Source organism: Nicotiana tabacum, chromosome 1 (genome assembly GCF_000715075.1).
Source record: "Nicotiana tabacum cultivar K326 chromosome 1, ASM71507v2, whole genome shotgun sequence".
NCBI classification, from domain to species: domain Eukaryota; kingdom Viridiplantae; phylum Streptophyta; class Magnoliopsida; order Solanales; family Solanaceae; genus Nicotiana; species Nicotiana tabacum.
Window position 1 is genome coordinate 206,078,582 of NC_134080.1, and position 72,089 is coordinate 206,150,670.

At 39.3% G+C, this 72,089-nt stretch overlaps 1 protein-coding gene across 2 annotated transcripts; it reads left to right on the forward strand.

The window, feature by feature from the left end:
* The first annotated feature begins 37,193 nt into the window (after nt 1-37,193).
* Nucleotides 37,194-55,980, forward strand: LOC107806579 (putative DEAD-box ATP-dependent RNA helicase 29). 2 transcript variants are annotated; one of them, XM_016630750.2, is made up of 11 exons: nt 37,194-37,641; nt 39,904-41,065; nt 41,156-41,210; nt 42,404-42,499; nt 43,433-43,478; nt 52,450-52,523; nt 52,674-52,726; nt 53,068-53,149; nt 53,235-53,291; nt 54,699-54,837; nt 55,231-55,980. In XM_016630750.2, exons 1-11 carry the CDS (start codon nt 37,278-37,280, stop codon nt 55,476-55,478), a joined length of 2,376 nt encoding a protein of 791 aa, XP_016486236.1. In that variant the 5' UTR covers nt 37,194-37,277; the 3' UTR covers nt 55,479-55,980. The 2 variants fall into 2 exon arrangements, with proteins under 2 accessions (XP_016486236.1, XP_016486235.1); XM_016630749.2 differs by having other exon boundaries at nt 37,197-37,641; nt 54,690-54,837.
* Nucleotides 55,981-72,089: the final 16,109 nt, after the last annotated feature.

The window sequence follows — 72,089 nt, forward strand, 5'->3', positions numbered from 1 at the left end:
CGCGGAAGGACCAACTTCGCCAGAGGACGCGAACAGCATCAGGGGCCGCCGAAGCCGCCCTCACCAACCCGTACCATACAAATGATCATCGGCGGCGGCGACAACGCTTCTATAAATAGCGTAAAATTCACCACAACCCATAGTCTCAAACGGTCGATCACCCACGAACGGTATGACGAACTCGAAGAAAGTATCATCTTCGATAAGTCAGATACCCACGGTTTGGCTTTCCCTCACTACGATGCTCGTGTTATCATTTTACGAATTTTAGATACATATGTGAGACGCATTATGGTAGACGATGGGAGTGGCGCATGCATCATCCACCCTCGAGTACTTGCTTAAATGGAACTGATAGTGTCGCATTGTATCACACTAACAGGGTTTAACAATGCAGTTGAACGAACATCTGGAGAAATTAAACTCCCCATCCTGGCGCGTTGGAAACCACATTCCATATCATGGACCAGGACATGGCATTCAACATCATAATAGGACGACCATGGATACACACCATGAGGGCCATCCCCTCCAGCTTGTACCAAGTCATCAAATTTCCAACCCTATGAGGAATATTCAGTATATGAGGAGAACAACACACATCTCGAGAATGCTACCGCATCACCCTGGATTCTACAACCACTCAACAAATGAAGAGCAATGCAAAAGAGGCATAGCAATTAACAGGATCGAGGTCGAGCTGCGATGAAAGGGAAGACGTCATCAGAGACCCTGAAATGGTGGAAGCCATAAAAGATCTCGACCCCATCCAATAGATGACAACAACCATAGCAAGAAAGCTTACATCGGCTGCAAGCTTCAAGAAACTGGTAAATTCTATCAATTCTTAACTATTAACGTAGACTTGTTTGCTTTTAGCCATGTAGATATGCTAGGTATCCCAAAAGAAATCGCTACACACAAACTGAACGTCGACCCGTTCTACCTCCGGTGAGGCAGGTTAGGCATAAGTTCAACTCCGCGATAAACGATGCAGTACGTGAAGAAGTCGAAAAGCTATTGGAAAATGGCTCCGCCAGAGAGTCAAAATACCCCCAATGGGTTGCCAATGTGGTGATGGTGAAAAAGAAAAATGGGAAGTGGCGAATGTGCGTAGATTTTACAGATTTAAATAAAGCATGCCTCAAAGATTCATTCCCATTACCTCATATCGATCAACTCATCAACGCAACGGCCAGGCACGAACTGCTGAGTTTTTTGGACGCTTACTCAGGCCACAATCACATCCTCGTGGAAGAGGAAGATCTGGAAAAAACCAATCTCATCACCCATCAAGGAACGTACTGCTATAGAGTTATGCCTTTCGGATTGAAAAACGCAGGGGCAATGTACCAAAGGTTGGTAATAAGAATTTTCAAGGATCAACTCAGCAAGATAATGGAAGTCTACATAGACGACATGCTGGTCAAGTCCAAAAGAAAAGAAGATCACATTGATCACTTGAGAGAAACCTTCGACATACTCAGGCAATATGGAATGAAACTAAACCCCGAAAAGAGTGCATTCGGTGTAGTCTCAGGAAAATTCTTAGGTTTCCTAGTGTCACAGCGAGGCATCGAGGTCAACTCCGACCATATCAAAGCCATTGAAGGGATACCATATCACTTAACCACCAAAAAAATAGGTTCAGAGGTTGACTGGCTGCATCGCCGCCCTTTCAAGGTTCATCTCGCGATCATCTGATAGGTGTCACAAATTCTTCGGCGTACTCAAGAAGGATAATGACCTCCAATGGACCTCCGAGTGCGCCCAAGCCCTGAAGGAGTTAAAGGCCTAGTTGTCATCACCACCACTGCTTTCAAAACCAGAACCTGAGGAGTGCCTCCTCGTGTACCTCGATGTGTCCGAAGTAGTTGTGAGTGCAGTCCTAGTCCGAGAAAATAAAGGTACGCAATCTCCCATCTATTACATTATCAAAACACTAGTCGACTCCAAAACGAGGTATCCCCACCTCGAAAAATTGGCCCTAGCTTGGTCGTAGCTTCGCAAAAGCTTAAACCTTACTTCCAGTGCCTCCCCATCTCGGTAGTCATGACTTTTCCCTTGAGAAGTATTTTGCATAAACCCGAGTTATTGGGCAGGTTAGCCAAATGAGTCATAGAATTAAGCGAGCATGATATCACATATCAATCGCGAATGACGATAAAGTCACAAGTCCTTGCTGACTTCGCTGCCGACTTCAGCGCACAAATAATGCCCGAAGTCAAAAAAGAACCACCCACGCCTCTCCCCAAACACAAGATCTATGGATTTTGTATACTGACGGTGCTTCTACCACATCAGAGTCCGGACTGGGACTCGTACTCGAAGTCCCAATAGGCAAAGTGATTCGCCAGTCCATAAGATACCCGGACATGACTAACAATGAGGCTGAGTATGAGGTCGTGATTGCAGGATTAAGGCTAGCACTCAAGTACGGGGCAAGACGGGTCATACTACGCTGTGACTCTCAACTCGTCGTCAACCAAGTCACAGGGACTTTCTAGATTAAAGAGCAAAGGTTACAAAAATACCAGACCGAGATCTGGAAGCTGTTGCCCGAGTTTGGTGAATGTCAGCTCTACCAGATTCCCCGTGCACAAAACATCGAAGCAGACGGCCTCGCCAAATTAGCAGTGTAACACTCCTCAAATCTATAAAAGTTTCAATGCACGCTAATTATAGAATTTAATTTTTTTAAATCTTGCCTTGAGTGCATAAAAATTATACTTCTATTACGGATTTAAACCCTGGTGATTGACTTTGAGTTACTTCTCTATTTAAAAATAATTGGATATACAATTAGGGAAATATTAATAATTTTAATATTATTAATTATTAAAATTGGGTATCATTAATTATTAGTTAAGTTAAAATAAGAAAAAGGGGGGGTCAAAATAATAAAAAAGGTGGGGGCAGCCTAAAGCCCATAAAAGGGGAAGGCAAAAGGCTTAAAGCCTTAAATAATGGGTTTTTGTCATTCACGCAAAAGGCAGAAGGAAAAAGCCTTATACGAAAAAACAGAACTAGTGTTTTGTTCTCTCACGAAATAGAGAGCTACGAAACACAGGCTGCTTACTCATGCAGGCAACGGAAAGTTTTGGGTTTCTTTACAAATCACTAGTTCTTGAACTCAGGTATATAAAATTTTCTATTCTCAATTATCCTATAGTATAAAGTTTGGATAGTTAATTCCCTTCTTTCTCTATATCAAAAGTAAATTCCATGTTTAGGTGTGAAACTTTAAAATTAATTAAAATACACTGGTTGTTGTAGAATTAATTGACAGGTATAAAATGGACTGGGGCCTATGTATTGGCTCGAGGAGTTTTGAGGTGAGTTGATATAACCCTTTATTAAAGTGGTTTAACTCACAAAAGCATACATACAAAGTGTTTGATGAATTGCTTAAAAAAGTTAATATGTACGTAATTGGAGTGAGTGAATACCTATTAGCTTAGAATTATTCTAGTTAAGTTTAGATGATTTATTCTGATATATGTGCTTAAATTTTCAGATTTTTATGTAATTCTTATATGTCATTTTCATGTTGAAAAATATTCATGAACAAGCAAGAATCTTTAGAAATACTTTTGAATGTTTATTTCATTCTTATGCCATGCTTTACCTTTAAGGATACCAGTATGAGTATGTATAAAAGATTTAGACTTGAAAAGTCACAAGAAGAAGTTTTAGAAAGAAAAGATTTTTGGGAGTATTCTCTATTCTAAGAATGGGTCATCATCCAGGCTGAGGATCCTGACCAAGGCGTTGACTTCCTGAAACTACTTGTGCCAAAGTATGGAGCACACGAGCCGAGGGTCTTGTTGCTGAGAGTTTACTTAGCCAGGCTAAGGCATGATACATGAGCGCTGAGAACCATGAAGTGAGTGGCATCTAGTGAAATGGACCTATTCGATCAGGTTGGGATCGAACTCACACGGTGACTAAGACAGAAATAAGTTAGGATAGTTGGAACTCCCGAAGTATAAAGTGAAGTATTTTTTTTATAAGAAAGAAAAAGAAAAGAATTTCTTTGGAATATTCATAAACTACTAATGCAATTATTTTAGAATTGTTCTTATAAGCTTTATGTTTTTCATGCATTTAGAATCTTTGCTCGTAATGTATATTTTATTAAAGTTTCACCCCTTGTCGTTGAGACTCACTAGGTACAATGGATGGTACTGACGTTCTCTTGGGGAACCTATGTTGGTCTACGGTACAACGTAGGAACTGGTTTTGCAGGCGAGCAGGCTACAGGTTAGGAATTCCCTCTCTTCCAGTGCTACTGGTGAGCTCCGCTTTTGTTCATGGAGTATTCCTTTGAGTAATCTTTAATTAATTATTTCTTTGTTTACTTGGAGAACTAACCAAGCAATCTCATGTCCTGAGTAGTGCGTCAGTTTATCAATAGAGGCTTCATAGACACAGTCGGTGGGTTAAGATTAAGATGTTTTTGATAATAACTTAGCAGTATTTCATTGGTTACTACGAATAAAATTTTGGAGTTGGTTTATTTTAGATATTTAAATTAATTAAAAGTATTTAGTTAAAGTATTGCCTTGTTGAATATAAAGTTTGAAGTTATAATAGATGTGATAAGTGCAGATGGTTCACTCGGTCAAGTTTAGTGATCGAGTGTCGGCCACGACTTGTTTAGAAAATGGGTCGTGACAAGCAACAACCACCAAAAACATAACCGGAGAAAGGAACGTGGTCACCCTCCTCCCTTCATCGATAGATCAAATCGAGGTAAGGGCCATAAACCTAACTTGGGACTGGCGCAACCGTATAATTACATATTTGCAGGATGGCGTATTCCCAGATGATAAAAAAGAAGCAAAAAAATGTTGGATGCAAGCAACCAAGTACAACATCGTTCACAATGACCTATACAAGAGGACATACGGCGCCCCCTAGCGAAATGCTTAGGCCTGAATCAGACGCGGTGCATCCTTGAAGAAGTCCACGATGGCCATTGAGGAACTCATTCCGGCAATCGAGCTCTAGTCAGATGTCTCATACGAGCAGGTTACTATTGGCCCACCATGAAAAAAGAGGCTGCAGATTTTGTGAAAAAATGTGAGCAATGCCAAAAATATGCCCCAATGATCCACTAAGAAGGAGAGCACCTTCACTCCATCACCTTCCCTTGGCCGTTCATCAAGTGGGAATGGACATCGTCGCCCTCCTCCTTGCAGGGCGAGGTAACGTACGATTTCTTTTGGTTTTAACTGACTATTTTTCTAAATTGATAGAAGCAGAAGCATTTGCCCAAATATGCGAACAGGAAGTAATCGCCTTTATATGGAAAAATATCGTATGCCGCTTCGGCCTCCCCCAAAGAGATCAATTGCGACAATGGACCCCAATTTACAAGAAAAAATGTCGCCGAATTTTTTGATAAGTGGCATATCAAAAGAATATTGTCAACATCTATCACCCCGCAGGCAATGGGCAAGCGGAATCCTCTAATAAATCAATGTTGAACATCATGAAGAAAAGGTTTGAGGACGCCAAGGGACTATTGCCGGAGTTACTACCAGAAGTACTTTGGGCATGAACAGCGGCGAAGACGAGCACAGGAGAGACATCCTACTCATTAGTCTATGGGACTGATGCGATAATACCAGTCGAAGTCGAAGAACCCAGTTTGAGATACTCCCACGAGAGCAGGCCGAGGAACGACCAAAGAAGAAGGCAAGAGCTCGACGAAGCCAAAGAACGGAGAGATATGGCCTACATAAGGATGATCGCCCAAAAACAATAGGTAGAACGCTATTACAACAAAAAAGCAAAGGTCAAACCACTCTCAGTCGGGGACTACGTGCTCAAAGCTAAAACATAAGCAAGCAAAGACCCGCGGGAAGGCAAACTAGGAACAAATTGGGAGGTCCATACAAAATCACGGCAACAGCAAACAAAGGGTCATTCCAACTAGAAACAATGGAAGGAAAACTACTACCAAACAACTGGAATGTCACCCCCCTCAAGTACTTCAACTTTTGAGAAAAGCGTTTTCTAAGTCGTATTCTTTTTTCCCTCACTTGAGTTTTGTCCCAATTGGGTTTTCTCAAGGAGGTTTTTAACGAGGCGACAAGGGGAACACTTCAAGTTAAAGTGCGAACAGATGGAGGCACAAGACGGTTAGTTCATTTCCCAACCTCTCAATACTTCTCTAGGTTGACCAATGAAGGGACTAAATAGACTGGGACTGGAATTCCAGCCGACACTAGATAGACTGGAACTGGAATGCCAGCCCAAAAAATATGTAAATTCCTCCAAGTATATGAACAAAGCACAAATGCATGTAGTTCGCCCATATTTTCCCCAAACGCACAGCCAAAGCAACGTCGAATTAACATCTACTCGACCCTTGTCCATAATTAAGTAAAAGTTACATTCGACCTCGTTCGAATTAACTTAGTAAAAGCTACATTCGACCTCGTTCGAATTAACTTAGTAAAAGCTACATTTGACCTCGCTCGAATTAACTAAGTACGGGTTACATTCGACCTTGTACGGGTTACACTGATTCGGCCCCCGACTATTATTAAGTAAAAATTACATTCGGCCTCGTTCGAATTAACTAAGTAAAAGTTACATTCGACCTCGCTTGAATTAACTAAGCACGGGTTACATTCGACCTTGTTCGAATTAACATCTACTCGGCCCCCGGCCATAATTAAGTTAAAGTTAGATTCAACCTCGTTCGAATTAACTAAGTAAAAGTTACATTCGACCTCGCTCGAATTAACTAAGTACAAGTTACATTCGACCCCATTCGAATTAACATCTACTTAACCCCCAGCCATAATTAAGTAAAAGTTACATTCGACATCGTTCGAATTAACTAAGTAAAAGTTACATTCGACCTCGCTCCTAACTAAGTACGGGTTACATTCGACCTCGTTCGAATTAACACCTACTCGGCCCCCGACCACAATTAAGTTAAAGTTACATTCGACCTCGTTCGAATTAACTAAGTAAAAGTTACATTCGACCTCACTCAAATTAACTAAGTATGGGTTACATTCGACCTCGTTCGAATTAACCCCTACTCGATCCCGACCATAATTAAGTAAAAGTTACATTCGACCTCGTTCGAATTAACAAAGTCACATTCGACCTCGCTCTAATTAACTAAGCACAGCTTACATTCGACCCCGTTCGAGTTAACACTTACTCGTCCCCCGGCCGTAAAAAAGTAAAAATTACATTTGACCTCATTCAAATTAATGCATATTCGGCCCTCGGCCATAATTGACTATAGGTTACATTCGATATCGTTCGAATTAACACCTATTGGCCCTCGGCCATGATCAAAGATGAGTTCTATTTCGACCTCGTTCAACACACACGAACCAAGTTCTTATGACTAAAGCGACCAAACGGCAAAACAAAAGAAAGAGGCATACAAATCAGAACAGAAGTAAAAGAATCAGGTACGAGCAATGAAAATGGCATTTCAGACTTAGAATATTTTCTTTACAAAGGCTAGAACATATGCACATAAAAATATGTACAAGTCTACAAATAAAAAGAAAGAAAAACAACTACTCGACGCCTTGCCTAGCAGCGCCATCTACCTTATCGCCCAGGCCATCTCCACCTGTCTCTCTACCATCGCCATCGCCATCGGGATACTCATCCTCATAGTAGGAATCCTGTTCAATTCGATCCACGCCCATGTCCTCTTCGTCATCACCAGCCTCTGGTGTAGCGGGGTAAGAGACACAAGTAACTCGAGCTGTACTTGCCTTAGCACGAGCATCCTCGAAGTCGGCCTCAGAAACTTTCTCCGTCGCCATCAAATCTCTAAATATATCCAGTTGGTCCTCGACATGGATCCACTTCTCATACAGATCCCGCGGAATGTCAGGAAAAGCCAAAGTGCGAGAGGAAGACGGTTGAGCCAATAATTGTGCCTTCTTAGCCTCGAGAACGACAACTAGGTCACCAAGGCTTGAAACATCTTTCTCCAGTTCCCCTACCCGCTCATCAAGACGCTCATCTCTGAGCTTGGTCGTCTCCAAGGCACTCTCTTGCTAAGAACGAAGAATGCGGACCACTATCTCCAAAGCCTCCATTTTCCGTGCAGCCTCCAACGAGGCCAAATCCGCCTTCTCTGAGTCCGCCATCCTCTCGGCGACCTTGCCGCTTAGAGCCTCCACCTTGATTAGGCACTCCTCAAGTTCGGCCTGTAGCGAAACCACTTGGGCCTGAAGATCGGCATATTGGGCCTGAAGATCGGCACATTGGGCCTCGACTCCCTTGCTCGCCTCGAGCTCTTCTTCTTTGTCCCTCAACGCTCTTTCAAGGACGTTGCACTTGCCGATGACTCTCATCAACTCGTCATCTTTCTCTTTCAGCTTATCTCAAAAAGCTAGGAAGTTGCCACTCTCGCCAAACTGCCTGTAGATCTCGCGGTGCTTGTTGTGGTATTCACGGTACTTACGCTCTATCTTCCAAAAATGGTCTTGCGCCTCTCCTCTCAACGGGCACTCTCTATCTCCAGAATAATGGTCCAAAAAATGAGAAAGGAAGAAAACCAAAGTCAAACAAAAAGTAAAAATGAAGCATAAAGCACAAAAATATAAAAGGTCGAAAAGCTTACCGTAAGGGCAAGGTCGGTTATCAATTCCTCGAGAGTTATACCCTCCACATCGGAGAAAAGAGGACCTAAGGAAGGGACCACGTTCTCCGTGTTCACCGGCAAGTCCCGATCCATGAGGATCGCTATGGTCCGAGTAGACCCTTCCAATCTCACCTCAACTCGGGTAAATCTCTCACTCAACATTTGCACCTCGTTAGTGTCAAGATCGGAACCTGGTTCATATATGTCCTCGACAACACCCTTATTTCTCCCATCAGCAAGTGAAGGAATGTCGGCCGACCACGAGGATGACAGCTCATATCGTCGTATAGTGCCCAACGTTTCCACAGATGGCCCCCCAGTTCTGGCCTCAGCGTCATGAAGGGCTACACCTTCTACGGCCTCCATTGATAGCGGAGCCTCAAACGACAGATCCACATTGTCTTCGACCATAACGGTCGCCGGTTCGGGATCACCCCTAGTTGAAATAATGGCTCGAACGGTCCCATCGCCAACATCCACTGATATCCTTTTACGAGAAATCAATCTCTCCTTGCCTAGAGATGACTCCTCTTCTTCATCTATTAAACGACGCAAGGGGGAAGTGATAAATGAGGATTTTGACTATTTATTAGCGCCTTTTAGCTTTCGTTTTAGTCCAAAGGTGTTTAATTGTATTTCCGAAAACTAATGAAATATGCTTAATTGTAGGAGTATTAGAAAATGAGCCTCTAAGATGAAATCCAACTCAAAAAGGAGTGATTTGAACTCAAGGACAAAAATCAGGCACAAAAGCTCAAGTGCGGACCGCAGATTTCCATCTGGGGCCGCAGAATGTGAAGGAAAGTTATCATCGTCCAACTGCAAAGTGCGCACCACACAATTATTGTGCGGCCTCAGAAGCTATGCTAGAGCTAAAGTTCAGAGAGCCTCATTTCAAGCTCAAAAAGAAATGCGGACCGCACAATAATTGTGAGGCCATAGAAATCAGCTACGCAATCGCACTCAGAAATGTGCGGTCCGTAGAAGAGCCCTATGCAGCCATAGAAGAATTGTATGGATCACAGAATATGAGAGATACGGCCACATTCCAAGATTGTGCGGCTGCAAAGTCAACTCCTGTCAAGTCTTAAGAGAAGTGCGGACCGCACATGGAATTGTGCGGACCGCACATGGAATTGTGCGGTCGAAGAGCCTCCGAAAGAGCATTTTTGTCCGAAAATTCCAGCTTTGTATAAATAGACTGGTTTCATGAAATTAGGTTAAGTTTTGAATATTGAAAGTCCTATAGCCGTTTCTCCTTGCTTCTTTAGGCAACTTTAGCTTACTTTGGTGATTTAACATTGGATTTTTATCATTTAATCTTTCAATATGAGTTTTATCATCTTTTCTTCTTTATTTTCTTCTATACCCATTATGAGTAGCTATATTTTTAAATAGGGCTGTGACTCAACCCTAGTGTGTAAACCTAATGGGTGTTTGATTTATGGCTTGTTTATGGTTGGATTTTTATTATTTAGCCTTGTTCTTGCTTTTAATTGTAGAATTAATGGTTGCAAACATTAGTTCATGCATGTTTGACTTAGTCTCTACTTGAGAAAGAGAGACTTAGTCTAGGAAAACTTGGCTAACAAGAATTTGGGATAAAATCAAGAAATTGATAGTCCTAATTAAAGGGTTGAACCTAGAGATAGTAAAATCTGACTTGAGCATTTGATCAACTGTTTTGTTCAATACCCATTTGGACTTGAGAAAGCCAAATTGGGCAAAATCACTCTCTTACCAAGAGGTATTGAGTTGGTACTTGAGTGTTGATAGCTATAATACACCCCGACCAACAAAACAAGCTTTAAAGTTTACAACTCGTTAGGCAAACACCTCGGTGAAGGTCATAGCTCTAGGCCTTTTTATATCTTTGAAAAAATCCAAAAATAATATTCTCTAGTTTTATATCTTTAGAATTGCAATCCTTAGCATAATTTTAGAAGTAAAAACAAAACCATATTTATGGAAGTGCAATCTAGATACATCACGTGCTTAATCAAAATATATACTACTAATTCCCATCTCAACTCCATGTGGATTCGATCCCGACTCCTTGTTGGGTATTATTATTGCAATCGACCATTTCATAACCTCAAATAGAGGTGTGACTTGGACAAGATCAATTTTTGGCGCCGTTGCCGAGGAGCTAAAATGAATTTAGCTATATATTTGGTTTTGTGTGTGAATTATCTTCTTTTCCTTCCGTGTTACTAATCTTTTTTGGGAAACAATTGTAGGTGAAATAATGAATCTCAACAACAATGATCCTCTTGGAAACATGCCTATGGGGGATGTGGACGTGGAAGATGATCAATTTGAAGAGGTTCCTCTTGAACCTCAAGCAAATAGACAAGTCTGACCGCCTCAAGACAATGTTCCCGCTCCACCCCCACCTCCACCAAGAGCGGCTCCACACCGGGTGTTGTCGAATAAAGGGTATGTAAGTGTCATAGTCCTGCCCCGTATTAGGGTGGGAAACTGTCAAATCACAAATGTTATGCTCACATAGTTAGAGCAACGGGGATTCTTCACCGGAGCTCCGACTCAAAATTCATACAAACAATTGAAGGGGTTTGTGGACACTTGTTAGGGGAGTAAACAGACAAATGTCTCCGAGGATACTTTAAGGTTGAGGCTATTTCCCTTCTCTCTATGGGGGAAAGCCTTGGATTGGTTAAAGATATTGCCAAACCATTCTATCCATATATGAGTATGAATTGGCGGAGAAATTTATTTCCAAGTTCTTTTCTCCCGGGTATATGGCTACTCTTAGAGACGAGATTCTAGCATTCAAACAAGAACCCAATGAGCTTTTGCATGAGATATGGGAGAGGTACCGAACTATGGTGAAAGAGTGCCCAAACAATGACATGACGGAGACTATGATTCAACAAACTTTCTATAGGGGAATTAATACTACCAATCAATGTGTGGTCAACCAACTTGCCGGTGGAAATTTCATGACAATACCATATGCGGAAGCTTATGAGATCTTAGATGAAATGGCAGATACTTCATTGGCATGGCAAAGTAGAGAAAATGTTCCCCAAGGTGATCCAAACGTGATTCACCTACATAAAGAACTGCATGATCATGGGCAAGCAATTGCCGAGTTTACCACCATAATGAACCAATTAGCCAAGGCTCAACTTCAACAAGTGCAAGGTCCTAAGAAAGTCAATGCAATTGAGGGAATTAGTATGATGGTAGACAAGAGAAGGCAAAAGGGTCCTCAAGTGCAAAACCGTGTGAAAAATTATGTACAAGATAATAGTGGGTTTGATCAAGATGAATCTTACAATGAACAAGAGGAGGAAGTACAATATGTGAACAACTTCCAAGGGCAAAGAAACAACTCTCAAGGCACGAATCAACAACAATGGAGACCACAAGGTAATCAAGGGAATTGGAATTCTAGCAACCAAGGTAATTGAAGTAGTGGTAACAACCAAGGGAATTGGAACAATCAAAATAATCAAAGAAATTGGAATGGTCAAAATAACTAAGGCAATTGGAGTGGCAATAATCAAGGGTATTGGGGAGGCAACAACCAAGGGGGATAAAACAATAACCAAGGCAATCAGGGGTCGAGCTTTCAAAGGCCCTCGATGTATCAACAACCGAGCAACCCGCCTCCTTATCCTTCCTATAGTCCAAGCTCTTCCAACAATGAGAAGGGACGAATTGAGAATTTGTTCAAACAAATGATGGAGAATAATGCCAAATCTGATGCCCAACTAGCCTCTCATAACACTTCAATTCGCAATTTGGAAGTTCAATTGGGGTAGATCTCCCAAGCTTTAAACACTCGTCGTAAGGGGGCACTATCAAGTGACACGGTGGTGAACCCAAAGGGTGAGAGCAACACGAGACATGCCATGGCCATTACTAAAAGGAGTGGGAAAGGTAGGGATGCACCCACCTCAAGTCAAAGGAAACTTGTGGATGATGAGCAAGTGGTACAAGAAGATGAGATCCCGAACAATGAGGAGCAAGCAAATGAAGAAGTGAGAATTGATATTGATGACAATGCGGAGGAGACTCAAGAGGAAGTGAACCCGTCTAGGGAGCACATTGTTGACATACCGAACCGGTAGTGCCAAAGGCTAAGGCACCAATGCTTAGGACTCCTCCTCCATATCCTCAAAGGCTTGCCAACGAGAATCAATTCAAAAAGTTCATTGGAATGATGAAAAATCTATCTATTAATGTGCCATTGGTTGAGGCTTTGGAGCAAATGCCCGGTTATGCAAAGTTCATGAAGGACTTGGTGACAAATAAGAGGTTGATGAATTGTGAAACTATAAAGATGAATCATCAAGTGAGTGCAATTGTGCATTCAATCGCTCCTAAATTGGAAGATCCTGGCGCTTTCACAATCCATTGTACCATTAGAAGTGCCGACTTTGCTAAAACTTTTTGTGATCTTGGGGCAAGTATCAATTTGATGCCCTATTCAGTTTTCAAGAATTTGGGAATTGGGCAACCAAGACCCATATCTATGAGATTACAAATGGCGGATCGTACCATGAAGAGACCGTTGAGTATAACTGATGATGTGCTGGTTCATGTTGATAAATTCATTCTCCCGGCGTATTTTGTTATTCTTGATTGTGAGGTTGATTATGAGGTGTCGATCATTCTTGGGAGACCTTTCCTTGCTACGGGGACGGCTCTAGTTGATGTTGAAGCCGAAGAACTTACCTTTCGGGTTGGTGATGAAAAAGTGGTTTTCCATGTGTGTAAGTCTATGAGGTAGCCCAATAGCAATGAGGTGTGTTCTTTCGTGGATTTGGTGACCGGCGTGATTATGGATTAAGCAAGTGTCATGATGAATGTTGATGATACATTGGAGGTCGTCTTGATCAATTGTGATGACGAATAAATAGAGGGTTACGTGGAATGTGTGAACTCTTTGCAAGGGATGGGGTCGTACGCTTATGAGCCTCGCAAATTGTCCTTGTATCTTGAGAATAGAACCACTACTCCAACAAAGCCTTCAATTGAGGAGCCTCCCATCTTGGAGTTGAAGACATTGCCTCCACATATTCGGTATGAATTTCTTGCCCCTTCTTCTACTTTATTGGTTATTCTTTCCTCTTGTTTGACTAACGTGCAGGTAGATTCTACATTGGTGGTGCTACAAAAAAGGAAGAAGGCTATTGGATGGACTTGGCGGATATTCGAGGGATAAACCCCGCATTTTGCATGCACAAGATTAATTTGGAGGAAGGGGCCAAACCATCTATTGAACATCAAAGGAGACTCACTGAAGTTATGCAAGAGGTTGTCAAAAAAGAGATCATCAAGTGGTTAGATGTCGGGGTTGTTTACCCCATTTCCTATAGTTCGTGGACTTCTCCAGTTCAATGTGTCCTAAAGAAAAGGGGCATGACGGTGGTCACCAATGACAAGAATGCGTTGATTCCTACAAGAACGGTGACCAGGTGGAGAGTGTGTATGCACTATCGTAAGCTCAACAAAGTCACAAGGAAGGATCATTTCCCACTTCCCTTCCTAGATCAAATGCTTGATAGACTGGTTTGTCGTGCTTTCTATTGTTTCTCTAATGGGTATTTCGGCAACAATCAATTTCTTATTGCTCCAGAGGATCAAGAGAAAATTACTTTCGCATGTCCTTATAGTACTTTCGCATTCTCGCGGATGCCATTTGGGTTGTGCAATGCACCGATAACTTTTCAAAGGTGTATGATAGCTATCTTCACGGATATGGTAGAGAACTACCTTGAAGTCTTCATGGATGACTTTTCTGTAGTCGGGAATTATTTTGATGATTGTTTAGCAAACTTGGACAAAGTGTTGGCAAGATGTGAAGAAATAAACTTGGTAATCAATTGGGAGAAGTGTCATTTCATGGTTGAGGAAAGCATTGTCCTTGGCCATAAGATCTCAAAGAATGGCATTGAAATTGACAAGGCAAAGATTGAGGTGATTTCTAAACTTCCACCTCCAACTTCGGTCAAAGCCGTGCAGAGTTTCTTAGGCCACATGGTATTTTACCGGCGTTTCATCATGGACTTCTCTAAAGCGGTAAACCCGTTGTGCAAGATTTTGGAGAAAGATGCTAAGTTCAATTTCAATGATGATTTCATGAGAGCCTTTGAGTTGCTAAAGCTCAAGTTGACCACTATTCCCATTATCACCGCTCCAAATTTGAATGCTCTTTTTGAGCTCATGTGCGGCAAGTGATATAGCGATATGGGCTATTTTGGGGCAATTCATCAACAAGATCTTTCATCCGGTCTATTATGTAAGCAAGACCATGAATAGTGCCCAAGTCAACTACACCGTTACGAAGAAAGAGCTTCTTGCTATTATGTTTGTTATTGAGAAGTTTCGCTCGTACTTGATGGGTGCAAAAATGATTGTTCATACAGATCATGCGGCACTCCATTATCCCATGAGCAAGAAAGATTCCAAAGCACGTTTGATGAGATGGGTACTTTTGTTGCAAGAGTTTGATATTGATATCCAAGATCGAAAAGGGAGTGAAAACCAAGTGACAGACCACTTGTCTTGTTTGGAGTAGAAGGGGAGGCCGCATGATGGCCTTGAAATCAATGACTCCTTCCCTGATGAGCAACTTTTGGCTATTTCAATGAAATAGGTGCCTTGGTTCGCGGGTCTAGCAAACTATCTTGCGAGTGGTATCATTCCAGTTGAGTACTCTTAAAACCAAAGGTAGAAGCTCAAACGGGATTGTCAAGACTACTATTGGGACAAATCGTACCTTTTCCGGATTTGTACGGATGGTGTGATTAGAAGATGTGTATCGGAGGAGGAACAAAGTGAAATTCTTGGGGCTTGTCACTCTTCGTCGTATGGTGGTCACCATGGTGGAGCAAGAACGGTGGCCAAAGTGTTAAGTTGCATTTCTATTGGCCCACTCTCTTCAAGGATGCAAGTGATCTTGTCAAGCGTTGTGATGAATGTAAAAGGGCCGGTGGAATCTCAAAGAAAAATGAAATGCCCCTCACCATCATATTAGAGATTGATATTTTCGATGTGTGGGATATTGACTTTATGGGTCCTTTTGTGAGTTCTTATAGAGACACCTACATTTTGGTCGCGGTTGATTATGTGTCCAAATGGGTTGAGGCCGTTGTTTTGCCCAACAATGAAGCAAGAAGTGTGGTGGCATTTTTGAAGAAAAATATCTTTACAAGATTTGGTACTCCAAAGGCTATTATAAGTGATGGGAGATCGCATTTTTGCAACAAAGCTTTCGATACCTTACTCTCCAAGTTTGGTGTCACTCATAAAGTCACAACCCACTATCATCCCCAAGCAAGTGCTCAAGTGGAAGTCTCTTACTGGGAGGTAAAGAGTATTTTGTCAAAAATAGTGAATGCTAATCGGACAGATTGGTCAAAGAAACTTGATGATGCTTTGTGGGCTTATAGAAAGGCTTACAAAACACTGATTGGAATGTCTCCATACCAATTGGTATTCAGGAAAGCTTGTCATCTTCCGGTGGAACTTGAGCACAAAGCCATGTGGGCGTTAAAGAAGTTGAATCTTGAGTGGGATGTCGCCGCCAACTTAAGGGTGACACAATTGAATGAGCTGGATGAGTTCCGGTACCATGCATACACAAGTTCGTCCTTATACAAGGAGAAGATGAAGTACCTACATGACATGTACATTCGGAATAAGGAGTTTAAAGAAGGTGATTTTGTGTTGTTGTTCAATTCTCGGTTACAGGTGTTTTTGGGAAAGTTGAAGTCTAAATGGAATGGCCCGTTTGAGGTTGTAAGTGTGACACCTTTTGGTGAATTGGACTTGAACAATAAAAATGATGAGGTGTTTCGAGTCAATGGTCACCGGGTGAAGCATTATCTGGGAAAAGTTGATGATGGCCACGCCTTGGCGGTAATTCATTTCAACTGATGATGGTAATTTGCGTCGTGTCGTGACGTTAAATCAGACGCTTCTTGGGAGGCAACCCATGTTTCTTTTTGTTTTTCTTTTTCTTCTTCTTTAGATAGGTCTTGTTTTGTGCTAACTAGTTTTGAAGTGTGTTGCAGGAATGAGTTTGCTTTGCAGGAATTGTCCTTAGAAAATTTGGCTAAGTGTGGAAAAGTGCATAGCACACACTTATTGTGCGGACTGCACAATTTGGAATGCCACAACAGAAGAGGAACAGCGACTACACAATTCTTGTGCGGACCACACAAATGGAAGTTAAGAATTGCACACTCTCTGAAGTTTTCCTGTTAGAGAAATGGCCAAAGTGCGGTCGCACAAGGAAATGTGCAGTCTGCACCAAAATCTGCAGTCGCACCCAAAAATGTGTGGACCGGAATCATCAAAGGGTAAATGTGTAACAAGTAAAGGAGTGCGGACCGCACATGAAATTGTGTGACCGCACTCATCTCTTAAACTATAGCAAATCACATAAAGTATAAATAGTGCTCTTCATTCTACGATTGAAACTTTACGAACTCTAAGAATTAGAACAAAGACAAAAATAGTGCACTTAACTGATTCAAGCATCTAGCACTCAATTCATCATCTTTGATTCTTCCTTAGCATCACTACATTATTGGTATGTTCAATTCATCTTTAAAATTTTTCAATTTTCCTAATTTTGTTCATAATTAGTTTAGTTATTTTTAGACCTAATGTCAAGTTCATCATCATGTGAGCTAAAATTTGTGTTGGGCAACTTTATATTTGCTATTTGGGGGATGGTTATATTGTTTATCATGTTTAATTGGTATTACCATGCCCAATTCATGCTTAAATTTAGAAACCCTAAGAATCTTCCCGATTTGATTTTGAACTGTGCGGCCGCACAAAGAATTGTGCGGTTCGCAAATCAGTAGGCTAGGGCATTTGGTGTGAAATGATTGTGTGGACCGCACTTGAAATTGTGATGTCCGCAAAAATTGAACCACAGTCACAGAAAGTGTGTGTCGCCGCAGATCGAGCAATTCTCTATCTTCAGGGAGTTGTGACTTTTGGGGATTCATTGTGCGACCACACTCAAAATTGTGCAGACCGCATTTCAATTGTGCGGTCGCACTAAAAATTGTGCGGACCGCAGAATCACCACTGCGGACGCACTCTCAAATTATGTGGTCTGCACAAACCCATCTGCGGCCACACCAAAAATGTACGGACCGCACTTCCCCACCCTGCATACTATTTTGTTTGCAATTGTCTGATACTCTGTACTTGAACTATAACTGATCCCTGTTGCTATGTATTGCAGACAATGGTTAGATCTCGGGGACGAGGTGATACATCCAAGGGGATGGGTGAACCCTCCAGAGGCCGAGCCAGGGTGCCCACTCTCTATGCAAAGAGTTATAGCCAAGAAGGCGACATCCGGGAGAGCTCCAGATCCTGCTGAATCTAGTTCATATGTCCCGTCTAGGGAACCATCGGAGGGCAACTCCGAGCCACGAAAGCTTCAGGGGAGGTTTCAACTCCGAGATGAACCTTCTACCTCAGCAATCACTTCTGAGGTTCCGAAGATGATAGTCAGGGTTCAGAGCCCTCATCTATTCATGCCCCCGACACACCAGTTACAGTTGATGATGATGATGATATTTCGGATGACGGTCGAGGTGGTGATACCAGAGTTGCCGGCCTTGAGAGGTCAAAGAAGAATGAAGTTTGGGAAGACAGATTTGCGAGCCTGACTGCTTTCAACAGGTTCCGAGAGTGGTGGCCTCAGAGATTGCTCACACTTGAGCGTCAGTTTATATTGAAAGACTTGGATAGGTACAATCCAAATGTGGCAAGACAATTTTGAGAGAGAAAAGGGTGGACATGGTTCACTCAGAGTGTGGTGGATGCCAAGGAGCACTTAGTCTGGGAATTCTACGCCAATGTGGCGCATATGAAGAAGGGGACTAAGGTGACTAAAGTGAGAAACTTAAAAGTAAGATTTGATCAGAGCACCCTGAACACCTATTTGGTCTTGAGGATGTGGACTCAGTGTAGTATTTAGAGAAGTTTGCATTGGTGATGCAGCTCGCCCTTGGCTAGCTGAGATATTGGCTGCTCCAGGACCACCACCACCATGGATCACAACAGGGATTCTCATCCAGCGGAACACCCTCAAATTTGAAGCTAAAGGGTGGAAGACATTTGTATGTAGTCGACTAGACCCGTGCCAGAATGAAAACAATCTCCAAATCCCGAGGGCAGTTCTAGTGGCTTCAATCATGGTTGGGTACCTAATCAATGTGGGTGTCATCATGTTGGCCAACATGTCTCTCGTCGGTAGGTAGGGTGACAACTCCTACCCGTATCCAAACACTATCACGGAATATCTCACGGATGTGGGAGTGGAGTCCAAGGGTTTTGATACAAAGGTTTGGGCAAAACAGCCCTTCACATGGTACTCTCTGAAGGACCCAAGGAACCCGAAGAACAAGGGTAAGTCGACTACTACCATGGGCCAGTCTGATGAGCCTTCGGTGGTAGTTACAGATTCAGTTGACATGCCTATCACTGCATCCAGGCCTTCTACCAGTACAACTGTCGTACCTCCACCTCCATCTTCCGGGCCGTCAACATCAGTTCCATCCACTTCTACTCTGAAGATAGTGCTTATGCCAGCTCACCCACTCTCTACGCTGCGAGTCTCCTAGACAATGGCGAGCCTCAACATCTGGATGCAAACAACTACTGCAAAGTTGTTTGACCTATCCAGTGTTATTGCAGCACAGACATCTACCCGGCATCCTAGATTCCTCCGACAGTGGAGGACACTTTGAAGAAGATATTGGAGAACCAGAAGACCATCATGGACACTTTGGTGGTGCATGGGGGAGCAATTGAGGAGCTTGGGAAGAAGGTGAAGAAGATGAGGAAATCCCAAGCTTCAAAGAAATCAATTGATAGGTTGAGACGAGAGGTGACCAAGATAGTAGCCGCTGGAGACCTTCCATTTGACTTACTGATGGAGACAGCTCCAACAGCACCAGCAGAACCATTAGCACCAGTGGCACCAGCTGGCCAGTCTGAGGAGCTAGACCTTGCTGCCCATACTGCTGAGGCGGTACGACAGATGTTCGCCAATCTAGCTACTCCTCGAGTAGAGGATGATGAGATCCAGTTGGAGGATCCTGAGGGCGGTGACGCTTCTATAGACACAGAGGCCACATAGGGAGTCCTCTCTACTCTTTCCCTTCCTTGTTTTTATTCTGTTAAGCATTGGGGACAATGTTTATTCTTATTGGGGGGTGGAGTTTATTTGATTTGATATTTGACATTGGCCTGTAATAATTGATAACATTTTCTTTTTCTCTTTATTTATGTACATATTTTTTCCTCTCTATTGATGTATATATTTTCTTTCTTCCTCTCTCATTTTTGTATGTTCATTTACGCTTTCAGTAGTTTACTTTATTGCTTCTTTATTTTGCTTTCTTAGTAGTCATTGTTTAGTCTAATAGCTTCTTATTTACTTTAATAGCTTTTTTTAATTTAGTAGTTTCTTTTCATGTTTAAGTGATAAATAAGCCGTTGGTTTTCTTAACGCTATGGTTATTTCCAAAAGTGGTTTTTGTGTGAACCGGGTGACTCTTCCCAACGATGAATGGTGTGACAACCTTCTTAAGGGATTGAGTCCGTTTTTTATGTTTAGGTAAGAATAGTAGTTATAATGAATAAGAGGACCTAATTGAGTTAAACTAGAAGAGTCAAGCATGCTTCACTTGGTACCAACACACTTAACTCGTGCTTATGATTAGAAATAAGTTCTTGGAAAGAAATAGCTCTAGTTAGTGACCTTCTGACTCTTGTGTTGACTTAAGTAATCATCGAGTGGTTTAGTTAAACCATTATTGATTTTCAATCTTGAATATGGTTGTTGTGGTCCCTCGACTCTATCCTCTTTAACAATCCAATTGTGTGAGAAGTGATATGTTGTGTTGCAAGTCCAAGCACCTGTGTGAATGGTCTAGAACTTGCTCCGAATGTGTTTCTAGGTGAAATTTTAAGTTTTGTTTGGCTTGAGAAGTGATTGTAGGCTCTCCTTCCATGTCCCACCAATGTTATTATCCCTAGTAAACTCATTTGAGCCTAAAACGTTTTTCATTTGATAACCATGTTACAAGCCTTTACCTATTTTGTAGTGACCCTCTCTTGGCACCCGAGCTTTCCTTAACACTCTTGAGACAATTGGCTAAAATATAAGTTTGGGAGAGAGAAGAGGAAATTTGAAAGTGGTATCAAGGCACAAAAAGAGAAAAGAAATGAAGAAAAGGAAAGGCAAAGAAAAAGAAGAAAAAAAGAACAAAAGAAAAATGCAAAAAGAAAGTGAATAAGTTGAAGAGTTGAAGGGACTCAAAGAAAAGTAACGATGTAAAGCATGGAGAAAACGATGAAGGAGAAAATGAATATCATGACAATAAAGAGTGATGGAGTGATGTTAAGTCTCTCTAGTTCCCCTAAGGGAAAAGACTATGCCTCAAAGAGTCGGCAAAACATGAGCCAAAATGAGAAAATGGAGTGCTTAAGGAAAGATAAACCCGTTCCTCCAACATATCCTACTTTAGTTCAAAAGCCTTCATTACATTCCGAAAAAGCCCTACGTGATTTCAAGCCGAGTGAACTTACATTAGTGGTGATTTACAGGAGGGGCAAACATATGGTACTTAGAGTCGTACTTGTGATATTTTTTGAGAGAGATGATTGAACTTTTCACAAATTTTTGAATTGAGTACTACATTCTTAAGTGAGATATGCTAACGGAGAGTAGATTAGGAGGAGTTTGGGATCCACAATAACCAGCATGAAAGAGTGAGCTCCCTTGATGAATAAAGTCAACCCTTGATGCTCAAGTGTCACATTAGAACTATTTGTGCTTAAAAACTCAAACCATTGTCTTGTTGATAATTCATAAGTGTTGTCAAGAATTGATGGTCCCAATTGATGTGTGTTTGATACACCTTAGATTAGCTGGAATAACTCTTAACTTGTGGAGGTGGGAATTACCTTATTTACTTGAGGACAAGCAAAAGCTTAAGCTTGGGGGAGTTGATAAGTGGGGCTTTTGACTACTTATTAGCGCTTTTTAGTTTTCGTTTTAGTCCAAAAGTATTTAATTGTATTCCCGAAAACTGATGAAATATGCTTAATTGCAGGAGTATTGGAAAATAAACCACTAAGATGAAATCCAACTCAAAAAGGAGTGATCTGAACTCAAGGACAAAAATCAGGCACAAAAGCTCAAGTGCGGACCACAAATTTCCATTTGCGGCTGCAGAATATGAAGGAAAGTTATCAGAGTCCAAGTGCAAAGTGCGGACTGCACAATTATTGTGCGGCCACAGAAGCTATGCAAGAGCTAAAGTTCATAGAGTCTCATTTCAAGCTCAAAAAGAAATGTGGACCGCACAATAATTGTGCGGCCGCAGAAATCAGCTACGCTGCTGTACTCAGAAATGTGCGGTCCACAGAAGATCCCTGTGTAGTCGCACCAAGAATTGTGCGGATCGCATAATATGAGAGATGCGGCCACATTCCAGGATTGTGCGGCTGCAGAGTCAACTCCTGTCAAGACTGAAGAGAAGTGCGGACCGCACATGGAATTATGCGGCCACAAAACCTCCGAAAGGACATTTTTGTCCGAAAATTCCAACTTTGTATAAATAGACTAGTTTCACGAAATTAGGTTAAGTTTTGAATATTGAAAGTCCTGTAGGCGTTTTTTCTTGCTTCTTTAGGCAACTTTAGCTTACTTTGGTGATTTAACATTGGATTTTTATCTCTTAATCATTCAATATGAATTTTATCATCTTTTCTTCTTTATTTTCTTCTATACCCATTATGAGTAGCTAGATTTTTAATTAGGATTATGACCCAACCCTAGTGTGTAAACCTAATGGGTGTTTGATTTATGACTTTTTTTATGGTTGAGTATTTATTGTTTAGCCTTGTTCTTGCTTTTAATTGTTGAATTAATGGTTGCAAACATTAGTTCATGCCTATTTGACTTGGTCTCTACTTGAGAAAGAAAGACTTAGTCTAGGAAAACTTGGCTAACAAGAATTTGGGATAAAATCAAGATATTGATAGTCCTAATAAAAGGTTTGAACCTAGAGATAGTAAAACCCGACTTGAGCATTTGATCAACTGTTTTGTTCAATACCCATTTGGACTTGAGAAAGCCCAATTGGGCAAAATCACTCTCTTACCGAGAGGTATTGAGTGGGTACTTGAGTGTCGATAATTATGATACACCCCGACCAACAAAACAAGCTTTAATGTTTACAACCCGTTAGGCAAACACCTAGCTGAAGGTCATAGCCCTAGGCCTTTTTATATCTTTGAAAAGCATCCAAAAATAATATTTGTTAGTTTTATATCTTTAGAATTGCAATCATTAGCATAATTTTAGAAGTAAAAGCAAAACCATATTTGTGGAAGTGTAATCTATATACTTCACGTGCTCAATCCAAATATATACTACTAATTCCCATCTCAGCTCTCTGTGGATTCGATCCCAACTCCTTGTTGGTATTATTATTGCAATCGATTGTTTTATAACCTCAAATAGAGGTGTTTCTTGGACGAGATCAGGAAGTCAGAAATTTTGTTGCTGATGCAGTCGATGACCGAGTCAACCTGGTCGTAGTAGAAGGAGGAACGGAAGTAGACGACCGGGTAGGCCTGGTCGCGGTCGTAACATGAGCAGACTCCGAAGAGGTAGTTTTCCTCTTACAAAAGGCAGGAGGAGGATCCCTCAGCTTTCTCGAAGGTGCTCGAGCTGAAAAAGTAAAGTTAAAAAATGTACTCCTCACAATGTTGTAACAAGCAAGCGGCCAAAAAGCCAAAACAATTTCAAGTGAAAACATATGAACTCACTGGTCGCGGAAGACGTCAACCCGGATTTCTTGAGAAAGGCCGGCCACTCGTGGATCCCCACCGTATGAGGTAGAAGCTGGCTAACCTAGTCGTGGATATCCTCGACCAAAGGAGGAGGTGCAGTCTCGGCTACACAAAGAGAGAACGAAATGTCAACACAACTGAAACTAGCAAAACCAACACTCAAAAAAAAAGATATACTTACGAGCATAATTCCAAACCTCAGGGAACCCGCTTGCATTGGCCGCCACGTCCTCGGTTTTGACAAAGAAGTAGTTGAGCCAAAACTGACGATTCTCCTTATCGTCCATCTTCACCACTAAATATTTGCTTCCTCGGTGGCGAAGATGCAACATCACCCCCTATGAAAACTAGGGGCGAAGAGATGTATTAAGTGGCAAAGTGACACTCCAACCCCGGCTAATTCCACCATACTTTGTAAGCATGCGGATAAGTTTGTAGATGTACGGAGAAAGTTGGGCCGGGCAGATGCCGTAATAGCGGCGGAATTCCTCAGCCAGTGGGAAAATAGGAAAGGAGTAACTGACATGGTAAGGGTACGCGTAGAAAGCACAATATCCAGAGGGATGCATCTGTACCATATCGCGCCCTGCCGGAATTAGATCGATATGGGCAGGAATTTTGAGCATTGCCCTAAATTCGGCAAGGTCGGTCTCTTTCATCAACGATTTTGAGATCTCAGGGTCGTCCTCAGGCACCTTCGAAAAATTGGATCTGACTTTTTCATTGCGAGGAATTATCTCCTCCACCGTAGGAAGTTCTCATCTTCATCAACGATAGAAACACCACTGTCATGGGGAGGCATACGCACTGCCAAAGGAACAGGATCAGGTACCCCCTCCCCCCAGAACTAGAAGATACGTTGACCATTGTTTAGAGAAGATGGTGCAAGAACGGAAGGGTTAGGAGCAATAGGAGTCACCAGAATCAGGGAAAGCAGACATACGGTAGTAAGGTAAAGATGGCAAGAACTCTGAATGAGTAAGGAAGAAAAAGATGTAAGGATTCAATAGCTGGAGTGCAAAGAGTAAAGAAAATGGTTTCATATTCCTATTTATAAAAATTCAAGCATTAGAATCGAGAAAACAAACCATCATTACCCAGCTCAGGTAGCGAAACGGCAAGGGCACGGGAAACGACGCGAGGCATCGAAAAAACGCGTAATAATAACGCATGATGTCATGAAGTCACTCTAAATCGATGTGACCCCAAAAGTTGCGGCTCACGAAAGGCCACGTTGTCACGTCGTCCGCAACACCGTCACTCGACTTGCTCGTCCAAATTTCCCAACCACGACAAACAATGTCTACTCATGGAGGTCGTTCGAGGTCGACCTTAATAAGCGAAGGGACTAACTGTATAGGCTAAAATCTGTCCCGAGGAAATTAAGTGTAATGTGGCGTCATAGAAGAGATCGTCCGAGGTCGACTAGGAAGAATTAAGGTTCGTGACCGAGGAGTTAACCATGGTCGAGGTCGATTGTTCATTTGCCAATTGTTGTATCGGTCACTATTTGAAATAAGACATTGAAAGGAATATTCCCCGGGATATTCTCTTTATTAGTACTATTAGAGTTGTTAGGGATATGTCTTATATAAATAGAAAAAGAGATAAGGGGATAAGGCATGTAATATTCATTTGATAAGAACACTTTTTGAGAAGAAGATTCTCTCTCTAGCACAAATACAAATTCTATCTTTTCATCAAGATTCTTGCTCACATTATTCCATACTTTTCCATCAGATCCGAGAATAATTTAAATATTCTAGGATTTGCCTATCTTTCATCATTGTCAGAAAGAAGAATCATCCATCTCATTCATTATTGGGTGAATCATTCTCCTTATTTACATAAATACCATTTATTGCTATTTATTGTTTGATATTCTTCCATTATTGCTCACATCTTTTGGACTATTAAATATGCACTATTTCAAGTTCATCATTAACGTTATCCCACATTACTTGTACTGCCAAGTTCTAGATCTAAAGACATTATCACCAACTAGGTTTAATCTTTCGTTACATAAAACTTAATAGTTTAACCGAAAGTATATATTATTCTTTTTTGGTCAAACAAATATAAGTATTAAAATGATTTCAAGCATCTTATTTGGTCCACAGTTGTGATTCTCACTCATACTATAAGATGCAAATGCCTACGGTCAAAATTAGAAAAATGACAGAATAGTTTTGTGTACCTTAATGATGTATAAACATGTAACAATCTTCATAGTAATCTTACCAAATTTAAATATTCAATAGCAAATAGCACTAACAGGTAACAACATATGGCATACGGTAAGAAAATAATATAAATTAAAGGTGCTTGCTCTGGACTAATGCTGCTCGGTGGGCCGGGCCTGAACCGGACCAGACCAGGCCCGCGATCCTAACGGGCCTGGTGGGCCTGGTGGGCCGGTCCTGGGTGGGCCGGTCTTGGTGGGCCTCCTGAGCCCGTCACGGGCTGGTATTCATGGTTGAGCCCACGAGCCCGGGACCGTTTAGCCCGGGACCGGCAGGCGGGCCTGGGCCGGTCCTGGCGGACCCAACGGCTATTTTTTTTTTTTTTTTAAAAAAAAAAATTAAAAATTCTCCAACGGCCATATTTAAAATCTAGCCGTTTGGGCTGAAAATATGACCGTTTTTAAGTTTAAAAAATGGCCGTTTGGCCCCCAAACTTTATTTTAACCCCAAACTTTATATAATTACACTTTTCCCCATTTCTCAACTATAAATACCCCCTCATTCTTTCATTTTTATTCACCAATTCATCAATATCTCTCAATCTCTCTACTACAATTACTTAATTTATTGTTGAAATTTCGTGAAAAATTGTGAAGTTGTTGAATTGAAGTTTTCAAGTGTTCTACGATTTTAATTTTCAAGAAGGTGTTCGGCAATCCGGTAAAATCGTTTCAACTCTTACGTTTTTAGAATATATTTTTGTGTGGTTTAGTTTGCATAATTATAATTAATATGGCATTTACTTTGAAAAAAATGTTTGGTAAAGGAAAAGATAAAACCGGTGAAAGTAGTGGCCAACCAACTACCCTTCCCCCGGCTCCCCGACCTAGAAAAGATAAGCAAGTTGAAAGTAGTCGCCAACCTAGACGTCCTCCTCCTTCCGTAATTCTTGATAGTGATCACCCTTGTTTTCAATTTACCGATAGTGAATTTTATCATAATGTTGCATCAGGTGATAGATTAGATGATGAAATTATGAATGCTCTTTATCCTAATGAAACCATCTTAGAAAATAATGAGGAAAATGAGGATGATGATGAAACCCAAGCACCGGATTTAGATGATACACCTACTAGTCCTCTTAATAACCCAAGTGATGCACCGGTCGACCCACCTGTAGAAACTCCTACTTTTAATAGAGAACCTGCTAAACGCCTAGAAACATCATTAGTTTGGAATTTTTTTACTCAAGTAAGAGAAAAAAATAAGGCTAAGTGTAAAACTTGTGGGAAATTAATGTCGCATAAATATACTGGAGACCGTAGCGGCACAGGTAGTTTGACTAGGCACATAAAAACACACCCTAGAGATAAGGCTAGATTTTTTCAAATGAAAAAGCAGCTAGAGGGGACAAGTGTAGATTCTGCGGTTAACCCTAGTACAGGTTCAAATCTAGTTCAACCAGGAATTAACACTGTCACCGGAGGTATTTTATATTACGATCCAAATAGAGATCGTGAAGAATTAGCAAAGATGATTACTGTTATGTGCTTACCTTATACTTTTGCTTCTAATCCTAATTGGGTTCATTATATTAGAAGAGTGTTTAATCCTACTTATAAAGGTTGGCCTCGCGCAACAGTTAAGAGTGATATTTATAAATTCAAACATGAATATGAACAATATTTGCGGTATTTATTTACTCATATACCTAATCGGATTTCTATTACTACTGATATTGGTAGAAGTGGTAATGATTGTGATTACCTAACTGTTACAAGTCATTGGATAGATGAGGAATGGATAATGCAAAAATGCATAATTGCATATAGAATAATTAATTCGCGTCACACAGGTAAGTTTATAGCTAACATTGTTGCAGATATTTGTAGATATTTTTGCTTTAGCGATAAAATAATGACAATTTCAATGGATAATGCTTCTAGTAACACCAGTGCTATAGGCATGCTTACAACAACACTAAATCCTGCATTTACTAATATTTTCCATGTTAGATGTATTTGTCATATTTATCATTTAATTGTCGGTGATGGTATGCGAATATTAAACATAGAAATTAAAAATGTTAGAATGGCTCTTAATTGGCTTTTTTATTCAAACCGTAGAAGTAGACTTAGAGAGTATTTTAAAAAATATGATGAATATGACCTTAGAGAAAGAAAGGTTCCTAAACCTTGCCCGACTAGATGGAATTGTATGTACGAAAGTTTAGTAGTAGCATATGAATATAGAAACCCAATTAATGCAACGTTTAATTCTCGGGTAGGTGGTGAGGATGATGATGAAATGCTTACCACTCAAGATTGGACTAATGTTAAAATTCTTTTAGATTTTTTAGAACATTTTCAAATTGCTACAAATGCATTTTCTGGGCAATATTATCCTACTATTTCAAACTGTTTAGTTTATATTGCAGCACTATCTGATTTGTTTGTTGAATTTAGTGAGGGTGGGGATATTTATGAACTTGCTATAAATGAAATGAAACAAAAGTTTAAAAAATATTTTTTCCTATCCCTCCTATTTATGGTCTTGCTGCAATGCTAAATCCCACAATGAAATTGGGAGGTCCTCATTTTTGGTATTCAAATATTTATAAGGCTTTAGATCTTTCAAATGAGGAAATTGCGACACTTGCAGATGCAAAAGCTTCAATTAAGATTAACGCTCAAACAGTTTATAATGCTTATCAACTTGCCTTAGAGCATGCTAGGCCAACTATTCCAACTCCTACTTCGTCTAGCTCACAATCCTCTAAAAGAGTTGAGGGCTTAAAAGCTCTTAAATCTTGGACGGAGTTCAGGGGGTCTCAAGGTGAAAATTATGATGAAACTTCACATCTAAATGAGCTTCAAGTTTATTTGTCTCAGGGACTTGAAAAGGAGAATCCAGACGGCTCTTTTGATCTTTTGGAATGGTGGAAGGCAAGGGAAAAACAATTTCCTGTTCTTGGAAGGATGGCTCGGGATATTTTATCAATTCAAGCTTCAACTGTTGCATCAGAGAGCGCTTTCAGTCAAGCAAGACTGCAAATAGGTGATCATAGAGCGTCTATGAAGGATAGCTTGGAAAAATCAGTATTGTTTAGAGATTGGATCCGCTCGGAAAGAAGAAACTTTGGAATTGCAGAAGCACAGCCGGCGATAGATGAAGCTTATGAAGAAATGATAGCGGAACTTGCGGAGGATTCGGCTTCGCCCGGAAGTGGTGATGAACAAGCTTCTTTTCCACCACCACCAACGCAACCTCCTCCGAACCTTGAAGGATTTATGAGATTTGTTAGAGATAATACATAGAATAATATGTAACTTGTATTTTGGCACATCTTCCTTAGTTTTTTTCCTTCTAATGGTGGTATTAGTACCTTGTTGTGCTCATTCCATTGGGGGAAGGATGACTAAGAAAGATATGCCATTTTTTGGTAATAAAATTTATTGCTTCTACCCATGAGCTTCTTTTCGCAATATTAGAAAATATATAAGAGAATATATATACATAAGATACAATATAATATACTACAAGAAAATATATTATGCTACAATATATACATAATATACAATATATATACTACAAGAAAATATATTATGCGAACATATATACATAAGATACAATATATATACTACAAGAAAATATATTATGCGAATATATATACATAAGATACAATATATATACTACAAGAAAATATATAAGAGAATATATATACATAAGATACAATATAATATACTACAAGAAAATATATTATGCTACAATATATACATAATATACAATATATATACTACAAGAAAATATATTATGCGAATATATATACATAAGATACAATATATATACTACAAGAAAATATATTATGCTACAATATATACATAAGATACAATATATATACTACAAGAAAATATATTATGCGAATATATATACATAAGATACAATATATATATACTACAAGAAAATATATAAGAGAATATATATACATAAGATACAATATAATATACTACAAGAAAATATATTATGCGAAAATATATACATAATATACAATATATATACTACAAGAAAATATATTATGCGAACATATATACATAAGATACAATATATATACTACAAGAAAATATATTATGCGAATATATATACATAAGATACAATACATATACTAAAAGAAAATATATAAGAGAATATATATACATAAGATACAATATAATATACTACAAGAAAATATATTATGCATGACAATTTAGTGTTTTACTATTGTTTTGTTATTTTCTTTTTCGTCAAGCACTTTAATAATTAGATATACATATATACTACATATATATTTTTAATATAGCCATGATACTACAAGAAATTGTCTTAAAAAAAAAAAAAAACCCGTTAGGCCCGCGAAGCCCACGAGCCCGGCACGTTAAGCACAGGATCATGTGGGCTTAGGCCCGTCACGGGCCAGTTCCACCCATTGAGCCCACAAAGCCCGGGACCGCGAGGCCCGGCCCGTTAGGCCCACTAAGGCCCGGGCCCGGGACAAAACACAGCATTACTCTGGACTCTAGAGGCTATTGTTCGCGTAAATCACCCAACTCTTATTCAAAGCTCATCTATACGCTTCAGTTTTTTTTTTAGCTATTCAAGCATGCGTTGAATAAGAACTTAAAGGATCTTAGTCATGCTACAATTCACGGCAAATAAAAGTGTACATATGTATATATATGTGAAAATAAAATTGACAAAGAGTAAGTACTTGTATTAGCTTCCTCCCAAAGTATTTTTCAAGTTTAGTTACTAAACAACTCAAGAAAGTGTACGTTGAGTCATGGAGCATATCATATTCAAGATAAATGCAAGCAACTTGGTCTTTTCTTTCTTTAATCTATAACTTATGCTTGCAATAAATGATAAAACTTAATAAATATGATAAAAATTAGCTAGCGCTTGGATATAGATTTGCTTAAAACTTGAAAAAAAAATTAAAGCTGTATTAAAAAATTATTTTTGAAAGTTGAAAGTGTGTTTGGACAGGTATTTTATTTGAAAAAAAGTTAAAATTTGTGAGTAGAAGAATTTCTTTTACTCAAAACTGCTATAAACTAGATTTTGGGAACTTGAAAAAGAATTTAATTTTGTTTTGAAAACTGATCATATCCCATGAACAAATATTATTTAAAAAAAAATTAGCCAAAACGGGAGCTTAGTAACTTACAATCTAAACTTTATAGTCTCAAGTGTATACCATCAATGCGATATTTGGCTCTTTGTCTTCTTCAATTAAGAATATTCGTAATCCATTATCACTTAAGTACATTAATCAAGTTACTAAATAAATGAAGTATTAGTTAGTAGAGGTGGGTATAGTTATGCAAAGTTGAAATTCGAATATTTTGAATTATGGTTTCGAATTTCGAATTTCTTTGGAAAAATTTAAATTTCGAGTTGAATTTTAAATTTGGAATCTGAAAATTCAAAAAATGTGTACCTTATATTTAACTCTGCCTATTAGGCATTAACCCAAATGCCTAATACTAAGTCCAATGCCCTATTAATGCCTCTGTTGCTAGGAATTTCCTCATAATGGTTGCATGAGCAGTTAGTAAGCCTAGTGCTTATAAGCAAATATTTTTTTATGTGGATGATTTGACTTGAATATTTGACTTGCATGATTTTAGTGAAAATGAGAAATTATTAAGGCAATTTGATATAAATATTTTATTTGAGTGTTCATTTTTTATAAATAGGTTAAATCGTACTCTGCCAAAAATTTGATTGCATCAAATGGAGGGAGGCACAGTGAGGCGAGAGGATCAATTTGGGCTAAACAATAGGGTCCTACTCAAATTTTATTTTTATTTATTTATTTGTTATTTTGTAATTTATTTAGTTACGAAATCAGTTATGACTATGGGTACGTTTGGTACGAAGAAAAATGTTTTTATGGAAAATGAGTGGTTTTATTACTTATTTTTCCTTGTTTAGTTGGTGAGTAAAAAACTTTTTTCGGAAAATATTTTCTAGTGTTTGGTTAGAGAGTATAAAATATTTTTAGGAAAATATTTTTTTATGTTACTCTCCTCAACTCACCTTCCCAAAAATTCTCATGTTTCCTGTACTCCCCCACCCCTCCCCCTTCGGGACTCTATTTTCTTCAGGAATTTAATTATTTATTTCAAAAATCTATACAAACCCAGATGAGCTAATGTGCTACTTTACTTTTTTCACACAAGAACAACGTTGAAATTGGAGCTCAATAACTAAAAAGAAAATCCTTTTTTTTTGTTGAAAAACAAAGTATCCTTCCTACAACATGAAAAGAAATTACTCATTTTGTTGAATGAAAAAAATACTTTTTTGTTGAAATGAAAGAAAATACTTTTTTGATATCATGAAAAAAAGGACTCGTTTTGTTGAAAAGAAAGAAAATACTTTTCTACATCATGAAAAGAAAGTATTCAATTTGTCGAAAAATATACTTTTTCTATTTTAGGAAAAGAAAATACTCAGTTTATTGAAATGAAAGAAAATACTTTTTTCTACATCATGAAAAGAAAATACTTGTTTTGATAAAATGAAAGAAAATACTTTATCTACATCATGAAAAAATGACTCATTTTGTTGAAATAAAAGAAAATACTTTTTCTATATCATGAAAAGAATATACTCATTTTGTTGAAATAAAATAAATTACTCTATTTACAATATGAAAAGAACATAATCTTAATACTCCATCCGGTCCACAAGAAGTTTGCCTTGGGCACACCCATTAAGAAAATAATAAATTTTAGACAAAAATAGTTAGTGTGACTAAACTACCCTTAATTAAATATTGTAGCATAATTTAATGTGAAGAGTAAAAGACTTTTTAGGGATATGTACATAAGGGTAATTTTGAAAAAAATAAATTGAATTTTCCTTGATTATATAAATGGACATTTATTTTGCATCAAAATAAAAAGTTAAATTGATCACTTATTGTGGACCGAAGGGAGTAATATTTCTATTTAGGGTGGTTGGTTGGTGAGGTTTGAGGTGGGTGGGGTATGGTGAGGGGATAGGGGTGGGTGGGTGGGTAGGGGTGGTTTGGGGGGTGGGATGGTCGGGCGTGGTTAGGGATTGGTGGGGATGTGGAATATGGTGAAGAATGTTGAAAAGAGTTTTGAAAAATATTTTTCTATTTTTGATAGGTTTTTCCAATTAAAGGAAAAAAGTTCATGAGAAAAATATATTTCACAATATTTAAGCCAACCAAACATAAAAAAAATTAAAAGATATTTCCGAAAAAATATTTTTTTTCATACAAAACACACCCTATATGTAACTAATCAACCCAAAATGTTTATTTTGGATGTTCTCGTTTCTTATGAGTCAATTTGGCTATATATGTATATTGCTCTAAATTGTTCCAAGCTTTTAAATGGGTTAACTTGGACTGCAATCAAACTGGCCAGCAAATAAATATATGACCAGCTCAATTCATCCAAATTTAGACAGACTAGTATTAGAGTACGCGCATTGCGCGTGTACCCAATACTAATAAATTTAAAATTCTAAAGAATTACCGAAAAGTAATGTGCTTAAATTATAAAAATAAAAGTTCATGAATGATGATTATTGCTATTAGTCTTAATCTCTTATTTTGCATTTATGCCATCCTGTTGATCAAAGGTATTGATTATTCACTCTAAATCATAATGTCAGGTTTATAATACATATATAACCAAAATTAAATCCATTTAAAGTTTAGAAACTAAATTTAAAAGAAAATTAGATCATGGAATACATTTTAAGAATGACCTCATGCACTTCTTCATGTTATATATATTGTTGCCTTTTACAAATGAAAATAGTATTTTTATTTGCAAATATATGTTTTGAATAGGTAGTTATTCAAATTCGCATACTCGTGTTGGCTGAAAGGATGAATGTATTAATATCATTCGCCTTTATTTATCGCTTAAAAATAGAGTTCACCGTTTAAAAACAAACTTCTTATATTGTAGTTCAAATAATGAAAGATTTAGAAAGTAAAATTTTAATTGATTTTAAAGTATTTAATATATTCAAAAATAATTAAATAATAATTTTATTAAATATAGAATATATTTTTTTGGAGAAAAAGGTTGATAGAAAATTTGATAAACAACAATAAAATAGACAACTTAAAAGTATACTTTTAAAGACAAAATTTATGGGGAAAAAAAGATATTTTCGTGGCAAAAAATATCGCTAAAATATTGATCTAAGCCTTTTACAAAACAAAAAATAACGTAACTTTGAAGTGTTGGTTTTCAAGAACCAAAAAATGTCAGTAAGCAAGAAGAAGAAAGAGGCACATACAAATAATATACATAAATTAAGTTGATATAAAATTGTCATCCAACTATTTAGATCGAAACTCTTTAAGCAAAAATAAAAATATCGAACGTAACTGAAGTTCAATTCAAATACGAACACAGCCTGCCATAGCAAATCTAAGCAAATCTAATAAAATAAAATTTTGAAATACATCGATTATATAGGTACTGTATTTGAGTATTTTCAAAGAAATATTACTCAAATAATTTCATATGCTAATACTAAAATTCAAAAGTCTTTTTTACCCTTTTAAAATTGTGTGCATGATCACACTAAAATACTTAAAATAAAATAAAAATAAAGGAAATAATTGATAAACAATGCAATATAAGAAAAAGATTCATTCATCTACCACCAGCATCACAAACCTTTCCACCTCAGTGTGATAATTTAACATCAATCAGACAAATTTAATTATTAGAATCGTAACGTATTGAAATTTTGAGATTTCAATGTGTTTGAAACAGACTGAAAGGCGACAATAAAAAAGGCATTTGGTAAGGATATCTGATGTTTAAACAGTAGTAATTTGCCAATGATATACTAATATAAATCAAATATAAGAGTGAATTTCTTACCTCTCCATGGCTCCATATGCTTGCTTTTTAAAGATTGACATGCATATATTAAATCTGCAAGAGAAGGCAAAGTGACATCTATGAGATTTTTGCCATATGAAACATGTACAACTAATTGTAATTCTAATTATTCAAATATGTTGTAACCATGTTATTGGAATATAGCATGAAGATTTAATTAAATTCAAAGCTATGTACACTAACTACTATATAGAACTGCAAACATAATTGAGACAAATTGAAGGCACTTCAGACTAATCACTTTAGATATAATCAATAAAAAATCGTGTAAGAGAAATTTTTGACTTGCAAACTATGTACATGCAATATATACAATAGATTTATAAAGTTAAATCAAAATTCATTCAATCATCAACAAGTACAGAACAATCAATTCATGTTGTTCTTTCCAAAAATTCAAAAAGAAGACTTAATTTAGCTTGGCTTCTACTAATGACTAATGAGACCCACGATAGACCTAACTCTCTTTTATTTTGAAAAGGATATCTATAAAATTTTATTCCTTCTGAAATAATACCAATCTCACATCATTCTTGTTGGAAACAAATTGTAACCGAAAGATCCTTACCCTTACACTAAAATTCTGTTTGTTTATTTAGGTAAGGAAATATAACAAAGTCAAAGTTGGGTAAATACATAGTGTACTTCTAAGGGAAGAATATTTATGAATAAAAAAATTTACTCTATCTTAAATTCCTAAGGAAAGAAGTTATATTAATTTACACAATTAAAATAAAAACAGATTTACGTAACCTAATTATTAAGAGTTTATTCAAAGTTCAAATAAGCAAAAGTTAATAATCAAAATTAGGAAATTAACTTAAATTACATTATTGTCCAATATAAAATTTATTTTTAAAGGGTAAAAAAGTCGAACGACATTTCGCTAAGGGCCTTCGTGCTTTTAATATAGTATAGATTGAATGACTTTCATGGGCTAAAGTTGACATACCAAGTCACTTAACGGTAGTAATAGCAGGGGGCATTTGCATCTATAACTGCTTTTTGGGTCACGTTTTAACTTGCGCTCTCTTTGCAAAAAAAAATTGCAAGCGTGCCCATTTTTTCGCGTAATTTCATCATACGGGGCTGAAGTAGCAAAGACAATCACGCAAAACTTTAGCATTCTAGTATACGGGACTGAAGTAGCAAGTGTGTTGAACCAAGTGTGCTGAAGTTTTTGTTTGTAATTGCTCCTTAAGCATAGTAGCTGAAGTTTTGTTCTCTATTTGCTGAAGTTTTTGTTTATAATTGCTGAAGTTTTTGTTTTGTAAGAGCTGAAATTTTTATTTGTAACTGGCGAACTTCAGCTCTTTGTTTGTAACTGACAAGTTTTTGTGCGATAATACTTTTATTAATTAGTGAAAAATACTACCGTTGCTTGTTCAAGAAAATGAAAGTTTCTCTCACCAAAATTACTTCAGCATTCTTTGAATTGGGAACACTTTTGTACTCGCCTAAGGTTGTTTTAGCATCTTTTGATTCTACACCCTCTAAAGATTTAGAAATCTCTTCTCCAAATCCTGCAATTTTCATTAAAATGTATATAAAGTTATTAAAATCTAAAGAGGGTTCTAAATTTGAGGAGGGGAAGGAGGAGGAAAAAGGAGGTTGAAGTTATTTAAAAAGTGAGTACAAGTTAAAACTTTTTTGAAAAATAAGTATAAATTAAATGAGAACGATCAAATAGGATGTCCCGTACAATTTTTACTAATAGCACCAGGCTAGCCACTTTCTCAGCCCATATAATTAACAAATAACCATTGTCTTAGAATTTTAAATTTCACAAGTAAAACTATAACCATTGTCATAGAATTTCAAATTTCATAGCTGCTTAAGTTTTATCTCTGAAATTTTGAAACTCCATTGCAATCTCTATTTTTTAATTAAAGGAGCTAAAAAGTGACTATCTTCGAATTTTATCCCACTTTATTATTGATGTCTCAAATTTGAATAAAGTTTTAAATAGCCACTTTTATGATCCTGTAATAAAAATTTATCACTATTATGGAATTTTAAAATATGCAAAATATACAAATTAATGATAATTACTACTTTCAGTTGCAAACTTAGAAAATGGACAACCCACGATATTGCTGTCTCATTTTTTGCTAAAAGTTCGGCTCAGCCACTCAAAATCCACGATTTGGCCATGCATTATTGGGTCAATGGGAAATCGCCTTACTAATAGCCTGGCCAAACCTTTTCAATTCTAGAAGTATTTTTTTCAAAAAAATATTTTTTCAAAGTAACTATTTTGTCAAACTTTCGGAAGAATAAGTGCTTTTCAAGAGAAGCATAAGTAGTTTTGGAGAAATAAAAAAAATAACTTTACTCCGAAATCATTTTTGAGAAAAATACACTTAAAAATAATTTTTAAAAATTTACCCAAATACTAATTGTTACTCAGAAATATTTTTTAAATTAATTAGCCCAAAAGTATTTTTGAGAAAAAATACTTCTTCAAATAAACCGACTATAAAGCTGAAAAAAAAGTTAAAAAACAAATACAATAAAAGAAAAAAAGAAAAGAGAAAATCAGTAAATCACAAAACCCAAAACCCTTGTCTTCATTCGTCTCCTTGGCCAGTCAGCCACCAAAAATTTCCCCTCCTTTCTCTCCCTCCAATGGCGATTCTAGTAAGCTCCAAAGCGGAGCTAAAGCGCAGAGAGAAGGAGAAAAAGAAGGCAAAATCAGCAGGGTTTGAGTCATTAGGGTTAAGTTCCAATGTATTCCGAGGAATCAAACGGAAAGGTTACAGAGTTCCGACGCCTATTCAGCGCAAAACAATGCCGCTCATCCTCTCCGGTATCGACGTTGTCGCTATGGCCCGTACTGGTTCTGGTAAAACGGCGGCGTTTCTCCTTCCCATGCTTGAGAAATTGAAGCAGCATGTGCCTCAAGCTGGTGTTAGAGCCCTTATTTTATCTCCTACTAGAGATTTGGCACTTCAAACACTTAAATTTACAAAAGAGCTTGGTCGATTCACAGGTTTTTTGCTTTTTCTCTCTTCTTGAGTTTGTCGATTAAGTTAATAGCACTTTTTGTCCCTTTTTAACCTTCAGTTAATCAAAATGTGCGCTTTTGATACCTTTGCTTGTGAATTTTCACAAATTAATCAGAATTATTAACCATTCCACCACTTAATTGCCCATGTGTTATATTAATATTGTACTGTTAAGTCATATTTTAGGATAACTTAGTTTCAAAAATAGTCCAAATATAATATATTTCTGACATAAAGGGACAAAACACAACTAATTGAAGGTTAAATGTGACGAGTTATATGTCACAAGGACCAAAATAAGAGTCAGTGTAATTTTTTTACACAATTAGGTCACTTATTAGATAATTACAGGAACATCTGTTAATGAATATTAATCCGTAATATGATAACAATGGTAACTGGTTTTCTAGTGCAGGTTATAATTTACTGATAGTGTAAAGGTTCTTTTACATTGTCAATGTATATGTCTTAGATCCCTGTTTTACTTAGTCAACTTCGTTCATGGTAATTTACAGGTTGGATTATCACGTGTGAATTCATTTAAGTTATAATACTCCTTCTGTTTCAATTTATGTGAACCTACTTGACTGGGTATGGAGTTTAAGAAAAAAAATGGACACTTTTGAGACTTGGTATCTTAAACATGCCATAACATTTGTGTTATTATAAGACTTTTGAAATTTGTTGTTTTAAACATACCATAACATTTGTTCGGGAAGTTTTTAGTTAAATTAACAACAACAATAACCCGGTGTAATCCCACAAGTGGGATCTGGGGAGGATAGGATGTACGCAACCTTACCCCTACCCTGGAAGGGTAGAGAGACTGTTTCCGATAGACCCTCGACTAAAGAAGAGATGGAAGAAGCACTGATAGCAAGAAATAGCAATACAAGATATTCAGAAAACTAAATCTAAGATAGCAAAAGAGAATATGAAAGTAGCACTGATAACAAGTAATAACAGTACAAGGCATGTATTGATAGCAAACTAAGGGAGTACTGATGTCAAGTAATAACAATACAAGATATGTGGTAATAGCAAGCTAAGGATAATAGGGATACCATACTAAGACTAATACTATTGAACTAAGAAAGACAAAGGGAAACACTCAACTACCTATTAACCTGCTACCCTAATTCTCCACCTCCACATTCTCCTATCAAGGGTCATATACTCGGTTAGCTTAAGCTGCACCATGTCACGCCTGATATCCTACCTCCCCCCCTCCTTACCCCCCCCCCCCCCCAAGGCCAACCTCTCACACCTCCTGATTGGAGCATCTGTGCTCCTCCTTTTAACATACCCGAACCATCTTAGCCTCGCCTCTCGCATCTTGTCCTCCACATGGGCCACTCCCACCTTGCCCGAATAACTTCATTCCTAATTCTATCAAACCAAATGGGCTCTGAATTTGTTAAATTTTAGTTAAAGAGTTAAGTTTGTGAATATAACGATATGGGAAGGTGAAATTCTAGAAATTTCAACATTTCTCCCTTTTTCTGTTTATGACATTGGGAAAAGGGAGAAGAATATTCTACATGTGTTTCAGTAGATGCAGGGTAAAAATTGTGTCTGAGGAAGATATAAAAAGCACTATGTTATCTTTGAAACTTTTATCAATTGATGGTATTATGGATGACCTCCATAAGTTTTGTAGTTATTGTTTTATCCTATTTTGTAATGAGAAAACTGGGTCTGATGGATTCATTGGAGAACATATAAGATGGGGTTTTTATGAGGAAGGACGTGGAGACTGAAAATTAGGACAGAAATAGAGCATTGTGCTTTTAGAGTTAAAAAAATGTGGTTAGGATTTGATTGAGTATTAGGTAGAATTGAAGAACAATTACATGCATATTATATGACCAAACCTGTTTTCACCTCTTCTATGTGGGCGGCAGTTGAGTGATATTCCTTAGGTGGTTGTTATCTGATTAGTAGTTTAATTTGACACAAGTTATAAGGTAGATAAGCAGAAGCAATTAATCATTATTGATTTGTTTTTCCCCCTTTTTATTGGAGGTGGCGGAAAGGGTGTTTTCTGGAGCTAAATTATGGCCTTCTCTGAATTACCATATTCTGACCTAGCAATTTTGTTCATATTAATTCAATTTAAGTAAGGCTACCCTACAAGAGCTTTAGGACTGATTGCATTATCTCTTTTCCCCCTGGTGGTAGGAGTTTTTGGAGATCTTACCTGTAGCCTCAAATGGTTAAAAGTTGCACTTTTTTCCTTGATGCAGATATTCGTGTTAGTTTATTGGTTGGTGGTGATAGTATGGAAAGCCAATTTGAAGAATTGGCACAAAGTCCTGATGTTATAATTGCAACTCCTGGTCGGCTAATGCATCATTTATCCGAGGTTGATGATATGTCACTGCGCACTGTGGAGTATGTGGTTTTTGACGAGGCTGATTGTTTATTTAGCATGGGATTTGCTGAGCAATTGCATAGAATTCTCACCCATCTAGGTGAGAATCGCCAGACTCTGCTTTTCAGTGCAACTTTACCCAGTGCCCTTGCTGAATTTGCCAAGGCTGGGCTGCGAGATCCTCAGCTTGTGCGTCTTGATTTGGACACTAAGATAAGTCCAGACTTGAAGCTTGCATTTTTCACTGTAAGACATGAGGAAAAGCATGCTGCACTTCTGTATCTGATTCGTGAACAAATAAGTTCTGATCAGCAGACTTTGGTTTTTGTTTCCACCAAGTATCATGTTGAGTTCCTTAACATTCTTTTAAGGGAAGAGGGTATTGAACCTTCTGTTTGTTACGGTGATATGGATCACGATGCTCGCAAAATTCATATTTCTAGATTTAGAGCAAGAAAGACAATGGTGCTCATTGTGACCGATGTGGCTGCTAGAGGAATTGATATCCCACTGCTTGATAATGTTATCAACTTCGATTTTCCTCCAAAACCTAAACTTTTTGTGCATCGAGTTGGGCGAGCTGCGAGGGCTGGTCGTATTGGCACTGCTTATTCTCTTCTCACATCTGAAGATATGCCTTACTTGTTAGATCTTCATCTCTTTCTGTCTAAACCAATCAGGGCTGCGCCAACTGAGGAAGAGGTTTTACAAGATATGGATGGAGTCCGGTCCAAAATAGATCAAGCAGTTGCCAATGGAGGAACGGTCTATGGACGTTTTCCTCAAACTGTTCTAGATCTCCTCTCTGATAGAGTTCGGGAAATCATTGATTCATCAACTGAACTAGAAACTCTGCAAAGGCCCTGTATGAAAGCATTTGGCTTGTATTCCAAGACAAAACCAAAGCCTTCGAAAGAGTCCGTTAGAAGAGTAAAAGATCTACCACGTGAAGGGTTGCATCCACTGTTCAAAAATGACCTCGGTGGTACTGAATTATCAGCAATGGCTTTTTCTGAACGCTTGAAGGCTTTCAGGTTACTCTACTGTCCTTCCATAATTTGTTTTTTTATCGTCATGGTGGAATGATATTAGTTCTGTTCTTTAACATTATAGTTTCGTTGTAGGCCTAAGCAGACAATCCTGGAAGCTGAAGGTGAAGCTGCCAAGTCAAAAAATCAAGTAATTGTTTCATCTTTAGTTAGCTTCTATTTCGTCAACGAACATGGAAAACTTCAAATTCCTGTTATTTTATTATTTATATGATTTCTTTTGAATTCGACTTGTGTTTCTTTATTTTTCTACAGCTCGTATCGTCTTTCACTTCATATAAGGTGATAACTATGGGGTGCTGTAACTGATGATATATAATATATATTTGTTTAAGCATTAGGAAACTTTATACTTTTTCATTTTTAGCTTTTGCTTTCAAGATACTCGAAAGAGGGGGGAAAAGGTGATTCTGGGGATAACTTGTTATTCGGCATCAGGTCTCTCTTTTCCTCTTCCTTGATCTCCCATGGTTCCCCCTCCACCTCTCCCCTTCTGGGGACAACTTGCGATTCAGCACCAGGTCCTTTACCACCTCCACCTACCAGATGCATATACCTTTTTTTCGGGGTGAAGTAGGAGGTTGAAGCAATGATACCTACATATATTGCTTCTCTTTGTGGAACGGGAGTTTGCAATTCTACTGAACCTAAAGTTAAATTCTACGGGTAGGCTTCCTTAGATCATATGCCTGGTACTTTACGCAACCTTGACTAAAAAATAATATATGTTTTAAACTTGAAGAGAATCTGAAAGACTTACAATAATAGAACTACTACGAAAAGATTCTGTGAATCATATCTTTTCTTGAATTGGATTTAGACAAAAAGGCTCTTGCAAATTGTAAAAAGGGAAGGATTCTAATTTGGATGGCTAAATGTAGTGTTCCAAGTTGCTATTGTCTTTGGATAGCGGAATGCAATCTGCGAATTTGCTGGGGATTAGTGAGTCATCTATGCTGGACTGAGCAAGATTTCTGTTGGGGACAATTCACAGCCAAGTCTCCCTTAGACATTTGAACATATCAGCAGCCTCCTCTAATCACTGATTTTCCTCTTTTATGTTCTTCATCCCTACAACAGAACTTCTTAAAAGATTGTGTGCTCTTGTTACTTTGAGGTGCATTATGTAGAAATGAGTTAAAAGCTAATTTTGGAGCATATTCAGTCCCGACAGCGATATGTTCTGGTTAGGTGTATATTTATCATCATGTCTTTAAAGCTTAAGAGTTGGTGACATTTTGGGTGAACTTGCACGTTTTCCCCCAAACCCCCTTGTGTGTCTCGGAGATGATTCTAAATAACTAATTTGGACAACCTATGCAGAGTCAATGGGTCGATGTGATGAAGAGGAAAAGAGCTATTCATGAGGAGGTCATCAATAAAGTTCGTCAACAGCGCTCCGGTGTTCCTGCACCAGAGGTGAAGCTCTTTTATATGTATCATCTTTTGTTTAGATGTTCTAGGAGTGTGCCCTTTAGTTGCTTTCAAAATGCAAATAGGAAACCTGAAAAGGACAGAATATTATATGGATATGTCATGTGATATGTTCAGATGCTGGTTATTTTTTAAATTATTGATTTTAGCACCTAAATTCCTGCCTTATGGAGTAAGGTGCTGGAACGTAGAGATAGGCAATAGACGTTGTGTCATTTTCAGTTAAACCTCAACCTGGTGAAGAACACTTGGGTACTAGTTGTCAAATAGTTGGTGTATAAAAAGGTTTTTAATATCTTTAGTCTCTTATTTTTTCCTCATGGGCGCATGGCTTCATTTTATGCTACTTTTCTTTGGTATAAAGTTCGAAATGAGCTGGAATATGTGGGAGTCCTTGCTGGTCTTTTGTCCATTAAATTTGACAAGATACCTTTCAGGCGAGTAAAACCATCCTGGAGGGTACTATGGTTTTTCTTTTTTATTGAATAAAATTTTTGGTTTTGAAATAAGATCTTTGATAAGAACTGAATATGCGGATGTGTTAGACATGGACCAAATGGTTGGGAAAATTTCATGCTGACTGAAAGTCAACATGAGTGAGTTGTAAATACTGATGTTTAGGCTACAAAATTGATGATATGTTGAAAAGTATCCTCAATAGAAGACTTGTGCCATAAGACAGTGATTTTTTGCTTGACCTGAACAAGCATGTTTAGATTTGGGAGACGAGACATGTCGCAGCTCCCACTTGTTAGTTGTTGGAATTTTCCGTCCAGCTATTTGTTGTGGCAAGGTCCCCTTCTAGCTACTTGATATGATGTTGTCATAAGAATCCTTCTTCAGAATATGATTTGAGTCTTATGATTCGCAACTGTTGATTAAATGACTTCATTTTGATTTTTACCTGTTTAATTCCAGGAAGATGGCTCTGATCCCACACCTTCAGAACGGACGGAGAAACAAGGTTTGTCCTCACACTCTTCATTTTGTGGTTCTTTCCAGGTTTATCTCTTTCAGGAATATGTAGCGTGTGTTCGGAAACCACCGTGTAATTTACTAGGCTGCATGGTAATTACAAGGGCGTGCTTCTTTGTCATAGTATAATTCCAAGTATCATGTTTGATTGTACAAGTGTAATTACATAGTTAAATATTTTTAATTTTCATATAAAAATTTATCAAAATCTAAATAAACTTATTTCAGATATACAAGTAAATAAACTCTTAATATGTTTGTTTAAAATAAAATACAAGAATAGAAATATAAACTTTAATATGTGACAAATATTTGTGTATAGAAATATTAAATATTATTTTTTACTATGTATTATGAATAAATATATTTCTTTGAAAATATATTACCAACTGCGAATGTAAAACTTTTACCAACTCATATAAATAATATGAAATTCATGATTTGTTGCGTTTTTAAAATAACAAAAAGATAGAAAAATTGTTGTGTTCCCCATAAAATATTCTCATAACAAAAATTTGTATGAAATTCTAATCTATTTGCTCTAGCAAGCATTCTATATCTGTTTGAAGAAAAAAAAAAAGAAATGGAAGACAAAGGGTGAAGAAGGAATTCTTCCTCCGTCCATATTTATGTGAAGGTGTTTGAGTAGACATAGAGTTTAAGAAAGAAAAGCTTTGAAACTTGTGATCTAAAAAAAAACCATAGACATTTTTGTGGCTTTAAATCATCTCATTAAACTTGTGCTTGCCTGAGCCGAGGGTCTCTTGGAAATGACCTCTCTACCCCTACATGGTAGGGGTAAGGTCTGCGTATACACTATCCTCCCCAGATCCCACATGTGGAAATATACTGAGTATGTTACTGGAAAGTATGAAGCTAAGTTGTTTTTAAGTGTAGAAATGTATCATTATTTTTGGGACAGACTAAAAAGGAGAAGGTATTACATAAATTGGGATAGAGAGAGTAATATACTGAAAATAAAAATAAAAGAGGATTTGAAATGTCACCTTGCAATTCTGACCTCTCACTTGAGAATCGTAGAGTGCAATTGCTTCCCCTCAGTTACATTCAATTCCTTGTTGACCAAGCAATTACATTGCGAGACAAACACACCAAAACTGCGTTATTATACCCAAATCCATTTCCAAGGTAGCTTTCCAAACAAGCCCGCATTACTTGATGAATCATATGTTCAGATATACTGATAAAAGATCTAGTACCATATTGGAATGGGAATGGGAAGTAGGGTAGTTTTCAGCCCTGTTGTAGTTTGATTTTGTCATATAACATCCGTTCATCAAATGGAGTGTACTTAAAAAGACAATGAGCATCATTTAAATGAAGAAAGATAAAACTATTTATGTGCTTAGTGTATCACCTCCTTGATATTCTCATATTCTGGATTCTAATAATAAGATCTTGAGAGTTACCCAAAGTACAACGTTTGGTTGTCGACTTCTTTTGAGAGTTGATACTTCAAAAAAATAGTTTATGTTGAGGTCCTTTGCGAGCACTTGAGACTCTTATAAACGTGTAGCTGCCTCCTTAGATTTAATGGGTGCTGTCACCAATAGTAGTTCTTTCTTTTGTGCGTTATGCTTGTTATATTTATGACATATAAGAGTTTCTCATTGGACCACTTGTACCAAATTGTAATTATAAAGGGTTTACTTGAAAATTTGTCCGTAGTGTTTCTGAGACATGAATCTCGGGGTTAATGTCTCGGTTTTTCTGATGCTGCTTTTGTTTGCGAGAGAATATGAGAAATACAATTTCTAACAGTCGGTGGATCTTTTTCTCTTTTGGTGGATAAGAAAAGAGAGTTCATTTTATTCAAGTGGCACCAAGAAGGTGCAAATATGTACACATCAAAAACTTACACCCCTCCTTTAACATCTAGGAAGCCGAGGAAATCAAGTACTCCCTCCATCCCAATTTATGTGCAGGTGTTTGACCGAGCACAAAGTTTAAGAAAGAAAGAAAGACTTTTGAAACTCGTGGTCTAGAACAAGTCATAGACATTTGTGTGGCTTTAAATCATCTAATTGAGGGTAAAATAAGAAGTTTAAACAACAACAACAACCCAGTAAAATTCCACAAGTGGGATCTGGGGAGGGTAGAGTGTATGCAGACCTTACCCCTACCCCAAATGAGTAGAGAGGCTGTTTCCGAAAGACCCTCGGCTCAAGAAAACAAAAAGACAAAAGGGGACAATATTAGTATCACCACTATAATCATAGAAAAAAAATAGAAACATGAAATTTAGAAGAAAGAGGCAAAGCAAAAGCGATAGTTAGTAAAATAGGTCCTGAACTAAAAACCAAAATAGTAGGACACTACATTGCCACTAGCTATCTTAGACAAAAACTCCACCAAGACTATTCTCACAAAGGTACGATGTAAGGCAAGACTCGACTATCTCCAAACCTACAACCTTAATACTCGACCTCCACACCTTCCTATCAAGTGTCATGTCCTCGGAAATCTGAAGCCTCGCCATATCCTACCTGATCACCTCTCCCCAATACTTCTTAGGCCTCCCTCTACCTCTTCGCGTTCCCTCTACAACAAGCCGCGCACACCTCCTTACCGGAGCATCTGGGCTTCTCCTCTGAACATGCCCAAACCATCTGAGCCTCGCTTCCCGCATCTTCTCATCTAAGGGCTTTTAGATTACTTGCACAAGGCACTTGTAGCCAAAGAGTAGCCGGGGAGCGCAAAACATGCGTAGTAGAGAAGAAAAGAAGAGGGTTGGTGTATTTTTTATGAAGAAGAAGAAGGTTGGTCTATTATATGTTTTTTTGAAATACTGTTGAAGTCTTGAAATTACTTTTCTCTACCTTTGCAACAAGTAAGAAATAACAAAGCAAGATCATGGCTGAGAGCACTTTCAGTTTGAACTGTACTGTTTTGAGCAATACATAAACGACAAAAAGAGCTTTATGGATTGTTTTATATTGTTTCAGGGATATGCAGCACATTGTATGCTGTGGTTTATATTTTGCTTATCCCCTCCCTTCTGCATAGTACTTAGTATCTTTTTCTTCAAGTATCAGGAAGTATGTCTGAGAAATAAGAGAAAGGAGAGATAGATTGATGACTTGACAATTTGGTGCATACAAGATTTACTTGTAATTATAGGTGTCAGACACGAGCAAATGATTTTTACTCTGTATGGGACAATGTCTAGATGTTCAGATCTTCAGATATTTTTCTTTTGGCAATCTGACATTAACACTGAACATTCTAATATGTTCACTTAAATGCAAGGTCCGACTAACTTGAGTTTGTTATTTTGAAAACATGGTAAAGTAAATAGTTGGGTAGTTGTTGGAAGAAATTGTCAAAGAAGCTTTGATTACTGGAATTGCGATGGAGAATTAGATCATTGGGCCTCGCCAAAAAAGTTATGGTGGTTGGAATTTGAAGAACCCTGATTGCTAGAGAAATGGCTGGAAGGCACTGCCACAATATGGTCGCTAGGAAGAGGTGCAGTGCCACTAGGATGATAACTGGAAAGGGGACACATAGGTGTTGTGGCCTGTGCTGCTAGAACGACCATCGGAGAACAAAATAATAAACTAATGACCAGATGGAAGTAGGTCAAATAAGTGCAAAGATTGTCTTTGAGTAGGCAAAAGCTACTTGTTTTTAATGGTAAAAAACAGGTATCTAAATCTATACCAGGATCTTAATGCTTGGATGCCATTTGAGAAAAATTAGAGGGAGGAGTTATAGATACAATGATAACTTGATATTTCAATGAATACAGGGCACACCTATTATGGTGTGATAGTACACATGATATTTGCCTGATGTGAGATAATATATAACTTAGGAACTTAATTCTAGTTCTAACATTGATACTTAACATTCCAATAATTTAGATGGATTGTCACTTTTAAGTTGGATAAACTAAACATGTATTGATTTGGCAGTAGCTGTTAGATACACTATCACTAGGAAATCGATATGGACACTGCTGTTTTTAGTTTTCCTCTGTGAGGATTAAAGAATAAGAGACATGTCACGTGGATTGGAGCTAGAACACAATACTCCCAGTTAAGATTGTGAGGTCTAAAGTCAAGGGAGGGATAACCTAGTAGAAAGGGCCTTACCTCCAACCATGAGTTTGTGTCATGGGCTGCTTTCCAGACATGCCCCATGACCCCTTGGCCGCGCCCCATGGCGGCCTAGCAAGCCTCACAATGCCTAGCGCCATGGTCGGCCCCGTGGTCTTGGCTGCGCCAAGTGACAAGCGCGCATGTGCCTCTGTCGCCCCACCGATGCCTCTCGCCAGCGCCCAAGGGCTGGCCAATGACAACAGCGCCGCGCGCCCTGACAATGCCGCGCGCGCATATCCTGATGCCTCGCCAGCGCCCAGCTGCAGGCCCATTCCAGCAGCGCCTCGCGCACAGACCCTGATGCCAAGCACCAGTGCCCAGCCTCAGGCCAGCACATCAAGTGTCGCGCGCGCCCACAGCAACGCGCGCGCAGACCCGCAAGACAAAGATGCTGCCATCGGACTTAGTTTTTCCTTGTAATAATCTAAGTCCTTTTCATTGTAATCATAGACTAGTTTTCATCATTTTCATTTCAGTGTGCTTCTACAGCTTTATTAGGACTAGTCTTGTAATGTTGGTTTATTTTTTTAAGCATTATTAAGGGGGACCAAACAATCAAACATTTCAATCAGCATTTTCTGGTGTCTCTCCCCCTCGACACCACATCATTGTAATCATCATTTTCAGTCATCAATAAAATCATCATCAGCATTCAAAACCCAATTCTCTCTCAAGCTTCCGCAATTGCCCACGACATTGGTTTTCCCGCACGGCACTGACAATCTAGTCTAGCGTGCGGCGAGGACCTCATTGGCGGACAGCAACCGCACTGACATCGGTTGCTTAGCCTTACGTTGCCCTTCCAAAGATCATCAGGAAGGCGTTGCGTAACAGTTGGTATCAGAGCCTAGGCTCGACATCGGACGAGGGAAAACATTTGCCATCATCACCATTTCTGACCATGGTGAATCATGGGGAGCGTCTAGCATCCCTAGAAGAGACGGTTGACCGATTACGACCCATCGTAGAAACGGTGCCTGATCAAAGCAACAACCTAGTGCAAAGGTTGGACGACCTGGACCGCCGAATGCGGCAGGCCGAAAATGACATTGCAAACATCAGTCGTGACTCCGACGAGGACCGACAAACGGCAGCCATTGAAACTGCCAACATCCATGGCAAATTTGAGGACCTCCAACAGGAGCGTGCCGACGATTTGGCCCATCAGCAACATGAGGCAGACAGACTAACTGCCATGCAGCAAACCATAAACGACTTGACTGACAAGCTCAACGTTGTCAATGCTGCCTTACAGAGCCTACTTCGAGAAGGCGACCATCACATCAGGGGTGCAGCAAACCTCACCCCCATTCCACAAAAGCTTAAGATACCGGAGCCAAAGCCATACGACGGATCCCGGGATGCTAAAGAAGTGGAAAACTTCATCTTCGACATCGAACAATACTTCGATGCCGTGGGCCATTTGGAGGAATCCAAAAAGGTAGCGACTGCTGCCATGTATCTTCAGGGCGATGCCAAACTTTGGTGGCGGGTCAAACACGAAGCCATCAAGGCCGGTGAAGATACTCTTCCAGACATGGGATGAATTGAAGGTAGCCATACGCCTGCAGTTCTTTCCCGAAAATGTGGAATACAACGCAAGGAGAAAGCTACGGGACCTCCGCCACACCAGATCAGTGAGGGAGTACGTGCGCGAATTCTCCGCACTCATGCTAAACATACGCGACATGGGGGACAAAGACAAACTCTTCGCATTCATAGAAGGTTTGAAACCTCATGCCCGTATGGAACTACAGCGACAACGGGTAGACACCCTGCCCAAGGCCATTCAAGCTGCAGAATGCCTTGGCGACTATCATTTGGGAACTCAGAATGACAGGCCCCAGCCGTCTGTCCGAGGGGGATCCAACGGGCACCATCCCAGCAATGGTGGCCCAAGCAAAAGTGGGGAGATCGGAGTGCATCCAAAACTAAGACTCCTCCCTCCAACAGCAACAGTGCTGCATCCATCAACAACAATCAGGGGAGAAAGCCTCCCTCAGAATGCCGTCATTGCGGCGGGGCACATTGGAACAATGAATGCCCAAACATCAAGGTCAATGCTCATCAGACGGTCGAGGGTGAGTTAGACACATCAGACTCATCAGACGACGACCAGGTAGGCGCCTTCAATGCAATTGTTGGCTCTATCCCTCATGCCTTAGCGGGGACCAGTGCATCTCCTCCTAAGAAAACATCAGTCCCGATCACCAGGAAAGGGAAAGAAAAGATGGACGAAGGACCTCCTAAGCAAGCGAGGACCCTAATGTTCGTCAAATTGAAAGTGAACGGCAAGCCCCTTCACGCCTTGATAGACACGGGTGCCACCCACAACTACTTGTCATCAACACAAGTAGAGCGCCTAGGTCTTGTTGTACAAAAGAGCAAAGGTCGCGTCAAGGCTATCAACTCACCACCTCAGACATTGGGTGGAACAGCTACAAATGTCCCAGTGAAACTTGGCCCATACAAAGGAAGCATCGACCTGCGCATCGCAATCATAGATGACTTCGACATCATAGTGGGTTTGGAGTTCATGAGGCAAACCAACACCATTCCAGTACCATTTGCCAACATGCTCCTGATGATGGGAGAAAACGGGGCCAAGCCCTGCACCATACCATGCTTTCCCATAAAGATGGCCGCTGAAAACATCTCGGCCATGCAGTTGGAGAAGGTAGTCAACAGACACGAACCTCAGGTTCAGGCTACCCTTCGCAGCAACAATCAGTCATCATGTCATCGGCCTCAAAAGACTGGTGACGCTCATCATCGTGTGAAGACTTGTCAGCCATGCCACAAGGACAAGTCGGATCACCCATCACAGCCGGGACCCTCGCAGCCATCACATGTCCCTCAGAGACCATGGGAAAGTGTTTCCCTCAGATTCATCACGGGATTGCCCCAAGTCGGCAATCTTGCATCCATCATGGTTGTCATAGATCAGTTCTCAGACTATGCAACTTTCATAGCAGCCCCGCAAAATGCATCAGCGGAAGATACAGCTCGACTCTTCTTCTCGCACATTGTCAAACATTGGGGCCTGCCCAAGAACATTATTAGTAGGCGCGACTCACGCTTCACTAGCAACTTTTGGACCCATCTCTTCAGGTGCTTTGGGTGAACATTGAGTCACAACACAGACATCCATCCACCAACGGATGGCCAGACAGACCGGTTCGATGACATGCTGGAGGAATATCTCCGCAACTTCGCAACCGGATCACAGAAGCATTGGGTGAAGCTCCTGGATGCTGCTCAACTGTGTTTCAATTCTCAAAAGAGCCATCATACAAACAAGAGCCCTTTTGAAATTGTTACCGGACAGCAACCGCTTCTCCCGCAAACGGTGAATGCATCAACCATGCCGAAATTTCCTCGAGCTGCCAACTTCTCGAGCGAATGGGAGCGCAACATGGAGATAGTGCGGAGCTATCTCATCAGGGCCCAAGAGCGGGCAAAAAGGTTCACCGAACAAAAGCGTTGCTTTTCCCAACATCAACCAGGGGATAAAGTAATGCTACGCATCCCAAAGCAGTACTTGTTTGCAGAAAGGACCCATGACCCTCGGCTGCAACAAAAATACATCGGGCCCCTGCCCATTGAAAAACGCATTGGGAAGTCCACATACCAGGTCAAAACTCCATCCTGGTGGAAGATCCATCCAGTCTTCCATGTCAGCCGCATGCAATCATTGCTTCGCTACAACAGCAAGCTCAAAGAACAGAGGGGCGCAGACCTCCCATCCAACAATCATCATCATCATCATCATCATAAGGCTCCGAGGACGGCGCCAACTCAGGTGGGGGAGAATGTCATGGGCTGCTTTCCAGACATGCCCCATGACCCCTTGGCCGCGCCCCATGGCGGCCTAGCAAGCCTCACAATGCCTAGCGCCATGGTCGGCCCCGTGGTCTTGGCTGCGCCAAGTGACAAGCGCGCATGTGCCTCTGTCGCCCCACCGATGCCTCTCGCCAGCGCCCAAGGGCTGGCCAACGACAACAGCGCCGCGCGCCCTGACAATGCCGCGCGCGCAGATCCTGATGCCTCGCCAGCGCCCAGCTGCAGGCCCATTCCAGCAGCGCCTCGCGCACAGACCCTGATGCCAAGCACCAGTGCCCAGCCTCAGGCCAGCACATCAAGTGTCGCGCGCGCCCACAGCAACGCGCGCGCAGACCCGCAAGACAAAGATGCTGCCATCGGACTTAGTTTTTCCTTGTAATAATCTAAGTCCTTTTCATTGTAATCATAGACTAGTTTTCATCATTTTCATTTCAGTGTGCTTCTACAGCTTTATTAGGACTAGTCTTGTAATGTTGGTTTATTTTTTTTAAGCATTATTAAGGGGGACCAAACAATCAAACATTTCAATCAGCATTTTCTGGTGTCTCTCCCCTCGACACCACATCATTGTAATCATCATTTTCAGTCATCAATAAAATCATCATCAGCATTCAAAACCCAATTCTCTCTCAAGCTTCCGCAATTGCCCACGACATTGGTTTTCCCGCACGGCACTGACAATCTAGTCTAGCGTGCGGCGAGGACCTCATTGGCGGACAGCAACCGCACTGACATCGGTTGCTTAGCCTTACGTTGCCCTTCCAAAGATCATCAGGAAGGCGTTGCGTAACAGTTTGGACGTTCAAGTCACCAGGAGAGCAAGTAGAAAAAAGCACTGTTGGTCTACTGCATCAAAAAGAAAAATAAAAGGAACAAAGGACTGTTAGGCCTAGATGAGGAAAAACAGTGTTGGTTGCTTATTTGTTTCTTTTGCAGGTATGATATTCATTTTAATTTGATTTTCTGGTGATTTGTTCTTTTGGACTTGGACAGTTTCTGGTTCTAAAAGGAAAGCAAAGAGCTTTAAAGACGAGGAGAACTTCATAAGTTCAGTACCAACAAATCAGGTAAATAATTAGCTCTGAACTAGGAGATTCAGTAATCCTACGCTCTTCTTCTTCTGCAGATTTTTGCATCCTGCTAGAGTTGTACGCTTTTCATGTTTGTTCTTTTATCTGGATTTGTGGAATGGCTAATCTAACTTGTACTGCTGGCAGCATTTTGAGGCTGGACTTTCCGTGAGAGGAAACCGAGGTTTTGAATCAAATAGGTAAGCATCACTATTCTTTGACCTATTATACATATTAGCATGGAAGATGGATATTAAATGTTACACATCTTGAAGTAGTTTCTTCTGCTTTCTCATCTGTTTCGTGGATGAACCTTTCATCTTTGCTTCTGTATGTGACGTCGAGTGAAATGGGAAAAATTCTAATACTGTGGTTTTTTAGCTTCAAACTGCTAATGCGGCAAATTCCGTATTTTGAAGAATTGAAGATTAGGTTTAGATTGGTGTTCAACCTACTGCTGCCTCCTCCTTCATCTGGACTTGGGACCCACAACACTGACATTAATTTACATTATATTATCGTGGTATTTTGCATAAATTAGGTTAGATGCTGCTGTTCTGGATTTGGTAGCTGATGACAAAAATGGGCTGCATAAACAAAAGACTACATATCATTGGGATAAGGTACTTATATCTAATGAATAAAGCTGCCTTTTTCATGTAGTGAGTAAATTTTCTCTAGAATGCTGATTGCATGTTCTGAACACAGAGGAGTAAGAAATACATCAAGCTTAACAATGGAGATCGTGTTACAGCTAGTGGGAAGGTATTTTTTTTTGCCCTTGCATGTTATTTTTTGTGGAGCAGCAAACTTGATGAATAAATTATCTAATTTTCTATGAATTGTGACAGCAGAGTTAAAATGATCCTACTTTTCATGTTGTGAGCACTGAGAAGATGCGACTCCCTTCCCATGATAACTTTGTATTTGGTTGGTTAAAAGATATTTGCCTCGTAATGAAAATATCTACCATTTCTAATGAAATGAAATTAAACAATGTAACTTGTTATTTGCGAATCACAAAAAAAATAAAATACAATGTAACTTGTTATTTTGAGCTTAATGCAAATTTCCCTTCTTCACTCCTAATATTATTCAGGACACTTATCTAACTGAAATATAATAACTGCATTAAATTTTCATCATAATCTAAGTAGCTCAAGAACTATGGAGTCGGGTGGGTCTTTGCCTAGTTATGCATCTCTCTTTGGCTTTTTCTTTCTCTTGGACATGCCAGAGATTAAGATTGTATTTTTTTATAACCGAGAAATTCCAGAGAGCCAATGTTGCACGGTTCAAAACTTGGTGGATAATGGGCTCGCCCCTCTATCCTTCTCCACTTAAATGCTAGGCTTTTGTCTGCATCAGGGTTCGAACCAGTGACATGCACCTAACCCAGACATTGCGCTCTTACCACTAGATCAAAGCCCTGGGAACGATTTAGATGTATCTTTTCTAATGCTAGATCTTTTTATGTAGTATTTAGAGAACATAACCAATAGAATAACTTGAAAGATTGAGACTGTTTTGGTTATTTCCCAGATAGAATAACTTGAAAGATATCCAAAAGAATTTTTACCCAGTACAACTGGTGGAAGGTAGGAGTATACAGTGGAATAGTCGAGATGCGCGCAAGTTGGCCTGGACACCACGGTTATAAAAAGAAAGATTAACTGGAAAGATAGAGACTGTTTTGGTTGTTTCCTGCCAGGTTCATCTTTGAACTATGTATGATATTTTTTGTTGCATCCTGACTTCTGTTGAAGGTGGGGAAATGATTTTAAATCATGCTTTCTGAAAATAGTAAGGATGTCAAATTTATTTTTTTGCCACTTTTCAGAAATTCTTTGAGATCCTTGATGGAAACTAGACTGTCCTTAGATTCTATCCATTAAAACATGGAATACGTCCATTCCCCTATATAACCTTAATCCCTTTCTGAACCAAACACCATCGACTATGATAAGGACGCAAGCATAGTGATCTTATAAAAGCAACATAGAGGCAAAATTTGGTCGCTTTCATAGTTTCCCGTAGATGTGCTCCTATTTGACTTGACCTTTTTGTTGCATTATAACATTGAGTTTACTTGACTTTTACTGGGACTTTTTTAAAGTTATCAGATATCCAGGCTTTCCAAAGCTTTTTACATCTTTATGTTAGCGTGTGCAGATAAAGACAGAGGGTGGTTCTAAGATGAAGACCCACAAAACTGGGATATACAAGAAGTGGAAAGACCAATCACACAAGAGAGTTTCTGTTAACGGAACTAATGATGGTGGCTCTGCTGCAGCATCAACTAGTTTAGCTGGTAATTGTTTTGGAAAACTCTCTCTCCTAAGAGAATTTTGACAGTAGTAATGTTTAGTGGTGAATTCTACATATTTCTTGGTACATTGCCTTCTCAGTTGCGTTCATAGTATATTTCTCCATATTCTGCTTCTTATCAATGAGTCTAACCTTGATTGGATTTGTGGGTGTTGATGTTTTTTTATTATGGTTACTTTCCTCCTTGGGAACATGCTATTATCTGCTCCATGTTGTTTCCTTGGTGATGAAAGTGCAAATTCATTTTGTTTGAAATATCCTGCGAGTATATGTTTGTTTCAATCAAATGAAGGCTTGTGTTTTGATATAGTGTTCTGCCTGCTTACGTTCAATGAAATGAAATCATGGTTGATGGTTGTGACCGCTGTTTGAACAGGTGGTCCTAGAGGACAAGGTGGTACCCGAATGTTCAGAGGTGGGAGAAACAATAGGTCAATACCTAACGCTCATGTGCGATCAGAAATTAAAGATGTCGAACAAGTTCGGAAGGAAAGAGAGAAGAAGGCCCAGAGAGCATCTTATTTGAAGACTAGGAAGGGGAAGAAGTTCAATAAAGGTGGTAAAAGGGGAAACGGAAATGGTAACGGAAGGGGAAAGGGAAAAGGAAAGGGAAGACAAGGTTGAATACATGCTAGTTGACTCATTTGTTCTTGGTAATCTCTTTTTGCAAGCTTACACATGCAAATCCGAAGAGCACGTGGGATTTTCTTTCGTGCAAGTTAACTGGTCTATTCTTATGCAAGGACAAGTTTTGCTCCTTATAATCAGTGGAAATAAGGTAATATTTTCACTGTATGCTTGTGCAGCTTGGTATGCAGGCCAATTTTATAGTTGTCAGATAGGAGCATAGACTGCCTGTAGACATGCTGTGAAACTTCTGGCTTCTCTCTGACAAATGATTCGAAGCTTTATATAGAGGTCAAATAGCAGATTCCTGTAAGTTACTTTTGCTGGAAAAGTTGTATGTGAGAGAGTTTCCTACATAGTTGTCAAGGCAACCAAGATTAATGCAGTGTTTACCCATCATAATTACAACATTATCCTTCATTATTCGGGTTACGGACCAATTATATATATTTTGTGAAACTTAGCATAATGAAATATGCAACATGTTGCCCCCTTGAAAGATAGCTAGTCCCTCATGTTTTTTCATTTTTCCAGTTGTCCCCAATTTCCTTGAACCAAATCGTATTGACTTAGACACAACTCCGCTGAATATAATGGGCTCTACTCCTAAGGCACAACTTGTCTAAACGTACACGAGAAAATCTGGATTCTTATAATTGACTACTGATTTTCTCGTTATTCACAAACCACGGAAGAAATGCAAGTTTTCCAAAGCTTAAACTAAGAAATTCACTGTTACCATCTCCATCTTTCTTATCACACTTTTACAGTGGATTAACGATATAACTTCCAGTACAACGCATTTCATCAGAAGGGCAGCTCAGTGTATAAAGCATTTTGTATTTATGCAGGATCCGGGGAAGAGCTGCATCCCTAAGGGTGTAATGTAGAATGGTTTACATCGATTAGTAAAAATGTAACAGCCCTCGACAGTTGGGTGAATGCCACCATTATCAGTTTAATGCTCCTCTTGAACCCTATTGTAAATGTTTGTTCCAAAATTCTAGTTACATAGGTGGACCGTCTGTAGGGGCATTGGGATTTTCTGTCTGCATACTTCTGTCTGTATATATTAAGCCAGACATGAATGTATCTGAAATCCAATGCATAAAAAGTATTTTGATGTTCATAGTAGCATATAAAATTTATATGGAGTGAACCACAATGAGCTGATTCTTCAAATTGCAGTTCAGGATTCATTTTCATTCAAAAGTATGCTACTTAAAATCTGATGGATAACTAGTGCTAACAGAATTTATCAATTGTTTTGACCAAAAAAGAATTCATCAATTGTGTTAATGATATGGTAAGCTAATGGATAAAAATTATAACCACATACAGACATTATGAAGAGAATGAATTTAAATATTTAATAGGAAAAATGACATTGTATAGCCGCTGTAAAAATAATAGCCGAAAAATATATAAATAATTTGTATATTTTTTGTATATATATATATATATATATACATTCTATATGTTATATGCAAAAATTCACAAATTCTATACATTTTTTCGGCTACCAGATGTAAATAGTTTCTGGCACGGGCTAAAAGTGATAATACCCCAATTTAATAACAAACTCTGAAAGATTAAAAATATACAAATAAAAACTTTATCAGATGTTTTTGGCTCAATAGAGTTTGGTTCCATAGAATTAGACCCAAAGAATGGAATTACTGTCTGTGTAGCCTGAGAAATTATGCATTCAATTTACAATTATCCAAGTAATATTAATCAGGAAAATAACTTAGCAGATGATTCTTGTGTTAGGATGTAAAGGTATATACTCCAGCACTCAGCCAGAAATCTGTTTGGAGAAAAGACTGAAACAAATTATAAACATGAAAACTGACTAAACTTTTCAAGAAGGTGTACAGAAATTAAAGAAAATGGCATTACTTCATTTGCAAATTTAAAAGGTCAATTTTAGCATTTATCAAAAAGGAGGCAGAGGGAGATTAAATATGTACAATTCAATTAATTGAAAGTTGAATGTGCTTTCAGGTCAGAATTAAATGGTAATTTCTGGCAAGACTTATTTTCTGAGTAGCTAACCATTGGTTCACTGAGTTTAAAGTGATAAAAGTAAGTTTAGTGACTTATCATAGAAAAAGTCGTAAGTTGGATGCTTATCAGCTTACTACATTGATCCTTCATCGTTAATCCCTTTGACAGATAATCTGCATATTTAATTGACTAAGATGCTTATTCACAGGGAATGAAGAAATTCTATTATGTTAGATAAGAGATTCAGTCTGCATTTTACCATCTCCTTCTTTGTGGTAAACACACACACACACATATATACTTACGTACAAAACATGCATGCATACACAGCTTCATATTATTGTAACATATACTATGAGATAACAATATCCAATTTTTTTGGTTAAGTGTCAAGAGACAGAACTTTTCTGTTGAGCAGTCAAGCATAATTGAGTACTATTATGCAAACGAGTAGACGATCAATCCAAACTGCATCCTCAGAGAGTCATACTCATACACATGATCACTAGCATTAATGGTGGACATAGAGTGTGCATGCATGCACGCGCAGCCACGACTTCATAGTATAAAGTATATGAGATGATAATATCCCAAAAAATAAATTTAAAAGAAACTGAAATTCTCAATGGGATCAGTTAATAGTGTGTTTCCCAAAATATTACATTCTCCCTGCCATGTAGATCAACAATCTTCATTTGGTTAGAGAAAGGTAGGTGCAGCATTCAGGAGTTGGATTGGCTGGAAGATCCTAAAAATAACAAGAATATATATCAGGTCATGATTCACTAGCTTACTTCAAATAAGAAACAAGATTCTAAAAACAAAATGTTAAAGTTTGCAATTAAACAAACCTGCATCAGATGTTCTTGGCATAGGACGCAAACTGTCGTCTGTAGGGGCATTGGGAGTTGCTTCTGTCTGCAAATTTCTGGATTGGTTGGAAGTACCTAACAGCAAAAGGAAGTCTGTTAATGGTTTTGTCACTTAAACAGAACAACTGATTAATTCATCTAATTGGAAAGGACTACAAACTAGCAAATAGATAACAGAAAATTGTACTATACTTTCATAGGTCAGCAAAATCCAACAGTACTGTTATTCTGATAATTCCAAATATGTGACAACAATTGAATATAGTCCTTATGCTACTCCAATTAAACAGTCATGACAGAATACGTACGAAACTAATCTGGAATTAAGACGGATTAGTATATATTGTCAATCAAACAAACCTGCATCAGATGCTTTTGGCTTAGGACGCGAACTGTCGTCAGTAGGGACATTGGGAGTTGGTTCTGTCTGCATATTAACGGAGAGTTGTTGTGGCAGCGGGATGTGCTCAGGCCATGGAACTTCAGTGTTGAGTATCTCATAGGTTTTACGCCACCATGCAGTAAAAGATCCATCATTTATAGCTGAAACAATATCCTGTCAATATTAGTTTTTATGTCATGGTAGCATGCAAAACTAATCTGGAATCAAGACGGATTAGTATATATATATGTCAATCAAACAAACCTGCATCAGATGCTTTAGGCATAGGACTCGAACTTTCATCTGTAGGGGCGTTGGGAGTTGGTTCTGTCTGAATATTTGTGGACTGGTTGGAAGTGCCTAACAGCAAGAGAAGCAGAATATCCATTATTAGTTTGCCAGTAAAATACAACTGATTAATCCATTTAGGAAGGACTAATAACTAACATATAGTTAGCCAGCAAATCTGTAGGGGCAGCAAAGAATATACTTAGCCTGCATCACATGTTTTTGGCTTAGAACGCGAACTGTCTGTAAGGGTATCGGGAGTTGGTAAGCCTCAAAACGAACTCTTAAGCAGTTTCATTACCAAACATTACTTAGCATCAATGGTCTTTGCAAATATATATATATATATGACCACCAGAAATGTGGTCTTCAAAAACCTTAACTAAGAGTTTCACCGTGCAATTTACCATCTCCTTCCTTTTTATTGAACAACATTAATTATATCTACACACTCAAGTAGTACTATTTACCTCATTCATACCACTATCATTAGTGGCATATATAGTCTGGTATGTACACACACGCGCGCAAAAAAACACAACACATGCATGCATGCATGCACATACATACATACACTAAAGAGACAGATCTCCAAGCAACAGGTAAATAAGTAACTGTCAGTGTATGGTCATAGGAAATAAGTATATAGAAAGAATGAAAACGTCAGAGAATGATAGTCATACGCGTTAGGTAATTGCTCGTAGAGTTAAATCTATTTTCTTGTTCAACTATTTATATAAACGCGCGCCAGTGCTCACTCTTTATTGTCCTTTCAGAATTAAAATGACAATAGCTTGAGTACTATGATGCAAACTAGTAGATCAATCCAAACAATTGCCAGTGTCCTTAAAATTAGTCATTACTATCTTAATGCAAGAAGGATCATACCAAGGCTACCCCTTTTGTGTTAAATAGCAAATATTGTCAATGCTACTAGTGTTCATATGGAACTTCTCTGGGCTACAATTGGCAGCTCAACATGGATTTAATGTATTGGTATGCCAGTATAAACAAATTCTAATTACATAGGTGACTTCATATGTCGGACATTATCAAGAGTACAAACCTTCATCAGATGTATTTGGCTCAATGGGACGCGAACTGTTATCTGTAGGGGCATCAGGAGTTGGTTCTGTCTGCAAATTTGTGTCTGTGTCTGAAGAAGTAGAACTCTGTCCTTGGACCAAAGAGTCTGATGCAGATTGCTCTTCTGGCATTTGAGGAAAATCTGGAATATGTATACCAATGCCTTGCCTCAATCTTTCTCTATAATTTGGTTCTTGTGGCTGCGGGATGTGCTCAGGCCATGGAACTTCAGTGTTGAGTATCTCATACGCTTTACGCCACCACGCGGTAAAAAATACGTCATCCATAGCTGAATCATTATTTCGACCATATTGATTATTAATCATGATTCTATATATAGTTTAAGTATAACATGACATACGAGCCCTCCATTCTAATGAAAAAGAAAACAGCGGGGTTCACAATACTAAGGATAAAAAGGCCAGTGCATAAGGTATTTCGCGTTCATATAGGGTCCAGAGAACAGAGGCGGATATAGAATTTAAATTCTATGGGTGCAAACCAATTATATTTTTAAAGTTATGAGTTCATATCTACTATATTTTATAATTTTAGTAATTTTTTATACATAAATTTGTACTCCGCACTAAAAGTACTAGGTTCAGTTGAACACAATACCAAAGGGCTGGATCTGCCCGTGCCAGGGAAGGATCACACCACAAGCAGGGTTGGATCTATGCTATACAGAGAGGGGTCACCGGCAACCCCAAAAGTTTGGCAAAAATTCCATATATACGTGTCTTTAGAAACTAGTGCTATATTAGTAGTGGACACCCTATATATAATGCAGATTTTGGTTGAACCCAAAAGTGCATTCGTGACCTTCAAATTCCGAGTCTGCCTATGCAAGAGTGTGATATAGACAGCCTACCGTAATGCAAACTATTAGTGACTACTTCCACGGCTCGAACCTGTGACCTATAGATCACACGTATCCTCCATCTAATTTTTAGTGTGAACTCGACATTGAGTTTTGAAACTTCTAAAAAGAAGATTTGTAAGAAAATAAATGTTATACTAGTAACGTGACAAATAAATCACTTTACTCAGAGACGAATCCGGAATTTAAATCATATGGGTTCAACTTTTAAAGTTTTTAGTATTGATCACATTATATTTTTAAAATTAAGAGTTCATATATATTATTTTTGCAATTTTAATAAATTTTTACATGTAAATTTTTACTCCGCGTCAAAAATTATGGATTCAATTGAACCCGTCGGTAATACGCTAGGTCCGCTCCTAATTACTGAAGGAGAAATTTACTTGTGCATGTCTCTGTAGAACAAATGATGACTAAACTTTTCAAGAACGTGTGCATAAATTAAAGAAAATGACCTCATTTCATTTGCAAAACTTATAAGCAACATGATAGTCAATCATAACCAAATATATTAAGGAAAAATATTACTACCAAGAAACTTCAAGAAACAAGAGACCCCATTAAAGAAAGTAATAGTAGCTGTTTCCATTTAAAACAAAGTCTAATTACTATATTGGAAAATCAGTTTTTAATACTTAACAATTATCAAAAAAGGAAGACTAACCAACAGTGTTTGGTGGTATAAAATTAGCTTCAGCGGCGAATGTACTAGCTGTATCATGCATTCCCTTCTTAACCATGTAATCATGAATGTAAAGATCAAGTCTAAAATCCAAGAAAAAAAAAAGAAAGCAGATTCAGTATACAGAGCAAGAATTGCATTAAATCCCAAATGAAGAGAAAAAATCTAATGTAGAAAATACGTATCAACTCACAGTCTTTGTTTTTCTTCGTCGTCCATGATCAGCACACTAAAAAAGGAATGTTTTGAGCAATAACAATTGGAAAATTGGAGAGGATTTAGATTAAAGAATGAAAAATGCAGAAAATAGAGAGCTAAAATGAAGGGATTATGTTAGCTTGTATACAGAAGGAAGTTAAGTACTGTTGGTGCTATGCAAGAACCGAATGGAATATAACTGACAAACCAACTAAATTTGGCGCTAACAACGGTTATTTGAAAGGAAAAAAAGAAAGAAGGAATTAACTGAAAAGAATCACTTCCCATTGGTAAATTATCTCTTTTTATGGAATTTAAGTGTTATACATCGATCAGGCCATTTGATAGTTAATTACATGTAAATATTTTGATAAGTATTGAATAATTTATTAAAAATGGTAACTAGCTTAATTACTATCAAATGTTATAACAAAAAAATTCTTAAATAATGACTGTAAATAACTTAACCCCCCCCCCCCCTCCCTCCCTTTTTTTGTTTTTAAAATCATCCGCCTATATATTAGTGGCAGAGTCAAAAACTTTACACAATGCACGCTTTCTTATGTTAACGAGATTCAATCTTTACAAATAAGATTTTACATTAATCAAATTGATTTTAGTAATTATCTACTAACCGCGTAAATTTTCTTATATAAGTTAATTAGAAGCTAAATACAAGGTAATCATTCAACCTGAAAATAAATTGGTAAATAAATTGCAGCATATGACCAAAAAAACTACACTGTCGATGGATACAAATCAAATTCTAATGAATAATTGAAAACAATATTTTATAACAAAAGCATTCCATATCAATATATTAATCTTATAAAGGATCCCACCTGTGGGATTATACTGGGTGGTTGTTTTTGTATAAAGGATACTAATTATATCAAGTAAGATTATTCCAACTAAAATTAGTGTTTACCTCGAAAAATGGGAGTAACAATTAAATGTGATTTGTGGTTTTAAAGATATGTAATTTATTTCAATACCAGTGAATATACAAATAATATTAAGTTTAAGTAAGAAGAATTGATGAACCAAACCAGTGTTGCCATAACAATAAGGACCTCGAGCTCGACTTTCTTGGGGGCCGCGAGGTCAGCTAAGAGCAATGAAGTATGAATAATAAAGTAAAAACAATAAAGCTTAAGAACAATTATTGAGCACGGTAAACAAGAAAAGCAGAGTAGAATATTTTATTGCAATGAATAATGTCTGCTTTACAAATGATTGAGGTCCCCTTTATATAGAGGAGAAAATCCCAATATAGTACATTCCTAATTGTGGTAAAGAATTCTATTGGTACAGGTGTATAACCACCTGGTAGGGACCTGTACCATTTCGTACAAATCTTATCTTTTGATTTATGCCTTGATCCATGTATTCCTGAGAAATTTCCGCTCTTTCTTGAGTGTCTTCGAGAATATACTGCCCTCGATGTAGGTTGTGCCAGGCCTCCGATCTGCTCCCTCGAGATGTGTGTCCTTCAGTCGGGTCCGACCCCGCTTCGAGTTGCCCGGACTCGGACTCACAACCCAATTTAATACATCGAAATTGGGCTCCTTGATTTTGACCGTATACAGATAGTTCCCGCGTTTCTTAGAATGAAATGATATGAAACGATTTGGATTCCCGAAGTCCTTAGTGATGACATCATCCCCGTGATGTACCCGTTCGAAGTGACCGAAACGTCCCGTCTGTCCATTTCCCCAAAAACATTGAATACATGCCAGCATTGGTCGGCCACTAGTGCCGCCGAACCGTCATTGCCCTCCTATAAATATGAGGCGATTCTTTCAAGTAAAGGACTTTACTCTTTCTTCTCCCCTTTGCCATCTTCAAATCTTTCTCCAATCATCCATTTCCTCCGCCTCTTCAAGCACCAGAAAATGCCAGGCTCCCACCTGAAACACCATATCCCTATGCAATCTGTATTATTTAGCTTACAATCATGGCCAAAACTTTCAAAATAGTCCCGAAAAAGGATAAAGCATCATCTTCTTCTGCCTCCCGGCCGGTCAAACCGGTGGTGTCGCCAACACTTGAGGAAATCACCCTCGGTAATTACATTATTAAGAAAGACTTCAACATCGAGAATCCTCCCGATGTCGCAGGCCGATGCGAGCACGTATCTCGATACATTAGCTTGATAATGAAGCAACTTATCAAGGATATCAAGAGGGACTGTCGCTGGGGGGATGAGGTTGAGGTTCAAATCTTGAGCCCCGATAAAAGCATTACTACCCACAAGGAGGGTTTTTTGAGTGTTTACACTTACCTCTTCACACTGGGTCCCCTCGATCCGGTGGTGATCAACTTCTGCAGAACGTACAAAGTCACCCTCAGTCAGATTCACCCTTCCTTTTGGCGTATCGTGATCATGTTGCGGTATTCTCTGAAAAGGACAAGGGTTTGGAATTCACCCTCAGCCACCTGATTCGGTTGTATCAGCCTCAGTTATTTCTAGGGCTCATCAAGCTGTAGCGCTGAACAACAAAATCCTTTTTTGCTAGTACTGACAAACCCAAAGATCGGGGTTAGATGAGCCAGTTCATTAGATTAAAGACTTCAGATGTCATCCCCGAGGATAAAATGCTGTTCCCGGAGAGGTGAAACTTTAACCGTAAGTGGAGTTCGTATTCCTGTACCTATTCATATTTTGCTTCCATATTTCATGACGCTGTTATGCTTCTTCTGGCAGCCAATGCTTGGGCGCCCCCAGTGGTGCCCGACCTAGAGTATTGGGTCCGAAAGTTAGTTTCCACTTCTTCCTACGGCGAGCGCAAGTGGCGTGAGTAAGCGAAGGACCAGTGGGAGGCCAAGAACCACAGTAAGTGTCTTTCAACAGTTTCAAATGCTTTTCATATATTAGCAGTGTTTTATTTACACCTACCTATGCAAGCCTCGGCGATGCATCTGAAATGAGGCCGGCTCCGATCGAGGAAAAAGCCAAGCCTTCAAATCCAAATTCCGAGAAGGACAATAAAAGAAAAAAAGGTTTCGAAGCCCGAAGATCTTCAAAACAAGAAAACCTCCACTCGAAGGCTGCGGAAAAGATTTGCTCAAACGGGCATAGATTCGGCCCATAACTCCCCGGATGATGAAGAATATGATAATGAAGAGTCAGCGTTGGTGACTCGGACCAAGAAGCCAGTAGAGGCCGCCAAGCCTTCCTAACCAGAAACCTCATTCCGTGGTGAGGATGCCCCGAAGGAAGGAACGGGCTAGGCTCCTGTGTCCCCGGAGGTATAGATTGTCCCTCCGTCTTCAACAACTATTCCAAAGGGGGTAAATGCTGAGACCCCCAATGGTAATGAGAATGCCTTGAATGAAGAGCTCGGAACCGCGACAACAGGTCACTCTCTTTCATTTCCAACCTTTTCTGAGGGAGCAATCAATGAAGCCAATGCTCTGCGCATGCCCGATCCGAATAAGGTCGTTGAGGACGATCTTTTCCAGGGTTGATTCGCTGGGATTGAGGATGCTGATGACCTGAATGATGCATCCACTATCTTTGAGGAGGCTCAACATCTCCTTTCCCAGTAAGTACTTACCTTTAGTAATGCAATTTTTTCTTTCTTTTATTTTAACTAATATGTCTCAATTTCATGTATAGGCCGTTGAAAAGTTTAGAGCTGAGCTGAGCTGAGCCAATGTGAGGCCAAGCTCAAGAAAGTTTCGGGCAAAGAGAAAACCCTGAGGCTCCTCTGTATCCAGAAGGAATAGGAGCTTAAGGATCTCCGAACCGCACTGGCCAAAGCTCAAAAAATGAGTCTGAGCTAGATGAGCAGGTAACTTTGATTTTAATAGAGTAAGACCTTCTTGGACCTGCTTCGGAGGCTAATACTTCGATATCTCAGCTGCAGCAAAAGCTAGATATGATTGGGCAGCTCCGGGGCAAGGTAGATCAAGTTCGGGCTGATTTTCATCAGTAGAAGAAGAACATGGATCAACTTGCTGCCGATAAGAAAGCTATTGCGGCCCAACTGGCCTTGGCTAAAGCTCAGCTCCGAGGTGTTGAAGTGAAGGGTCTGGCTCAGGCCAGGAAAATCGAGGGGTTGGAGACCGAGCTGGCTAAAGCTCAGGCCAAAGCTGCACATGCTAAGGCATGTATAGGCTAAGGTCGAAGCCGAGAAGACGAAGGCTGCGGCTGATAAATCCATTGCTATATAAACTAGGAAAGCAACAACCGTTCAAGACGAGTTGAGAGAGGCCTCCGACCGATGGAGTCGGAGCAATGAATTGGCTAAGTGCCAAGTCCGGAGGGAGACTCTCGAAGAAATCCATGCCCGAGGGTTCAACCTTGCCGGGGAGATAGCCGAAGCAAAGGCGCGGAAAACTAATGCTAGGTTTCTTGTCTTATCCGATGACGAGGATGTGATGAGTGGATCCGGGGATGAGGAAGGTGAAGAAGATGTTCCCGAAGGGGAATAGACTCCCGAAGATAGAGCCGCTAAAAATGAAGATGACACTCCCGGGGGTGTGACCCCCGAAAATAGATTAAGTTTCCTTTTTTTGTGAAAGGGCCCCTTGTGGGCATTGTACTATGTTTTGTAAACTTCCCTAATGAATGTAAAATATCTTTTTTATCTATCCTCGATTTGTGTTGAATTTTATTTTATCCCCGTTTGTGGAAAATTCCGATGATTCAAACACTTAGCTCGAGTATTGGTTTAGACTCGTAATAAACCCTTAGGTTTTTATTGCTAAAGATCATACCCCTTAAGGTTTTAGATGATCCTCAAGCTAAGATTAAAATTACTTTGATGTGAGCTCGGAACGATGGGGCATTTGGGTCGAGCCAAATGAGAACAAAGTCTCGGACTCCCATAAGCTTTTGGCCCTATATCTCTTTTATGCTGGCCCTTAGTCTCTTGTATATTGGCCCTTAAGCTCTTTTAAAATTAGCCCTTAGGCTCTTTAAATTGGGCCGTTTCAGCCTCTAAAATGGCTATATTATTTTTCCCTAATTTCAACTAAAAGACTTAGTGAAATTTTAGTTATGCCTTAGCATGTGTTTTTGTACCCGTTGGTTTTTTCGAAGGCTCGACGTTTCGGGACCTTATTAGTCATTTCGTTTGCGTAGGCATGATCGAATACCTCTTAAGGTTTTTTCGACGGCTGGTGTTATCAAAGCATTTGGATTATTCAAGGGCTGAATTTATCGAAGCCCTTAGATTTTTTGGGGGCCGAATTTATCGAAGCGCCTTATATTTTGCTTTTGCCGATGGTAGCCTGACTTAACCGATTTTTCAATCTTTAAAGGCCTTTAATTTTATAGCAGAAGTCGGACGTCTCCGAATTGCATTATTTTGGCTGTAGCCTTTATTTGACCGTAGTATTTAGTATGGCCGTAGCCTTCGGGTTTGTCACTTGGACTTGTTTCCCGAAAAACTTTCCGAACTTGTTCGAAGAGTTGGTCCCCGAGTATATTGGCCTTGGCCTTTGTTTCGAGGAGGTGCCTCTTTGAGGTCTTATGAGTCCGAATTTTTCATGACTCAGATGTATTGACTGTCAATGACAGTCCCTGGGTACTTCGGGGTGCTTTGGCCCTTGAGCCACTTCCCGTAGGATTGCAAGTGTAGAGCTCGTATGATAGCAAACTTCTTTGAGATACAAAGTGTTTTCGATTTAACCAGAATGCTTCTTTAAATAGTTGATACATGCATACATGTTTTGCCGTCGGGGCTCGACTATTCTATATGGACACGGTTCATTTGACCGTTTGGCCCATTACAAAGTTCTCCTATCGCGGCCCTCTTAGGCGTGAAGTATCCTTCTCAAAAGTATAACCTCCGAGGGTGATGTCCCCAGTATTCGAGGTTGATTGAAAAGAAGCCTTGAATACTTGTTGAATGTTCCTTAGGTAGCATGTAGGTGTTGCCTCGTTAAAAACCTTACCGATAAAACCCATTTGGGATAAAACTCGATCTAAAGGAAAAAGAGTGCAACACATGCTTTCAAACCCAAGGTCTTCAAGATGAAAGGTGCCTCGATATCTCCAACTGAACATCTGCAAGGATTTAGTTTTAAATACAAACAGAAAAGGGGAGAAGGTCATACCTCAGCAGTAATATCGCTTGAGCAACGATACATTCCAATTGTTTGGTAGTTTCTCGCCTTCCATTGTGCTAAGTTTGTAGGATCTTTTACCTACGACTCTGAGGACACGATATGGTCCTTCCTAATTGGGACCTAGTTTCCCTTCACTCGAGTGTTAAGAGTGACTTTCTCAGGACTAAGTCCCCGACTCTGAAGTATCGAAGATTTGTCCTTCTGTTGTAATACCTTTCGATCCTTTGTTTTTGTGCGGCCATTTGAATTAACGCGGCCTCTCATTTTTGATCGAGTATTTCGAGAGAACTGTTCATAGCCCCGTGATATGAGCCCTCAGTGGCATGCTAAAACCTGACACTGGGTTCCCCAACTTCGACTAGGATCAGTGCTTCGGATCCGTATACCAAATAAAATAGGGTCTCCCCCGTGCTCGACTTCGATGTCATTCGATATGACCATAGCACTTCGGGCAACACTTCTCTCCATTTCCCTCTTTGCATCATCTAACATTTTCTTTAAGTTTTGAATGATGGTTTTGTTTGTGGACTCGACCTGACCATTTGCACTTGGGTGGTAAGGTGCTGATAGGATCCTTTTGATTTTATGGTCCTCAAGGAATTTTGTTACTTTACTGCTGACGAACTATTTCCCATTGTCAGATGCTATTTCAGCGGGTATCCCGAACTGACATATGATATGGTCCCATATGAAGCTGATGACTTCTTTTTCTCTTACCTTCTCGAAGGCCTGCGCTTCAACCTACTTTGAGAAGTACTCAGTCACAAATAAAATAAATCTAGCTTTACTTGGCGCTGTTGGTAGGGGGTCGACAATGTCCATCCCCCATTACATGAATGGCCATGGGGATAGGACCGAGTGGATTTGTTCACTGGGTTGATGGATCATCGGTGCAAATCTTTGGCATTTATCACACTTTCGAACGAACTCCCTGGTATCCTTTTCCATGCTATCCCAATAATACCCTGCTCTGATTACCTTGCGAACCAAAGAGCCTGCACCAGAATGGTTCCCACAAGTACCCTAGTGGATTTTCCGTAATACATAATCAGTGTCCCCGGGTCCCAAGCACACTGTCAGTGGTCCATCGAAGGTTCTTCTGTACAACGTTCCATTTTCATCGAGTGAGAATCGAGCTTCTTTGGCTCGAAGTCTTCTTGACTCTTGGGTCCTTGGGGAGATTCCCATGCTTCAAGTAGCCGATGTACTTATTCCTCCAATCCCACGTTAAACATGTTGAATTAATCACTGCATGGCCTTCTTCGACCACTGCCATCGATAGTTGGATGACAGTCCTAGGGACGATATCATCTTCTTCTACCGATGACCCCAAGTTTGCAAGTGCATCGGCCTCGCTATTCTGCTCCCGAGGTACATGGTCCAACGTCCATTCCTTGAAGCTGTGCAATGTCACTTGAAGTTTGTCCTAGTACCTCTACATTCAGTCATCTCGAACCTTGAAGCTCCAGTTTACTTGATTCACTACCAAAAGGGAGTCACACTTTGCCTCGATGACCTCTTCCCCAAGGCCATTGGCTAGTTCGAGACCTACAATCATGGCCTCATACTCGGCCTCATTGTTAGTCAATTTAGAAGTCTTGACAGATTGCCTAATGACACTGCCCGTAGGTGGTTTTAAAGCGATACTGAGCCCGGATCCTTTCACATTCGAGGCACTGTCTGTGAAGAGGGTCCATACCCTCTATGACATACCCTTTTTTAGCAAGATTTCCTTTTCTACTTCGGGTACGAGGGTAGGCGCGAAATCGGCCATGAAGTTTTCCAAAATTTGAGAGTTGGTAACCGTTTGAGGCTGATATTTGATATCACATCCTCCAAGTTCGATGGCCCATTTGGCCAATCTGCCCGATAATTCGGGCTTATGTAAGACATTTCAAAGCGGGTATGTAGTCATCACATATATAGGACGACATTGAAAATATGGTTTTAATTTCCTAGATGCGCTTATTAATGCAAAAGCTAACTTTTCCAAATGGGGGTACCTATTTTTAGCATCTCCTAGGGTATGACTCACATAATAGACAGGAAATTGTGTACCTTGCTCTTCTCAAACCAACATACCACTTACCGCTACTTCGGACAGGGCCAGATACAAGTAGAGTGTTTCATCCTCCTTCGGAGTATGGAGCAGGGGAGGGCTCGAGAGCTACCGTTTTAATTCTTCTAAGACTTGTTGGCATTCTGGAGTCCATACAAAGTTGTTCTTCTTCTTGAGTAGGGAAAAGAAATGATGGCTTCGATTTGATGACCTCGAGATAAATCGGCCTAGGGTAGCTATCCTCCCGGTCAGCCATTGTACGACTTTCACATTGTTCACCACGGTGATCTCCTCGATGGTTTTGATTTTATTGGGGTTGATCTCTATCCCCCTATTCGACACCATGAAGCCCAAGAACTTGCCCGAACCGACTCTAAAAGTGCATTTCTCAGCGTTGAGCTACATATTGTACTTTCTTAGGATATTGAACGTCACCTGCATATGAGTCAAATAGTCCTTTGCGCATAGGGACTTAACTAACATGTAATCAATATAAACTTCCATAGATTTGCCTAGTTGATGTTCGAACATTTTATTAACTAGGCGCTGCTACGTGGCTCCTGTATTCTTTAGCCCGAAAGGCATTACATTATAGCAATATGTACCATACTTCGTGATGAACGAAGTCTTTTCCCGGTCCTCCGAGTTCATTTGAATCTGATTGTACCCGGAGTAGGCATCGAGAAAGGTAAGGATCTCGTGGCCAATTGTAGCATCGATCAATCGATCGATGTTGGGTAGTGAGAAGGTATCTTTAGGGAATACTTTGTTTAAATCCTTGTAGTCCACACACATTCTAAATTTATTCCCCCTTTTAGGGACTACCACTACATTAGATAGCCATTCAGGATATTTTACTTCCCTAATAGATCCTATTTTGAGAAGCTTTGATACCTCTTCTTTGATGAACACATGCTTTACCTCGGACTGAGGTCTCCTCTTTTGCTTCACCGACTTAAATCTGGGATTGATACTTAGTCAATGTGTAGTTATCTCCGGTGGGATCCCTATCATGTCTAAGTGGCACCAGGCAAAGCAGTCAATGTTATCGAAAAGAAATTGAATGAAATTTTTCCTGAGTTCGGGGGTTAACCCCGTCCCCAGGTATACCTTTCATTTTGGAAGATGCTCGATCAATATAGCCTGCTCGAGTTCTTCGATCGTGGACTTTGTCGTGTCTGATTCCTCGGGGGCAACAAAGGCTCGGGGCCGGGGTAAGGAAATCTTCTTCTTCATCATTGACCACCTGTTCGTCGATCACCTGTCCCTCAGGCTCAACCGAGTGCATGGGCTATGATTGCTATTTGGCGGCCTATTTATCCTTTGACTTCGCCAATATAGATAGTGCCGATACCGGTGCCAGGTCATGTACTGCAAACATATCCTTAGCTGCATGCTGCTCTCCATATACTGTTTTAACGCCATCCTTTGTTGGGAATTTCATCATTTGATGAAGCGTAGATGGCACTGCCCTCATGCTATGGATCCACGGCCTTCCAAGTAAAGCATTATACCTCATATCTTCTTCGATGACATGGAACTTGGTGTCTTGTATGGTTCTGACCACGTTGACTGGGAGGATGATTTCCCCTTTCGTCATTTTGCTTGCCATGTTGAATCGATTCAAGACTCGAGAGACAGGTATGATTTGGTCAATCAGCCTGAGTTACTCCATGACCCTTGATCTGATTATATTTGCCAAGCTACCTGGATCCATGAGAACAAATTTAACTTGAATTTTATTTAAAAGGATAGAAATTACCAGTGCATCGTTGTGAGACTGAGATAGGTCTCGATGTCTTCCTAGCTGAATGTGAGTGTGTCCTCGGGCACGTAGTCCCGAGTCCGTTTCTCCCTTGTGATGGAAACTTTGGTACATTTGAATATAGGTCCTCGTGGGACGTCAACTCCACCGATGATCATGTGAATGACATGCTGAGGTTCTTCCGGTTCATTATTCCTGTTTGTATCTCTTTCTCGGAAATGGTTCTTGGCACAGTCGCTAAGAAATTCATGAAGATGCCCTTCGTTGAACAACCGAGCTACCTCTTATCTAAGCTGCCTTCA

What these genes read in the sequence shown, in the direction of transcription:
- LOC107806579 (XM_016630749.2), top strand. Translation starts at nt 37,278, where the DNA reads ATGGCGATTCTAGTAAGCTCCAAAGCGGAGCTAAAGCGCAGAGAGAAG. An exon ending in CTACATATCATTGGGATAAG is followed by an intron (nt 53,150 to 53,234) that starts GTACTTATATCT and finishes TTCTGAACACAG; the next exon opens with AGGAGTAAGAAATACATCAA. An exon ending in AGCATCAACTAGTTTAGCTG is followed by an intron (nt 54,838 to 55,230) that starts GTAATTGTTTTG and finishes CTGTTTGAACAG; the next exon opens with GTGGTCCTAGAGGACAAGGT.